Source organism: Aulostomus chinensis, chromosome 12, assembly GCF_037954235.1.
Source record: "Aulostomus chinensis isolate RoL2024-O1b breed Wild chromosome 12, RoL_Achi_v1.0, whole genome shotgun sequence".
Taxonomy (NCBI): Eukaryota; Metazoa; Chordata; class Actinopteri; order Syngnathiformes; family Aulostomidae; genus Aulostomus; species Aulostomus chinensis.
Window position 1 is genome coordinate 3,582,458 of NC_141331.1, and position 72,089 is coordinate 3,654,546.

A 72,089-nucleotide genomic window follows, 5' to 3' on the forward strand; every position below is an offset into this window, starting at 1 on the left:
ATTACAAATACCTGTCAAAATGACTGCGGTTTGTTTTTATGAGAGCAGAGAACCACAAAGCACACAGCTCTTAATGAGCTCCTGTCGCTGACAACGTTGTAATCAATGACAGTAATGACTTCTGCTGATTGTCTTTCCTCTGAAGAGCTTATAGGTGGAATAGCAACCGCCAGAGTCGTAATGGTGCAGAGAACAAACGTGCACTGAGCAAACATCTGCTCTTCTTTCATCCAGTAACTGCATCTGCTCCTGCTTTGCATGACATTTGCAAGGGTCATCCCCGCAGAATTGTCCTTTGAAATATTTACCAATATTATGAAATATAAATTAAACTTTCCCGTGAAATACAAAGAAGTCTAGACAGTGTGTTTCTGTCTGCCATGATTTGCCAGCATGGAACCCAGCGTGTCCAGGGTGCGAGTCTGTCTGCTGCTGGGAGCTCCCACAGTTCCACCATTTTGAGCAGTTCTGTCAGATGTGGGCTTTCGCGTTTCTCACAGTTCCATTTTTTGTGCTGAGCAGCTGTAAATTAATATATGTTAATCAATATTTAAACCAATACAACAAAACTTGTGTTTTTAGACCCAAAGCCAACTGTATGAAGGAAAGTACAGTGCAGGTACTCCCAACTCTCACCAGGTTCTGAGCACACAAGACAAAGAGTAGGGGCCAATCCCAATTCACCCCTTAACCCTACCACTTGCCCCTGACCCTCTGTTGTGCTTTCACGCATACGGGTAAGGATGTCCCGATTCTTGTTGAGGCAGAGGGGAATGGCGGACTGCAAGGGCGCAGTGGCCCTCCAAACAGAGTTTTTTCATAGGTGCACTCCTAAGTGAGTGTGACTGTACGAGAATTCTCCCAGAATGCCTTGCGAATCACCAGTAAGATGGCGGGGAACACAAGCTACGAAAGGCATTCATTATTGTAAGTATTTCAGTCGTGAATAAAGTTTTTAAAAACTATGATAACCATAGGAAGAGAAATCAGTACAGCTGTAGATGTCATGTTGATGTTTCCCGGCCAGAAAACAATCGGTGCGTCTGTTTATGACGTCACTGACGACAAATGATGACGTTTCTGGTTATGAGGGGCTGTCCCATTTCATAGGGGAACATTTCAAACCCTGCCCCTTGTAACTTTGTCTCAAGGGGCAGGGGGAGGACTAGGGGTAGGAGTGAAAATAAAGAAATGGGATTGAACCCAGATATCCTGAAGCGTGTGCCTTTTGTTGTGTTCCCGCTCCTGTGATAGAGGGAACCAATGATGGCAGGACGCAGTTGTACAGTCAGACTCTGTTTCTGATCCCGTGTGTTAAGAGTCAAACAGTGGAAAAGGCAATGAGACATTCGAAATGTTAGGAAACGCTTCAATGTAAACTGCAGATTTCCAGTGTGTGTGTGAGCCAGTTTGTAAAGTGTAGGCGAGCAGCGCATCAGGTGGAAGTAAAGGGAGGCCCAGAGCAGACAAGGCGTTCGTCTGTTCCCCCTGAGATAGCCTGGACGTGGAGAGTCAGTCACATCCCAGATTATTCACAACAACATGATGATTCTATTATTGAAGACGAGAGATGAGGGAAGAAAAAAAAAGAACATGACACCGTTACGGCACAAAATGGAAGAGACATGTTGTCCTCCCAGAGGTCCAGGAGAAGATAAGACCCTCCTTTGTGATTAAGTCATTTTCTTTCTTTGCAGTGTGTGTGTGTGTGTGTGTGTGTGTGTGTGTGTGTCTGTGTGTGTGTCTGTGTGTGTGTGTGTGTAATTGGAGTGATTATACTACTTGGACTGTAATTATCAGCCCATCAAGTGTCCATTATCAGCAGTAATTTGGAGCAGAGATTTGAGCCCTACTCTACCTCCTACAGGTAAAATGCCAAAGGAAAGGACTCGGTCATGTGACGTCGCCGAGCTGTGACAGTAAATACAGGCACACGCACCTCAGATGGAAGGCTCAGCTCGTCCTGAGTCTGCCGGCAGCTGATGCAGCCCATCGGTGTCAGTTTGTCTGTTAGCAGAACAACTCAAAAAGTTGAAGATGGATTGTGACGGCCGACGGAACGGAAGGTTGAGGAGCAATCGATTCGTTTTTGGAACCGATCCAGGACAGGATCTGTTGAAGTCATTTCCAGATTTTTTTGTAATAAAGGAGAGTAGTTGCCTTGGCGTGGAGCCCTGCGTGGGACTGCTTCATTAACTCTTTCCATGCAAGCATTAAAATTAATTTGCCAGGCACCGCCAGCGCTTTTGGACATTTTCACTAATCCTCCCAGAGCCCTCAAATATCTTGTGCTACAATTAAGAAGAAAAAGGTCAAATCAGAAGAAAGAGCAAAGCCGTTTTAACAAAAAAAAAACTTTTAAAAAAGTCCTTGTAATTGCACCCGGTCTTTTTCATCAAAGCATAAATGAGCGTTTTTTTTTTCATCAAAAACTGTTATTTTCAAACACAAAGATTAAGGGGGAAAAAAAAGCATTCTCGTGAAAAGAAATTATCCTAAAAACATGAAATTTTATGTCTATGACTTTTTTCTTCAGCTTTGTGACTCGTGGTTGTTGTTTTGTCCCAGTGAGCTGTCACAAGGGGACAGACAGTTGTCTTCAGGCGGGGGTCAGAGCACACAACCATGGGAACACTTTCACACCCGTAAAAACACATAAAAGCCTCAAACCAGATTTCTCCTCCAAACCTGCAGAGAAACCGAATTGCTAAGTATTTCAGTGTCATCACAAAGATGCTGACGGGTCGTCGGCCATCAGCACATTCTGGCTCTGATGGACCGGGGTCGACTCGCTGTCTTCCGTCTCGTCTCCTCAAGGCCGTTGTGTCTTTGCTACGCACGCTTCTAGTCCAGCGCAAACTCCGTCACCTCCCTCCCGGCGCATCAGGACTCCTCTGTATGCCTTCCACTCGGCTGCAGCGCCAAGCCTGCTATTCCACAAAGGCAAACAGAGAGAAAGGTCAGGGAGGTATTGACGGCGCCCTGCTTAGGATGGTGACATTTGAGCCCCAGGGCGTGTGTTTTATTAAGTGTTCGATATCCCTAGACGTGACATGGGGGCGACACGCGGATCAGTGTTACATATTGAAGATGGAGGGTCAGCTAATTTGCCAGAGGAGATCAGCGTGTGACAGGACACGTATGGTTGACCTTAGGATTACAGCGCGTCTGCACGAGGCAGCTGTAAACAGATTGTTGCCTCACAGAAAAGCAGAAATGCTCACAAAGATTTGCCGGGAGGACAACATTGCAGGGCACTTTTAAGAAATGCTTTCAGCTTCAATTCTCAGCGCATCGACACTCCACATTTGACTTCATACGCACACAGTTTGTTATCTACTTAGTTCAGCTAATGAATTGGTACAAATTGTTAAAATAGTAGCGCTGTTATTGCTTCAGTCTCTAGTCCTCTGAGGGAGAGACGTGGCGTCAGCGAGGATTTTCTTGTGGCACGTCAAGGTGTCAGGACACTCGGACTCCTTCAGACAAGCAGTGGCGGTGCATTTTATGTTTTTTTTGTGTGTGTATTTAAAGTTGGTCCCCGTCCTCAGTTGTTAGGTAGGTTACTGGAACACCTTTTCCTGTTCAACTCCAGCAGTGCCAGTTTTAGGTTTTGGGTGAACGAGCCCTTTAATGCCTCTGAATTGCACCCATTCTTCTGTCCAGGCGGTGACCCGGACTGACCAGAGACAGAGGAAGCTAGTTTCAGGTCATAGTTTGGTTTCGGAGCTAATAAATGGAGGTCTGAGACTGGGGCTGGGCGATATATATCACGATATAGCTCATTTTATACCCTGATACGATATACATCACGATATAGCTCATTTTATACCCTGATACGATATACATCACGATATAGCTCATTTTATACCCTGATACGATATACATCACATTATAGCTAATTTTATATCCTGATACGATATATATCACATTATAGCTCATTTTATACCCTGATACGATATACATCACATTATAGCTCATTTTATACCCTGATACGATATACATCACATTATAGCTCATTTTATACCCTGATACGATATACATCACATTATAGCTCATTTTATACCCTGATACGATATACATCACATTATAGCTCATTTTATACCCTGATACGATATACATCACATTATAGCTCATTTTATACCATGATACGATGTACATCACATTATAGCTCATTTTATACCCTGATACGATATACATCACATTATAGCTCATTTTATACCCTGATACGATATACATCACATTATAGCTCATTTTATACCCTGATACGATATATATCCCGATATAGCTCATTTTATACCCTGATACGATATATATCCCGATATAGCTCATTTTATACCCTGATACGATATACATCACATTATAGCTCATTTTATATCCTGATACGATATATATCCCGATATAGCTCATTTTATATCCTGATACGATATACATCACATTATAGCTCATTTTATACCCTGATACAATATACATCACATTATAGCTCATTTTATATCCTGATACGATATACGTCACGATATAGCTCATTTTATACCCTGATACGATATATATCCCGATATAGCTCATTTTATATCCTGATACGATATACATCACATTATAGCTCATTTTATATCCTGATACGATATACATCACATTATAGCTCATTTTATATCCTGATACGATATACATCACATTATAGCTCATTTTATATCCTGATACGATATACGTCACGATATAGCTCATTTTATACCCTGATACGATATACATCACATTATAGCTCATTTTATACCCTGATACGATATACATCCCGATATAGCTCATTTTATACCCTGATACGATATACATCACATTATAGCTCATTTCATATCCTGATACGATATACATCACATTATAGCTCATTTTATACCCTGATACGATATACATCACATTATAGCTCATTTTATACCCTGATACGATATACATCCCGATATAGCTCATTTTATACCCTGATACGATATACATCACATTATAGCTCATTTCATATCCTGATACGATATACATCACATTATAGCTCATTTCATATCCTGATACGATATACATCACGATATAGCACATTTTTGGTAAATTCAATGAATGAACAGTTTATTTTATCTTTTATTTCTTCCTCCACTTTTGCCCGGCACTCATCATATAAAGCAGGTAACACAACGCTACCGATGTGTCTTCGGCTGGGCGTTTCATATCTGGGGTCGAGTGTTTGCACCAACTCAAGAAACCCCCGTTTCTCTTGTAGATTGGAATCATATCTTTACAGATGTGCCGACCCTAACAGCCATGGTTATTTCCTTCCACCTGCGGGAGGTGTGGCTATACAGTGAGCCGCGGGTAAAAGCCTGTTGCAATGTCTGCGTCTGGAGTTTCTTCTCAGCGTCAACGTCACTCGGCCCAGCTTATCCTGCTTTTTCTCGTTGACTCTCTCTCTATTATTTTTCATGATTCTTTTTCAGGTGATAAAAAAGTTACTCGTGTTCGAGTCTGTTGTTGGATCGGGCAGCGGCAAACTTTACAAAGTGCAGTAGTCCGATCCTTGTCTGTCTTTTTATATCCAAACCACCGCCATCTGACAGACGTTCCCCCTCTTGTAGGTACAAGCTCGTCGGTTTGCGCTGGTTGTTCGTCATCTTGTTGTTGTTTAGATTGAGAATTGGTAACATGTTCTTCTGTGTGGTGTCCAGCGTCTTCCTCCATGGCTGTGTATGTTTGAGCCGCGTGCCTGGGCTTGCCGTAAGGCGCGTCGGTGACGTAAAATACTGCCGTAAAGCCTGTTTTGTGATACCGCGATATAAACAATAAAGTTTACCATTAAACAAAAGACATTTTCTATCGTCCAGACGATATATATCGTGATATCGCCCAGATCCTAGTCTGAGCATGTCGGGTCACGGGTTGGATCTGATGCGGAGCTCTAAATCAGGCTTCGCCGTCAATCACCCAGAAATGCAAGACTTTGACATAATAAGAGGAAGACGGGAGCAAGGAGACACAATCGCTTTGTTTCCTCTCTTAGACTAAAATGAGGGTTCATGAGTGAAGGCTGATGTCCTGTGAGTCAGACGGCAAACATCAACAGATGCTAATGCAGATCAACAACACCATCGGTTCTTTGTATGAGGAACAGCAGTGCCTTTCTTCAGTGCTGGGAACCATTATTGTTGAGTTTTATGCAAAGACAAAGGAAATCTTTGTGCTTTCTCTTTGTTTTTCATCATTGCCTGTAACCTCAAAGGGTCAACAAAAGCTGAGCCTCTCTCTCGTTACGAAAAAAACGCTTCAAGGTTACTTTCATTCATCCAGTAAAAGTGAGCCAGTTTCTTGTCACTGAAACTGAAATGCAACAATGCAATGAAACGGATGTGTTTCCAAGAGCAGATCAAGCTCTCATGGTATGAACGTATTTTGGCTTTCACTTTACTGTTCAATCCAACAAAAAAAAAAAACCCCACAAACAATCATGAAAATGCCTTGATTATAGTTCAAATTTAGCGAGGTTTTAGCGCGTCACGCTTGCTACGTGCGCTCATGCTGAAGAAATACAGCCGTCGTTTGCAAAACAAAAGTGCAAACATCGATCTCTTGAATCAAAAAGCGAGGTTGTTTTTGTCCTCGTGAGTAAAGGAGTCTTCCACCACCCCTCTTTCATCCTCTCTCGCTCTCGACGGAGTCCTCGGAGTACAATCCTCATTCAATCCCTCTGCTGTGTGAAGATAATATGTTATCATCGCTGCGATCCTCCTATCAGTCTCTGTTGGATTATCTGCGACAAGACACAGAACGGTGGAACAAAACCACCTGACGGCCATCTTTGTTTTTTGTTTTTTTTCAAGCAATTCTCCAGTCAGAAAGTGCAGTTTGCCTTTCAACTTCTTACAGTTCAGAGTCCTGAACTCCCAAAGACGTTCCTCCACCCGCACGACTTTCTGATGACTCCAGGATTAAGAACATCTTAGATAATCTCTACAAACAGATCCCATATGTTGTGAACTCTCCTTCCTCCATTCAGGTGCATTTGTGAAAACAATTTGTGCGGAGCCCAGAAGAGACGGAACGCTACCAGTTTTACGAGGCTGGAAAACTGCCTGAAGTCTGACCATTCAATGAAACCGATGTTTTGAACCATCAGCTGAGCGGAAACTGGCTACTTTTGAAACTATTCGCTCGTATCCGTCATCTTTCAACTCCACGCAAAGGTCTCTAGGAAGTCTGAGACCGGATATCTGCTGTTTACACTGGAAACCCAGTATACTGGCCCTTATTCCTGGACGCACAGTCGTCAGACATAGCTGAGAACAACTCGGAGCGAAGTGAAGCGAACTAAAACAACAAAACTGTCAGAAAAAGGCTGTTCAGAAACTCACAAAAGTGTCACCACCAGGTGTAATCAGCGTCATGTGTTAGCCCGTCCAACTGCATGAGCTTAAAACACTTGTGCTTCGGTGTGAAATGCGTGCACACAAGTTCACCTGGGTGCCCAGGTCAGGTTTTGGGCACCGCAGTGGTTTGGATTGACCGTCCCTCCTCAAGATGAGGTCACCTCAGCTGTCCTGGTTTAAATGTGGATTAACCTGGTGAAGTGATTGTGGATCGTCAAACCCTGGTAGTTTCTCTTGGCCGTCTGAGCCCCCCCTCGCCTCATTCAGCAGGCTCTCTCTTTAACTGATTTCCATTTGAATGTATTTTCCCTGCTGGGGGGAAAAGTCTTCCGGTTGTCCTTTGATGATGGAAACGAACTTATATAGCCTTTTTAAGATTTTTTTTCCCCTTTTTTCGGGAGCTTGTCTTATTACCAGGATTTGCATCTGAAGACTTAAATGTAGCAGCTGAGGATGCAATTTCAGTTTTATTATCAAAACAGCAGAATATTGAGGTCAGGGCTTAGCGGGAGAGAGGCTGTGTTTATGTGCTCGTAGTGGAGACACATGAGGACAGACGCTGCGCTTCTGGATTCCCATCGTTCCTCCTGTAAAAGGACGCGACGCTGAGGACTCAGGGGTTTCACTGCCCTCCTCGGTGACACTTGAGATTTGCTGGCTCTTCCAACACTTACCGCATCTTTACTGAGGCCAGAGGAAAAGGGAAAGGACAAGAAAATACTGTTCTCCGTGCAGTGGCATACCAGTAACATTCAAGAACACAAATCAGCCAAAATACTGCATTGATAAACTTTGATATTTCAAAAACAGCATCCAGCATGTCGGGTATGCAGAGGTAGCAGCTCTGACTGGAGGTTCCCAACGTGTTCCCAGACCAGGGTGGAGATGTAGTCTCTCCAGCTGGACCTCGGTCCAGCCCGGGGCCTCCTTCTAACTGGGCCTGTCTGGAGCTCCTCCCTAGATCCCAACCAGAGACCAGAACCTGCTCAACTGGCCCCCCACAGATACATGAACTCCTTCACTCGTTCCCCAGTGGAAGTTTTAAAGGACCCTGAATTATACACATTACTTTTTCCTCCTACGCCTTTTTTTATGTCATGTGATGTAAAGTGTCACTTTTTTTTTTAACAAAAAGAAGAAGAAAGAAAGAAAAACTACATCTTAACCATGAACGATCACCTGTCTGAATCCGGTTGATCCGTTCCTCTCCTGCAGCTCGTACATCTTAACAGTGCAACTTGATCGCAAGAAAAGAAAAGCGAGGTAGAGAAATGGATGGAGAGAGAGAGGGAGAAAGAGAGAGGGAGAAAGAGAGAGGGAGAAAGAGAGAGAGAGAGTATGTTTTCCATCAGAGTCAAGCTCGCCAGGCAATTTGGGCCCCCATTTCAGAGGCCTAATGGGAGATGGACAGTGATGGACAGCGCGTGTGGGTTACTTATTAATCTGGGAGAGGCAATTGGAGAACCTCTATCGACCTGCAGTAAATTAAATAAGGCCTATCCTGAAATGGCATTATTCTCCCTCAACTCTGCCTTTGCTCTCCTCTCTGCTCTTTACCGGCTGTGAGGGATTAGAGCAAATAAAATGGACGAATTTAAAGACAGTGAGATGAGGATTGATATTCGCCGCACATCAAGTAAGTAGGTGTTCAGTGCGTGAGAGGTTACGGATACGGATTAATCATCCAGCCGTTAGCATTAAAACAAACAAACAAATCAAGAGTTCTGCTTTGCTTAATTCACCATGTTTCTGACAGCTTTACCATTTGGGCGGAAGTGAATTAGTTGCTTTAATGAGACCGCCATGATTCAGGTGGAGTAAAACCTCGCTGTGCTTGTGACGAGCCAAGTTTTATCACAAAGCTATTTTCTGTCGCGCCCTTGAGGAACGCCGGCCCACGAGCGGCGGTGTGGCCTAGAAAACACCCTGGTATTCTTAGCAACTTCCCAATGAACTCTTTGGATGGATTGATTTGTTCCTTTTCCACCATCTCCGTGCTAATCTGTAATTTAAGACATTAATGGCGCGCCCTCTGAGGTTTAATCTCCTCCCGATGAACCAGTTGTGTGAATACGCCTGTGAGGACTGAGAGGGAAAGTAGCCCTGCACAAGTCACCTTGTGTCCAATTATAGACGCGGCGGTTCTGTCCACCCATCAGTCTCCTGCAGGTTATTTAGGACAACTTCGCCCTGAGGTCCCCCGCACCTAAGGGTTCCACAGACTTTGGCTCCGGCTCTTTCTAAAGAAACGGAGCTCATTCAAGTGCCTGGTAGCTGCTGTGAGGTGGGACCAACACAAACAAATCTTTTTTTTTTCATTAGTTGCCGACTTAAAGGAGGGAAAAGTGGCCCAATGCTTCCTTTCCCTCATACAAACTCTTTTCTCCTGGCAGTATCTCCTCTGACGCCTCTGACTCTTTGTCCAGGGTTTGATTACATCATTCCTGCATCTGCAGGGGGGAGAGGAGGTGGACAACCTGTCGGAGTCTGACACATTCATTTAAATCTCTCCGTTCCACTGAAGCCGATACTCCACCGGCTCAACCGGCCCACTGAGGCCTTAAATTGCTACTTTATTTGATGAATTTGCAGAAACGATCGTAATTGTCGTCGTTGGTCATTTCCGTACACATTTTGACAAGTTGCGTCACCTCCGGAGTGTAGCGAAGCCTGACTGACAGCAAACAGCAGCAAAACTCCCCAAAAACCTCCGTTTACAAACTCTCGCACACTTTGTCCGGTATCATCCACGTCTTCTCCTGCCAGCCGGATAAAAACAAACCACCCATAGGACTTCAGGTTGGGCCCTCGCTGGTGGCCTCCGCGCAGCACGTTTGCAGAGTCTCCTCCTCGTTTGTTTTCGAGTTCCTGAGCTGAAAAGTCAGGGAGCGCCTGGCTGTTCGCTATCATCCCTGCTGACAGAAGTCTGTCTTACCTCACTCATACGTGGAAATGACCGGACAGCGTTTGTAATCCGAGATGCTTGTGAGGACGGTAGATGTTGAGAGCAACCGGCCTATCAGCGCCATCATTAACGCTCCTGAGAAACTCCTCAGGGTGCGAGAGGCCCACTCAAGTGGTCGCTCGGCGGATCCATTACCTCCGTGAATCGTGTGTGTGTGTGTTTATTGTATAATATATACAGGTAAGCACAGTATATTGAATCACACCATGCTGCGCCAGTTTCCTATGACAACATGCGTCTCATGTCATAAGCAGAGCTGCTTCTGAAAGCCAAGAGCTTTGTAATATTCCTCTTTAATGAACACGAGGGAGATAATAGCCTCACAAACACACACGCACACATAATTTCATGCCAAGGTCCTTAAAGAGACCAAAGTGTCTGTCTAATGGAAAAAACATTTTCTTAAGTACTTTGTTGCACCATCTGCATTATTTGCGCAGTAATTGCTTCCATAGTCATCAGGATAGAATATGTAATCTCCAGGGCCGCGTGTGAATTATGAGGAAATGATGATGGTCTTTGATCTTGGCAGACGCGCAAGTGTGTGGATCCAATAAAAAAATCGATGGCTCTCGCGCGTGTCCGGACCTGATCTGATCCTTAAATGTGCAAACGACTGAAGAACTTTTCTAGAACTCGTTAAGATGCAAGTTCTTCCTGCTAGATCCGATCGGGAGAGCTCTTATCGCCATGACGACACCCGAGGCCAATATGAAGAAACTTGTGGTTCAAAAGACCCTCGTCTCCGTGAAAGGGATTAATTTTTCATGGTACGCAGGGCTGCTGATACAACGAGCCTTCATAAGGGGGTGTGGATTCTACAACTCCCCCTGACTTTCGTCACCCCGATGGGACTCATAACCATGGTTCCCAGATTAGCGCCCCCGCTGGTGGCACGCGACATTGCACATTTAAACACTTCCAAATAAGTGTTGTCATCTGCTGTCCTGTGGTCAAGGTTATAAATGCCAGACTGAGTCACAGCCGCTTGTTGGCACTCAGTACTTTTACCTGATGTCAGGAAAAGCCGGACGAATGCGTTGCTCCAAGCAGAACTGGACTTCTAAGTAAGAACCAGAAGTTCAAGATGTCCAAGTGAGCTCGTCTTTTTGCGGGGGAGTCCAGCTTTGCATGAAACATGCAAAACAAGGTACCAGTTGAGGTGATTCTGCAGCGCGGACTCCAGTGACACAGTGGGCATAATTAAAAAACCCCTTCTGAAGATGTCAATGTGTGTTTCTGGTTGCTGCTGTTCATGTGGGTCACTGCAGTCTGAATATCAGACTACACTCTCCCGTGACAGTGGGTACGTGCTCATCCATATCTGTTGTTTTGACAGCTTCCACCCGTGCCCCCCCCCCCCCCCCCGCCCCTCCATCCCCCGTGACTGTAACTTGTAACTGTACGCCTGGCAGCACACTGTTGCTTTTTGTTGTCCATTTTCAGTCGAAAGCATTTTTCGAACATTTCTCTGAGTTCTTTTTTCCCTCTCATTCAGCTGCAGTTATACGACACATACTGTATTAATTATGTCGTTGCTCCCACTTGAAAACATCTTTGTTTTTTTGTTCATGATCACACCAGAGTGTCAGTACACCAGCAGAAATGCAGTTTCTCTTTTTCTCTGCTGACATTTTCCCCTTTTATATTTCTGTTTTCCTGATTTTAAAGTTCTCTGCTGTTCTCTCTGCCGATCGCAAACGACTGAACATCTAATTGAAGATCAAAAGTAATCTACTGTATCTGAGCCGAATAAGAACCATTTCAGCACAGAAGCACTCAGGAATCACGTTTCATGGATTATATTCTTTGATTTATTCCCTGCCAAAAAAAAAGAAGAAGCAACAAGACAAAAAATAAGAGTCAGTTGAGAGTCTTCGCTGCAAAGTATTCTGTGATTGTTGACGCTTTCAGAACAGGAATCCTTGAGCGTTTCTCGTCCAGAGAAGCTGAGATGAATGCCGCTGCTGTTGTTCCACTTCTCTGTCCGATTCAGTGGAGGTGTGCAAGCCTTCAATCGAAGGTCCTTTTATGGAGACAAAGCCTACAACTTGTCGACCAAACGTTAACCTGTGGTTGGCTGAGGGAGCCGTCACAGCTGCTACGCCATGCTAGGTTAGCCCACAACATGTCTGACCACTGCTGAGACATGAGAGTCAGCAGCAGAGCTCAATTTGATTCACTCGTCAGGTTCGTCACGGCGGTAGCTGCAGACGGCTAGCAAGCTATTAGGCCCAGCTAGCGTGGCGATGGGTGAGTCACGCTAGCTGAGGTCAGAACCCAACGTCCTCCATCCGTCCCATCGTTATCAATCTGACATTCACCTTATCGCAGACGTCTGTGGTAGTTAAACACATCGTATGCACCAACATGGACCAATGCTAGCGCTCCCTGCTAGTGGAGGCGGCTAGCATTAGCACCCGACGCTAGCTGCTCCCTCTGGTTTGTAGTTTTCTGTGATTCTGGCCATTAACAACAAAATAATCTGTTTTTATTTCGTTATAAACTGCACAGTGTTGTACCAGACAACATTTGCAAGTTTTCATTTCGGGCGCTTTCTCACCTTCCTCGTTTGGTCCGGACTTTTGGACTCTCCAGATAGTCCGGAGCAAATTGACAGATGTGAAAGCTCCACCGGACCACGGTCCGGACTAAGGACCGAGTCTTTGGTCCTGCCTCAGGAGGTGGTCTCGGTCCGGATGATCCCGGTCCAAAGTCCACTGCTGTGTAACGTGAAAGCATTTTTTTGACGATCGGCCAAAAAGCAGGATTCACGTCATATTTAAACGTCTTGTTCCCGTGGTAATACTTGGGGGGGGGGGGGGGTGGTGAAGTATTTCATTCAGATATGGTCAGAGGACGAAATAAAAAATGAACTGGAGAAGACCCACCGCAACTCTGAGAAGTTTCGTGTTTTTTCGGAGAGGATGGGGGGGGGGGGGGGGTATGACAGAACAGCGGAGCAATGTCACCTAAAAATGGAAAAAGTTGAGGCAGGCATACAACGAGGTGATGCCATAAGAGAGTGGGCCGTCTACCAACGACAAAGTGAATCCGCGGATCCGTGGTTGATGGTAACTTTTTTGCTGCGACCAAAACAAACACACCGCCAGAGCACTTCCGACGCGGTAACGTCAGACGCACGCTCATCCACAAGCCAATCAATGACAGGCGCAGACCTTGCAGTTAATGGCGTCATGACGTAGGTCGCTCCTTTGGTCCGCTTTCATAACAGCAGTGAGAAAGCGAACTTTACTGGACGAAATGAAAACAATGGAACAACAACAACAAAAACAGTCCGGACCTCGGACCAGACTGTTGGGTGAGAAAGCGCCCTAACAGTTACCCTGGTTCACTTCCATTCAGGGATCCTGGTTTTGCAGATTTGACATTTTTATCCTTGTCCACTGTTAGCATTTACATCAAAGGTGCAACTTATAGTCACTTTCATCCCATGAGACATGTAACACCTCACACTGCAGCTGAGAGAGGGAGGGAGAGGGGGAGAGAGGGAGAGGGCCATGCGAAGCCACCAGGTGACACAAATAAGGACGTTATGAAATAAGTCCAGACTGTACAAAAGATGCCGTGCCTGCAGGGGGAAAGCATTTAGTAAGTGGAGATGAGTATCTTCTTGAGCTGGAAAAAAAAAAATAAAAAAAATCTTAATTGCACACATCTCAGGCCTGGGCGATATCAATCCCACCCAGGCCATCTCAATTCCATCAAATCCAACAGAAAATTGCAGTTGTGACGCAATGAAATCAGAGATGTCTGCGTAATCCAATAAAGGCATTAGTGCACCATTAGGAGGGCACTTCCTGGCTTTGGAGGGACACACACAGCCCTGTTTAGCCTGATAGAGAGCATCCCTGTTAGCATTTATTTATGGCAGCGAGATGTCAAACCACTTAGAGGTGGACGACTGCTTGTCCATTAAGGTGGCTGTCCAATGGGAAACCAGATCTCAGGGCTTGGCGTTGGTCCAGTCCTTTTGTCTGGGAAACCGAGGGTCTTTTGAACCACCTAAATTAGATGCCTAGCAGGAGCTCATTCCTCTTACAGCATAGAAATGTGAATGGTATGAAGTGAAAACCATCAGCAGCGACAGCGGTCATGAGTGTGCTCGCCGCTCCACCCTGCATGTCGTCCTGAGCGGCTCTCGTGGCGTGGAGCTGACCATCATGTCGTCCATGCTGGACCCACAGTGAAACAAATCAGGGTTTTCGCTGTTCTCTGTTTCACCCGCTCCTTCGTGCCTGTCGTGACTCTTCAGAGGCCTGGCGGATGATTCCACAACCACCAGGTGGGCGGGACGTGTTCCATCCCCGCCGTGAGTTATATCGGCAGTTCGAGAGGAAAACTCACTGCACCGAAATATAGCAGCTACCGCCAGACGGACTAAAATTATTATCGGTGATGGAGGTAAAATCATCTGTGACTTCTGAAAGCCTTTATATGACTCACTAACACACTTCGGCAGCTCAGGGGGGGTCAAACGCCAAGCGCCGTTCCAAGACATTATAAAGACAGAATAAAGGCTTCAGATCAGGATGAGAACTCGCTCGCCATCTGCCAGAAGCGTCCTCATCATGATAATGGTTTGGGTTTATGACCATCAGAAAAGCTCGAAAATATTTTCCGTGACCTCTCGTCCACTTTTCATTCAAGGTTGTGCTGGTACACACAAAGCAGAATGGTGGGATTCACAACCACGGCTGCGCGCGCACACACACACACACGCACGCACGCACGCACGCACGCACGCACACAGAGCTATTATGCTACGTTATGCACATACACACAACAGGTGCACATTGTAATTATTTCTGATTATGTTGTGAGTGTGGTAATTTTACTGTTCATTATGTGCTCAATTTGATCATTATTCTCTTGGTGATGATGTTATGTTCCAGTTGTTTAAGTAGAGACGCCGAACAAGGCAGAGGGGTCGCCGATTAACTCACACCTGAACCCTCGTCTTCGTCTCCCTCACCTGCTACTGTGTATTTGGCATATTTTCTTTGACAAATAAAGAAATAAGGAAAAATATAATGCCCAGGTACAGGTGTGTGTGTTCAGGAATGAGGAAGTGTGATGAATGGCTTTGACTGAGGTCTTTAGTATCAGGAGGGCGTGGAGGCAGGACAGGGTAGAGACGCCAGAGCAGGGGCGGGGCTGAGGAACAAGGCTCAGACTAACAAGCAGCGATCAGTTAACGAGGCGCAGGTGCATCCCTGATAAAAGGTGGGAAACAGACAGGAAGTAGAACGAGAAAAGGACTTTCTGCTGCAGTGGCCAGTGAAACAAAATGTTTCAGAACTGTTTTGACAGCTCCTCCTCTCAATGTTTACAGAAGTATAAAGTTATGAGCCTTGCACCATGCCCCGCCCCTCCTTGAAGCTTCGGGAACCTCCACTGGGTAGTTTTTGCTAAATTCTTCTCACGAACGGCTCTAGAAACTTCCTCCACCTCCCTGGCGTTGGCGCAGAGACGATTTCAGACACCCAGCACTCTTATTTGTGAACGGGCTTCTCCACATCCGCGTGCTCGGCTCAGTAAAGGCTCGACTGTCGCTTTCAGCTCCTCCTGTTGATGTTGTGGCGCGTCACATCTCGGCAGGCACCTGCAGGACGTCAGTCTTTGCTGGTGTTTTGAATCTACCCGTGGCGGGGGGTTGGGGTTACAGTCCTCGCCCACACTCTGCGGCTCAGCTTCATCGTGGAGCGCAACAGTGTCAGAATCTGGATGCCAAACGTTTACACTGCAAAGTATTCTGTTGCGTTTAATAATCCAGCCGACTTAAGACGGCTGCCTGAGATGAATTCTCTTGTTTGACTTTGCACGCTGACTTTTTCACCTTGAAGTTGATTTGGTGAAGAGAAGTTCAAGTGTTCACTGACAACAAATTAAGACTTGAGAGCCCTTGAACCAACTCAGGCTCGGTCTCACATCCCAAAAGTACACAGTACATGGAATTCTTCTTTTTGTTCCCTCATCGTTCTGGATGAAAGCTTCTTTAAACGTGAATATGGAAGCGCCAGTGAGGTGTGAGTGCAGCACGTGAGGGAGCATAGAGCAGGATCCTGGCAGCGCCGCTGGGACTTAGAGACAGAAAGGGAAAAAAAAAGGGTTTTGTGTCACACTGGGGCCGAACCAGCAGGGCTGATTGATGAATGAGCCGTCCTGGTGACTGATGGTCAAGAGGGAGCGATCGGGAGGGAAGATGCCGCGCCGCGTCGATATCAGGGTGTTTGGCTCTCATGCATAATGACGGTAGAAAAAAAATATGGACTAAGTAGCCTTGATGTGGCCACTTTAGTTTTTGTAGACGTTAAGCAATTTGTGCTGACATCACAGTGACATCATTACACGTTTCAGACCAACATCCTGGAGGCTGCGCTGCATTCGCGTTCTTCCTCATCAGATCTAAGGTCGTGTTCAGACCAGCAGTGGCGGGACCAGTGTGTGTCCAGAGTAAATTCAGTGCGGCTGTTATGAACTTGGCCCCTGGTGAGGGAGACGGTCATCAGCCGTCATCTTCCTCGCTTCTCTAGAATCCTCCTCCTGCGCCTCAGGGTCTCATGAACCCTCAGATTCACACATCTGTGTCTAAGGTTGCCCTCGCATTTCCATTTTTGGATCCCTCAGTGAAAATCATTTGCATAAAAGCCCTTTAAGGATCCCCTGAGGATATTTTAAGGGAAACCTCTTTGATCTGGAAGTGTTTGCCCAAAACTACTTTCACATGTTCACTGCTAAAAGGTCCTTAGCAACCATTTTCCCCCAGAAAACTTTCAGGGACCCGTCTGGTAAGATAAAACGAGTCTGGTAAGATAAAACAAATTTTGCTTACATTTTCCAGTTGGGAGATGCGAAAAAAAAAAGCACGAGGACACTGTCAGGTGATGATGCGGGTGCGCTGTGTAACCCTGAGCTGTACCGTAAGCCGGCTGCAAACGTTCTCATCATCGACTCATCTGCTGATAATCTTCATGACTCAATTAAGCAGTTGGTCCTTCAAAATGTCAAGAAAATTAAGAAAGAAAGAGCTCGTCACGATTTTCTCGGAGCCCAAACTGACGTGATGAAACCGCTTCTCTTGTTCGTCCTCCTGTCCGAAGTAAGTCCCGGTGAGAAGGACGTCTATTTGACGCTCTTACATGAACGCGTTCTATTTTGCTAAAGGGAGAATTTGAAGTGTGAGGCTGAGGGAAGATAATTGATCCTCGAGGCACTGCCAGAGTGCTTCACGTGAATCATCACGTAATCTGTGCAGTGTCAAGGAAGACTTTCTTCTTCTGTAGTTTATGCAGCCCGGTTCTCTCTCTTTACTTCCTGGACACTATTTCATGTCTGTTGTGTACCTGAAGCAACCTTCTGAGGCGTCATCGAGGCATATATTCTCAACTGCAGCTCCACATCTCCTTGCATCAAACGGTTTTCCTAATTAGCTTTAGCAGTGGGCCCTCACAACGCCATTTGTCATTCTCAACACTTAATACAATCCCAGGGGGCTAGAATAAGTAACGGTAGGGGGACGGCTCCATCAGTGGGAGGGAGGGCTGCAAATCAGGCATCCAAACCCTATTAGCACTTCCAACCAGCAGGGATGCCGGTGTGATTACTGTGGGGCCAGTGGCTCTACTGGCCGATAATGACTCATTCAGATGACATGCAGCACAGAATGAAGCTGCAGAGGGAACATGCTTTATTTCTTATTCTTGCCACTGTGCATCCAACACACACTGGTGATTATCAGTGAAAAATGGATCCGTTGCCTTTGTGTTGAGTTAGAAAACCATTTATTCCTACCCGAGTCACACTGTTAGCACATGCTAGCCGCTCCAACGTGAAGAAACATCCATCCATTTTCTGTACCGCTTATCCGTTAAGGGTCGTGGGACAATTAGAGATGAGAGGTAAATAATCAGGCCCACATGTTCAGGCGAAGACTTGTTCACGTTTTCTCTGTTCACACTTTCAAATAAAGCTCAGAGAGCAAGGGGCCCCCAGCGAGCCGCTCCGGATGCTCCGTGTTTCAGTAAAGAAACACAAGTGACTTACCAGTGACAAGTGACTGATGCCACTCAGCGTCTCCCTGCTCCAACGCCCCTGATTCTCCTGAATCATTCTCAGGAGTCTGCAGAGCTCGATGGAGACACACAGACGTGCAGGACGGCGTTGAGAGACAGCGGACAGAAGCAACTTGCAAAGTAGGACATCAGATGACATCATTACAGAGCCAGAAAGTCCTGGTGAGGAGGCTCTCCGGTGGGAGACACTTCTTTGATTCCAATTAGACTCACAAGTCAAGACTGTAATTAAAAACCAGACCAGCCCCCCCCCCCCAACACAGCAGACGCGCTCATTTGAACCCAAACCTCGATATTTCCGCGTTTGTAGTCTGAACCTTAACGATACGACTGAAATGTCATTATTTCTCAACTGTGATTTGCAACGATTTTAGGAGCTGCACTATCTGCTGCAGGTAAGGGCGCCTGTGCCTGTCAGATCAATGACTGGGGAAATTGGAAATGATCATAACTGCCATTGTGGATGATGATACGAGGAGGAATAAGCGCACACAGAGAACCGCAGCTCCTGCCACGCTGGGCTTTGATGCCGCCACTATTTCCCGATGTGAAAGAAGATGAGAGACTGCCACCAGGTAAGTGTCACAAAGAACAGTAATGAATGGCAAAATGCAGACAGGGGAGCTATTTGGGAAAAGGGTGGACCGACGGGAGAATGGAGAAATGAAATGTTTCGGGGAGAGGAGACAGGAAAACACAAACGCAGATAAAGAGAAGGTGGGCATCGACTTTAAAATGACCGTTGCGAGACGTCAGTTGTGGGCACAAGAAAAAAAGCCTTTCAAAATGTGTCACATCCAATATGGACTTCAAAAAGAGTCTGCCTTAGTTTCCAGGGACGGCTTTCTACATCTGTGGAGAGAAAATGAAAGAGGTGGAACATGTGCTGTCACAGCTAAATGGAGAGAAAAGGAGGTGCGCGTGCGGCTGTGGCCCATATTTAATATTCCACAAAAGATGCCAAAAATGTCAGCAGCTAGCATTGAAGCTTGGGTCGTGCCCTTCTCCTCGCTACAGATACACACGGTGCACCGGGTCAGGCCGTATCGCCACCGGTGCACGAAATGTAACTTGTGAAACAGGAAACTTCAGCATCACATTGAAAAGGAACGGAACAGAGACCAGACACTTTCAAGCAGTTCCAGTTCTGGAAGTACGTTTTGTGATTAGTGATCCTATTTCAGGTCACGGGGGGGCAGGAGCGGGTCTAGGCGGGGTCACACGACACCGGTCCCAGGCAGGGTTGACGCATGTTCAGACAGACGACCGTCTCTAATTAACCAACAAGCGTGTTTTTGGTGTGTGAGCAGGTCGACCCACAGAGAACCCTCATGCAGACTCTACACACAGAGATCAGGCACTGCTTGCCAAGGCCACACCAGGCCAGAGCCAGATCAGAAAATCCTCATATATCAAGTTGTAAATCTGACAAACTGTGACCATGAAGTATCTGCGACGTGTGCTTGACAGGGACTGTGCGCAGCCTCATAGCTGCAGTTAGCGCTTTGCTAATTTCCATCTGCTGTTGCTGGGCAAGACTCAACACAGCAACAAATTAAATATCTGGATACCAGCTGGTGCATGTTCACATCCGAACCAGATCAGGAAAATGACTAGAATTACTAAATCAAGCGAGCGATACGGACCCCCAAATGCATTTTTAGCCTCCGGCCACCAGGGGGGTCCATGAGCCCCCTGAACCAAATGCTGTCTGCTCTCAGCACAGTTGCACGAGCCACGGGAAGGTTCCCATTCGTGCGAATGCAGCAGCGAGGCTGGGAGAGCTCCTTCCACTCTCCTGTTCTCCGGGGCAATCCTGCACGTCACGCCCGCCTCAGACGGCGCTGCAGTTACGCCAGCGAGCGAGAAGAGCCCCGACCAAAGCAATACATTACAAGTCAGCGAGCATTTGAAGTGATGGATGACTGGAAACATGGGAACATTCCAGGGTGATGAAAAGAGGAAGACGGCCACGCAGGATGAAGTCGCAAGCGCGGGATGTAAACTCTTGACAACTGCAACATGAAAACAAAACCTCACAAATTAAAGCTGCGTCCTGGATGGGGACGTGTTCTCTCCATGTTCCTACAGGGAGAACCAGCTCTGTGTTGACTCATGGCAATGCGCAGAATATAAATGCATACCTGTCCTCTTTTAGCCCCCCCCACCCCCGTCTCCGGTATGATAAGCTCTCTGGCTGTCAGAGTGCTTGTGTAACAGGCTCTCTCTTGGCCCTGAGGCTGTCAGACGTGAGCCATAGCAACATGGATACTGACAGGAAGTGGAGTTTATTGCCTGCACCATATTCCCCACTGGTCATTTAATGGGAAATGGTGATGAAAATGGTAAATGTATATTTAAGTAGGTGACTTCAAATATTTATGTTACAGGTCCCTCACTGTGTTGCTGCTGCTGAACCTGAAGCTTTTATCATCCTGAGGAGACGGAGACGCAACACAGAGCTCTAGTTTCATGAACTCGGCCGCCTGATGTGACTCGTGGTCATGAATAGCCATCATGTCAGCGGCGTGCGCCAATGTTCTTCTGATTATGTCACAGCCAGGCTTGCTGATGGGACAATCACTGCCAACTACTGCTCTTAACCCAGGGCTGGGCAATCATGTGTCATGGAGGGCCGTGTGTGTGCAGGTTGTCCTTCCAACCCAACACTTTAACAGGTGATTCCACTGATGAACACACCTTCAGCCACAGGAGAGTGTTCATCAGTGGAATCACCTGTTAAAGTGTTGGGTTGGAAGGACAACCTGCACACACACGGCCCTCCATGGCACATGGTTGCCCCCCCCCTGTCTTAACCTATTTAATACACGGGACACAGACAATCTAAACCTCTGTGAGCCATGCAGGAGCAGTTTGATACGACTCACTCTTTCCAACCTGCTGCTGCCATTGTTTTGCCCACAGGCAGAAAAATAAGTGACAATTTTGTGATTAAGGTTAAGGGTCACGGGGGGGGGGGGGGGTGGAGCCTATCCCAGCAGCCTTCACCCTGGACGGGTCACCAGTCCATGGCAGGGCCAACACATAGAGACAGACAACCATTGGCTCTCCCAGCCACGCCTACGGTCAATTTAGAGTCTGGATTAACCTGGTCCCTCTTGATGTCTTTGGACTGTGGGAGGAAGCTGGAGTACCAGAGAGAACCCAGCAGGAACAGGGAGAACATGGAGACTCACCCAGAAAGACCCCGTGCTGCAGCCGGGGCTCCACCCACAACCTTCTTGATGGGGGGTGACGGTGCTGAGTGGTCAGTGCTCCACCGTGCCGCCCCCACCTTTATTCCCCTAAAAGAATTTCATCCTCATATGAATGAAGTTACTGAGCCTGTTAACATGTTCAACTCAAACGGTCTGGCCTTGTCCGTGTAACTGTTCTTATGAATATACTGTTTAGTTCATAAGTTTTGGAGTTTTCAGGTGCTGGTAAATTTTGACCCCGGCGGTGAAGTGTTTGGCGCTGGCACCTCACAGCAACAAGGTTCTGAGCTCTGACCCTGCATGTTCTCCCCGGTCCAGGTTGACAACAACGATATTTCCCAGCTGTCCAACGTCTTAGTGACCGTGAGATGTTTTTTTACCGCATGACGCACTTGGGAGTTAGTAAATGAATGTTGCTGCTGTCAAACACCTCAAGCTAAATACACGCGGCTGACTTTCTCCACATTGTGGAGTCATGAAGGAGTGATGCTGGAGGGAGAAATCTATTGGTGAGCTGAAGACAACTATTAGACCAAATAAACACATTTATTCACAGGCTGTTTATTGTCCTGACTGAGTGGTGCTGTGACAGAGTCCTTAAACACAGTGGGACTTCCCATGATGCACCGCTCCTCTTCCTCCTCCTCCCCTCCATCGACACATTCATGCACCTTCTCTCTCTCCCTCTCTCTTCCGGTTTGTGTGTCTCCTCTTCTTGCTCCCTAAGCTGTCGGGTCTGCGTCTGTGGTTGCCCCCATCATCCCTCTCAGCACCCACTGCTACAATTATAATTACGTCCACACACACACACACACACACACACACACACACACACACAATCCAATAATTCACCTCAGCCATGATTCCTTTTTACGAAGCTTATAATTTCTCCATTTTTGTTGACACTGTTAGAAAGGTAGTAATTCTCCTCTCCCTTTATTATTGAGGTCGTAGTGGGCGTCGCTGTCGTCCTTGAGTGCGTTATGAGGAGAGGCGTTTGGAACACAGGCCCCTCTCGTGTGTGCGCAGTCCAAGTCACGGCGAACCAGAACCTCTCCGGTGCTGTCAATCAACTCGAGCGCTATTATCGCAGCAAATGTGGAGTTTTTGGCTGGGTGTATTTGGTCACGACAGAAGTGTGTGTGTGTGTGTGTGTGTGTGTGTGTGTGTGTGTCCAGAGGGAGTTTTTCCCCTCAGCGCCGTCGCCCGGTGCCTGGACCTAAGACCTGTTCTGAGTGATCTGATCACAAGTGGTCAGCTTTATTTCCTGGTGTGCACACAATCCTGGTTCCTCCAGTTTTTTCTGTCATATTGACAACAACCATCCCGATGTGATGCTGTGACAACTGCTGCTGTAGTTCAGTCTTATTTGAGCTCAGACTGAATTTTTCTCGGGCTCAGGTTTGGCTGAGCTTGGTTACCTTGGGCCCGACCCGGTGTTTACCTTCGGGACTCTGAGGACACGTTCTAGAGCAACCCGGGTCTCACGCTGACGTTGATCCGACCTTCCCGGACCTGTCGCCCTGGACGAGAGCTCCCACTGACATGAGATCTCAAGGCTTGACAATCCGTCATTGAGATTAGTTCATCTGCCAATACGAGAGTCCGCGCACGCAAACCGATGCTTCAAAGACAGCTTGAAGTGACTGCAACTGTCAGCCCCTAATAAATGAAATGTGTTTTGTCATCTTGAGGAAAAAAAGGCAACTGAGGCCTTTTCCTCCTGCACCAGCACCAACAAGAGCCTTTGGTCACAGGGGGATTGTCTCTCCTCACTACTGTTCACCTGGTGAGATTACACTGGAAAGTGTTTGAGCCACACAAAATTACTGCATGTCTGAGGCCAAAAACGCCTGATAAGAGCCTGAGCGCAGGCACAGCTGGCCAGGTTTCATGGGCGTCCTCGCTTATGTAAATATCCTCTTTGGGCTGAACGTCGGTAAACAGCCTTATCACCTTCTGCACCAGGTCTGCTGTCTCTCTTTCTTCTTCAGTGGATGTTAGACAAGTGATCACGGTGCATTTTAGCCCACAGAGATCTGAAGGGAAATCATGCACGCCAAGAAAATATTTTAGTAGCACTGAGTTCTGCTGAATTAAGAGAGAATAAAGAGTTGTGTGTATAGCAGCTCCGGTTGATTATGGCGAGGCTGAGCAGCTGCACACTGGAGATTTCAAGCCTTCGGTAGCGAATCACAGACTCGACCTGGTGCACAACAGACATCGCTGGGTACGCCGCGCCATGCATCCTCGCCAGGAGAGGAGACTTTCCTCCCTTTATCGGAGGGTGTTCGTTGTGTCAATGGGAGCCAAGATGCTCCTTTTGAGCCACTCGTCAAATGTCTAATTTTAAAACGTCATTAAGGAGCGCTACACCTCGTAGGTTGGTCGGTAGCAGACAGCGGTGCAGCCAGTTTGATCTGGAACCAGGAAATGTACTTGAACCTTATTTAGTTAGAGGGAAGTGATCTCAAAATAAAACATGACCTGTTTGAACTGGGAAGCTCAGGAAAAAGAAGCAAGAACCAAAAGTCAAGAGTTCTAAGAAAGAGTCCACAGAAACAGTCCAAACAGAAACTTCTTCCGGCCCAGACAGACGGCGCCATGACACCTATTCATATATAATATTCTTATCTTATTCATATATAATATTCTTATCTTATTCAAAAATAATAGGATGTGTTTTTGAGTTTTTCTTTTCCTCCAACGCAAAAGTGAGGAGACCGTTTTAAAACTGTTGCCTCACTGCCGGCCTTCACCATCAGTCAACATGTTGCATTCATGTCCCGTTGCAATAATTGGACAAACGGGTTTCCCACTGGGAAAATTCACATCAACAGCCGAGCGTGCGAGAAAAACAACTTCAGGGATCTTTTTGTTATTTTAAACACCAGTCGTTGTCACGTATACAGAAATATGGCAGACAAAACTCAGCGTCTGGTTAAAATAAAATATCTATAACATAATTATGTGACCCCAATATAATTTGGAATACGGTATTGATGTATTCTAGATTTAGCTGGATTAGCTGCAGGAAGTTCATCAGAATAAACCTCTTAATCCTTTTCCTTTACTTGTCACTGTCTGCACCGTTGAGTCCAGAAGCCCAGGAGGGAATAAAAGCTTTTCTGACAGCACCTTCGTCTCGCGTCTGCTGCGCTCACGTGAAATGTGACGCAGCAGGAGAACGCACGGGGAGGCGAAGGCATCGATGCTTTTTTAAGAGGGTTTTTTTTTTTTTCCTCCTCCTGTTTTACGTGCGCTGGTATTTTTCCCGTTTCACATATCAGAGATATGATTTTGCACATTGGAAGAATCGTGTCACGCATGAATCACAACAGCCTGATGATTTATTTCAGGATCTGTGGTTGATGAATCCAACACGAAACTGCCAAGATGAAACTATTTAATTAACTGAGAAGTCTGCAGATAAATGTGTATAAGTCCACAAAGTATTTCAGGTGTAGTATTGCATATTTCATGTGCAGGATTACATCATCTCCATCCTCACACAGAGGTTGTTAAATTTCTTTTTCTAATTTTGGAATTCGTGTACAGCCCCGCTCACGAGCCCTTCACACTGCTCTAATGCAGAAGCTTAGATTCCAATCATCCGCATGGAAAGGAAATTGGACTGGTTTATGTGAATAGCAGGCTTCATGCTCAGGATCCGAATGTAGATCTCACATCGCCAAACATGTCAAATTAGAATATGATATTGGTTTGGGGATTTCACAGGATGGTGCTCTTGTAATCTAAGTCCGCCCGAGGGTTTCCTATCAATCTCAGACCTGAATTAATGTATGGCGAGATGAGGATGGTAATGACTTTTCTGTGTAATCTGGGATATTGCCTCTGCACACTGACAGGTTCCATATTAAATAACCCAACATCATCATTGTTCTTGTCTCATGTTCAGACAGAGTTCATGCCAATGCTGTCAAATGTTGTTTTTGATGCAAAGAAATCGTAGGATGTGTTCCAAAACACGCTGGATGCTCGATATCTGTAAACGCTGTCACGATGCAATTCACAGCCTGTGTGGTCCAGTCCATGTGGTCCCCGGACTTAAGGTCCTGTACCCCCTGAAAGCCGAGCTAGCGCCACTAGAGGCTAGGCTGGGACAGCTAACATTCACGCTAAGACAGAGCTGCCAAGTTCCAGAAAATCCCAAGAGTGAGACCTCTGGTCAGCGCGCCCTTTTTAACGGCAATTTAAATGGATTTCGTGGAATTTGAGCAAATCTCAACTTTGGCAAATGAGCGTGTGAAATGGCGAGTGTGGCGTGAAAAGAGGTTTCATTGCGTGACTCTCACTCCCAAAGAGTGAGACTTGGCAGCTCTGGCTGAGATCCCATACTCCCTGAAAGCCGAGCTAGCACCACTAGAGGCTAGGCTCGCACTGCTTACATCAATGACAAGATCTTGTACACTCTGAAAGCCGAGCTAGCACCAGCCGTGGTTTGACTAGCGCCGCTACCATTAATGCTAAAATCCCGTACCCTCTGAAAGCCGAGCTAGCACCAGCCGTGGTTTGACTAGCGCCGCTACCATTAATGCTAAAATCCCGTACCCTCTGAAAGCCGAGCTAGCACCAGCCGTGGTTTGACTAGCGCCGCTACCATTAATGCTAAAATCCCGTACCCTCTGAAAGCCGAGCTAGCACCAGCCGTGGTTTGACTAGCGCCGCTACCATTAATGCTAAAATCCCGTACCCTCTGAAAGCCGAGCTAGCACCAGCCGTGGTTTGACTAGCACCGCTACCATTAATGCTAAAATCCCGTACCCTCTGAAAGCCGAGCTAGCACCAGCCGTGGTTTGACTAGCACCGCTAATATTAATGCTAAAATCCCGTACCCTCTGAAAGCCGAGCTAGCACCAGCCGTGGTTTGACTAGCACCGCTACCATTAATGCTAAAATCCCGTACCCTCTGAAAGCCGAGCTAGCACCAGCCGTGGTTTGACTAGCACCGCTACCATTAATGCTAAAATCCCGTACCCTCTGAAAGCCGAGCTAGCACCAGCCGTGGTTTGACTAGCACCGCTAATATTAATGCTAAAATCCCGTACCCTCTGAAAGCTGAGCTAGCACCAGCCGTGGTTTGACTAGCACCGCTAACATTAATGCTAAAATCCCGTACCCTCTGAAAGCTGAGCTAGCACCAACCGTGGTTTGACTAGCACCGCTAACATTAATGCTAAAATCCCGTACCCTCTGAAAGCTGAGCTAGCACCAGTAGTGGCTAGGCTAGGCTAGCACCGCTACCATTAATGCTAGCTCTGTCAGGTACTGGAAGCTGGTTCCTACAGTCAGTACTCTGCCTTCAGATGTAGTAGTACTGCAGTTTCTGCTGCTCCTGTGAGTGTTTCAACGATTTAGCAATGAGTCAAGCGGCATAAATCGAGGAGCAGGTCTGCCCAGAACGGCCTTTTTTCTGGCGGAGAATTTTGAGGTACCACAGATTTTTCCCCTGAGGAAACTGTGTGGTATGCGTCGCGCAGACGTTCAGCACTGACATGTGACACAAACATACCAAGGAGCTCAGCATAAAAATGTTACACATTTTAACATAACCATTCCTTCTCAAATCAGATTTGCATTTTATAACAAGCACACACACACACACACACACACACACACACACTTTCTCTTTAATATGTTCACAGCTTGTGATTGTCACCATTAAAATCTCATTTTCAAGGCACTAACTATCTGCTAACACTGATTTGATACCACATCAACACCTCAAAAATTGCTCAACAATCAAGCGCGCGGGGCTCATATGTGTTCTATCAGCCTCACAATCAAATGTGTGTGTCATAACACACCAAAAATATTGTTTGAGATTAAGCTGCCTACTTACTTGCATGAAAGAAAGATCTCATGCATATTCAGGAGGAAGGTTGGATAAATGTGAAAACACAGACTGAGAGACAAGTAATGGCTGCTATTAGCATAATCTGTGTATGCGCACATTAAGATTGTGAACCGTAGTCAAAGCAGAGGCAGCCGTTTTCAAAGACTTCCTTCACCATGTCTTCCTCTATTATGTGGGTCCTAGCTTGATTAAAGAACGCTTCCTGCCATGACCTGTTTGTTGTTGTTGTTTTTTTTCCTGCAACAACTTTTCAACCTCTCTTTCTTGTCAAGTACAAAGTAAAAAATCTGCATAAGCAGAGTTTTAGTGACTCACAACACAACTGATGTGAAGCTAAAAGAAGAAATAGAGGAAGAAGTGGAACGTTTCTGGGGAAATTGCAAATGCGCCAGCAGCTGTCTCATGGGTTGAACACGTGGACCGAGGGGGAAGCAACCAAACGCAGATCAGGATTCAGGATCAGAGCTTGACCGCAGACTCTCTGATCAACTGGACATTAATAATCACAATAACATGGCCAATAATCAGATTACTGACCAGTTCATTTGAATTAGAGGAGTTTCTAATAGGAGGCAGCATGGTGGAGCAGTGGTCCTCCCTGTGGCCCCCCCAGCAAGAAGGTTGTGGGTGGAGCCCCGGCTGCAGCACGGGGTCTTTCTGGGTGAGTCTGCATGTTCTCCCTGTTCCTGCTGGGTTCTCTCTGGTACTCCAGCTTCCTCCACAGTCCAAAGTCATCAAGAGAGGACCAGGTTAATCCAGACTCTAAATTGACCGTAGGCGTGGCTGGGAGAGCCCATGGTTGTCTGTCTCTATGTGTTGGCCCTGCCATGGACTGGTGACCTGTCCAGGGGGAAGGCTGCTGGGATAGGCTCCACCCCCACCACCCTTAAAAGGGATAAGAATCAAATGGACGGAGTTTCTAATCGGGGGCAGCATGGCTGAGTGGATGAGTGAGTGATGAGTGGCCATCTAGCAACCAAAGGGTTGCTGGTTCAAGCCTCACTTCCCCTGGTGACCATGTCGAGTGTCCTTGAGCAAGAGACTGAGGCCATAATTGCTCCTGATGGCCCTGTGACGGACTGGTGACCCGTCCAGGGTGAACCCCGCTGACAAGCGCTATAGAAAATGGATGGAGTTTCTAATCGAGTATCCAACACATCCATGTTACATCTGTGTTTCCTTCCAGAATCTTGACCTGAAGGGCTTCCGTCGCATCACAACCATGGAACAGCTGTGCCGTTTTCTTGCTCATAAAGCAGTTCAGCAGTCGCCAAAAATCCTACAAAAACTCTGGCAGAGTTTCCTCGTGTGAGTAGTGAGTGTTCAACACACCTCTAAAATGCTGAGGTCAGAATAATACGTTTTTGATAATACATTTTATTTATAGGCGCCTTTCAGGCACTCAAGGTCACCGTACAATGAATAGATTAAAACATACAATCAAAAAGCACAAGAGGTAAACCTGAAATAAAAACAGGTTCAAATGCAATGTGACTCACCCAGAGAAAGCAGTCCTAAACAGATGGGTTTGGAGTGTGGATGTGGAAAGTGGAAGTGAGGTGAAATGAAGAATACTGCATCTGCTTGCTGCCTGTGGCCTGGTTAGATGAAGCCGCTATTGTGTTACTCAGGTTACTTTTGCCGTAAAGGTAGGGAGGTAGGAGTCAGAGGCATAAAGGACACAAAAGAAACTGAAGCGTTAGAGAGAGTAGCCCTCTCCTGCTTGTTAGCGTTCCTACGACTTTTGCTTACATTCTTAATTGTTTGAAGTCCCTCAGAATGCAACCCTCCTGCATCGAAGCATTCGTAGCATGTCCTGGGTTTAATTTAAGATCCGTCAGTGTGTAGCCCGTGGGGGGAGCCCTGCCGTTCACCTTCTATTAACCAGCTTTAAAAAGAGCATCCAGGATGCAATAATAAGTGCTTTCCTCTCTCATTAGCTCCGGTGTGCGGTGCGTGAAGGCAGCGGCGTTGTGGCCTTTGTGCAGATTCATGGCTGTCATCTCCCCCGCAGGTCACGGCCTCCTCAGGTGTGGACCTTCTTCAACTCAGATCAGACGCTCTCCGTCCTGTGCTTGATCTCTCATTTCCATGCAGGGAGGGTCACGTCTCTGTTGAACCTGCCTCTGTCCTCTCATCTCACGGAACTGGTACCCGCCACCTCATCCCTGTGCCAGGCAGGAGCCACGCGCAGTCACATACAACTTCTGCAGCCTTTCGTCCACTGACAGTCACTGTCCTCCGGTGCCACTGTTGCTACGGCTACCATAGACTGTACACAAGCCGCAGGTGCTGCACGCTGGTGGTCTTCTGACCACACGCAGCGACGGTATTTGAGACGTAGAATGTGACGCACCGGGGGTGGGGGCGGGGGGTGGGTGGCGGCCCCCACCTTGAAACGGGAAGAGGACCAATCAACTTTTTGAAGCGTGATCAGTTACGGGACAGAAAACACCCCAACAAACGTGTTTCAGAGAGTTTCCTGCTGCCTGCGTCACGAGGCAGCTACTGGCTACTTTATATGCTGCGTGTTCCAAGGTAGCAGCGAAGCCCTTGTGATTTTATAAAATAAAAAGATGGTAAAAAAAAGCTGCAGTGCCCTTTTACACCCCAATTATGTTCACCCTGTCACTGAGGGAAGCCTTTTTCTTATGCAGCAGCTGTTTAAACAACTTGAAATGCCGGGTTTGGAACCACTGGCACCTCTGATAAAACTTTTATGGGAACGTAACCGCCTGCTTGTGGGTTAAGGAGATTATTCATTCATTCATCATCGCTTCTGACGATTGTTTCAGGGAGGCGCATCTCACCGGGAGCCTCTAACGTGATGCGTGACAACAGCGCTCTTACCAAGGCTGCTCTCTCTCCCTGAAGGCTCTTAACAGATCAGCTCGGCACGTTCAAAAGTGGTTCCCAATGCTCATGGTGGCGGGCTGGGGCAGGGGGGGTGTGTGTCTCAAGAAAGCCCGCCGCATCCCCCGTGACACACTTGGGCTCCTTCCACGGGGAGACATGTATGTTGCTCTTTGAAGCTTCCAGTGACACCTTCAAAGCTTCTGCTCTTCTTTGAAGATCCCCCCCCCCCCCCATCACTCCTAAGCTAAGGACGACGCGTATGCTAATACTCATGTAAATCAGGGCGACGGTAACCACACCATCGCTCCACTTGACCTGTGAAATAACATCAAGCTCACCCTGTCACTTCTTGGAGACAGGCAGGAACGTCTGGGCTGAAGAGATTATTAGTGGTATTCAGCAGCTAGAAGGGTCTAAGACGAACCATCCCCACTTAGACCCCCATTCCCGTCTAAACCTTGGTTCTGTCCACCAAACTGGTCCCAGTTCTCAGCGGTTTCTCTCCCGAGGAGGCCATAGCACATCAGTGGTCAGGTGCCAAGTACAGCCGTGTCTGCATCGGCGTCCCACCTGGCGCTGTAGTAGTGATTTCAGGGTGATGAGAGGGTGGGCCTCCTTCTGTAGGCGTCTCCTGTGGTCACATGGTGCAGAGGCGCCAGTGTTTGGACCTGAACCTGCTCGGCGGCGTCGTTACGCTTCCAGTTTCAATGCATTTCTTAAAAAGTTGTTGTGCATCTCCAGGACACAGACGACAAAAAAAAAAAAAACAACTAAAACTTATTTTCCATGTACACAAATCAGTCCAGTAAATTTTGTGAGTATTATACAAGCTGCGCTGGCATTGTCACGGTTCCTCAGTGGTGGATCATAAGAAAAGGTGATCTCACATTGTAAAATCTGGCGTTGACTTGAGAACAGCATCAGCAGTCTCCTCCCGCAGTCCAGGGTCGGCTGTGTCTGTGGGTGGCTCTCGCTACTCGTCCAGACTTCTACACAGCGGCGACTGCGGCCGCCGCTGTGTCACACTGACCGCGCAGCAGTTAGACTGAGTCGAGAAACTAGAATCAATAAGTGAAATAAAACCTCTGAATAATCCTCATGATTATTATGTTATCACAGCCGTAGCTCGGGGGCATCGGGAGTTTTTAAATGTTTTATTCTCGCATGACGATTTACAACAGTTCAGTAGCTGTTGGGAGGAACCCTCCCACTTCAGCAGATCCAATCTGTCATTCTCTTGAGTTCAACTTCAGTTCAGATTCTTTGCTTTTCATTTCTGTCACTGTAAACCACTTCTGATTATCCGCCGGCAGCTTTTCTTTTTCCTTTTCTTTTTTCAACACGGTGCCACTAAACAGGGAAGCCTTGAGCCATTTCAAAGTCTCATTCATCTGGTGGTGTGAAGCGAGACTTCCTGGGTCATAGTTCATGTCACAGCCCCCGCGCGACGTTCCGTCACAAGGGCTATTTTTGTTCTCCATTTACAGGGCGGTTCAGGAGCGTTAATTATGCTCAGGACGCGCACCTCCTCACGAGGAGACGCCACGCGGAGCTTGTTTTGGGCTGCTGAGAGTCCAACAAAGGACACTCGCAGCAGAGTGAGAGAGCTTCCCAGCCGAGGACGCCTTCCCTCTTGAGACTCACTTCTAAATGGGCGTATAGGACACATGCAGGGGAGACGGTTAATGTAGTAGCCGGGGGGGGGGGGGGGGGGTGGGTGTGGTAATCGTTACTGAAGGTCATCTCAGCTGCCGAGAGTCAGAAACTCTTAGGACACCATCTCATTGCTCCACATGACACCATCATCATTCACCGTGTTCACGTCCTTTAAATAGCAATTATACTTGAGTCCCCATGTGATAACCAGCTGTCTTCAACGGAGACGCGGTCCTCTGGTCTCTGTGTTCACTCTTTATTACTCTCCATTATCATCTGATTAGCTGCTGCTCCCTCTGCATCGATAGATGCACGTATATCCGTATTTCGTCTTACATCTTTGAAAGTGACTGAGTGTTTTTGCTCCTACTCTCTTTTCACTCCTCCTATTTATCGCTCCCTCCTTGTCCCACCTGTCAGCTGAGCGGCTGCAGCATCCCCTTGGTGGGATCAAGTTGTTTTCTGCATCGTTTGAAGAGTTTGCGTCGCCGACCTGTAAAACCCAGGTGTGTCAGGTGACGGGTCCAGTATGCATTCCTGCTGTTTACTGGTCTGGATGTCTCTCTCTCTCACACACACACACACACACACACACACATTATTTATTATTTATCCCTCCCTCCACCGTGGCGTGCAGCTCCTCTGATAACAGGATAAACAAATGTGCGATAGAGGCAGCAGAAGTGATTTATGTGTGTCTGCATCCACAGACGCACAACGTCGCAGTTAATTAATATTTCAGACGGGATCGGGGTGTCGACAGCTCTTCAGGTGATTTCTCTATTTTGTAGGTTTTTTTGTTTTTTTTGTTTCCCTTTGCAGCAGTAATTGCTAACACATCCATCATCCCTGCAGCAAATATCGGGAACCATTGAAGCAGCAAAAAATAAAAACTGTAATTATAATCTTAACAGGATAGAGGCAACAACAGGGATAAAGGATTCAAATTCAGCTCCGGAAATATAAAAGCGCTTGTGACTCCGTGTGTCATTTTTCGTAGCGTGGCGCGCACGTGCAGGTGGCTCTCCGTGGAGACGATCATCCTGAGCCGCTGAATAAAGTCACCCCTCAAAACTCACCTATGACTACAGGTTCGAACCCTTCAGCCCGTGTGACTGATACTCCGCTCAGATTCTACACTGTTGATTCATGTGAACCCCCCCCCCCCCCCCCCCCCCCGGCACTTTTCCTGGACCCTTCACAATGGAACCTCAGGTATTCCAGTCGCCACGCTGGCGAGGGTTCCTGTTTTTTTTTGTTTTTGTTTTTTTAAATAAAAGCAACAAAAGGCAACCTGACAAAAGAAGGCGGTTCTGTCTTTGCTGTCTCTGTCCAACTCGTCTGAGCTTTTCAACGGCGTAATTCGACCCAAGGACAGTTGGCTGGTCTCCCCTACAGAGACACCTTCACCTCCTGACCTCTCGGAGAATGGAAATACAAAAAAATACAACATTGATGAGATGAAATGCAAATATTCATTTGGTCCTCAAATCCGTTACCGGGCCGTGACTCCATTATCCCCTGAGTGGGAGCGCTTAATAGTGACTGCGCTGGTGCGTTGCGTCCCCATCATATCTGCTTTCTTTGCTGTTTATCTCTTAATTGTGCTTTTGATGTTAATCAGATGGGAACGTTTCATTGGCTGCGGTGTCAGGATGAGCCTCCATTGATTGAGGTCCCTCCTCGTCCTTCAGAATGATATTTTTAATGCAATCTCGCGAACAATATTCTGAATTTAATTGAAAAATATGAGAGAGGAGCTGAGAGGAAGATAATTACGAATCATTACTTTATGTCAAGGCATAAAAATTTGGAGTAAAACAGCGAGTCGGTACTCGTTTTTTTTAACATCAAATTATCTCCCTCCAGACATCGCTGTGAATCCCAAACACAGATTTCTCAACTTCTTAATTCTGCTGCTCAATATACAATAATAGATTGTTCAAGTATTTTCAACGTCATTACTTGTTTTGCTCCTAATTAAGCACCATCCAGTTTTGTTCGCGATTCCATGACCGCGAGCTATTCTAAACTCTTCACTCCGTGTGGGAGTGCATTTAATGTGTTTTTGTGAATCACGGAAAGAAGCTTCTGTTGCACTGTAATTAACTTTGGATTCACAATAAATATTACTTTCACTCCTGATAAAATCAGAAATCAGCCGGTTAGAGAAGCAGCTTCCTGTGCTGCCTGTTACACATTTAGGCTTGAAGCTGCACTACAGAGAAATAATCTATTTTAATTTAATTGTCTTACCGCCAAGGTTACATTCCTTCTTTGTCTTTGATTTTTAGGAAGTGGCAGAGAATATCAACGTGCTTCCAATTGAAAATGGCTGAAAGAAACAACTTCAATGAGCGTTTTGTCTCAGGACAAAGACACAAAAACAGCCGAGCTCTCATGGCCCCCTGCCCAAGGATGGCGCTGCGCCGTGCGGGGCTGGCAGCTCACGCCCAGGGGTGCGTCTTTCTCCATGAAGCACGGGACACCCATGCAGGTGGTTTTAGTGACACATTCATTTTTATTTGCACCCAAGCCGCCATCTTTGAACCAGACCTTAACCCCAGTGCTGGGCTTTAACGTCCCAGGGTCCCATGGTAGCGTCACACCCACGACCAGCCAACCCTGGGACGTTAAAGCCCAGCGCTGGGGTTAAGGTCTGGTTCAAAGATGGCGGCTTGGGTGCAAATAATGAATTTGTCACTAAAACCACCTGAAACATGGAGGCGAGTTTCCAGACATTTCGCTGCGGGGACTTTTTACGATATGTATCACTCCGCTTCACCGCTGATCCCAGCAGCTGAGAGAGAGAAACGTCACACGAGAACATGTCTGAAACCTCGTCTGTAGATGCCACTGCGATACGAGAAGCTGCGGCCGTCCTCTGGAACGGGAGGGTCCGGCTGATGACGCTGCTGCGCGCTTGCTAAAAACGCCTCAAATGACGAAAGACGTGGGAGGGAAAAAAGCTACAACTTGTGTTTGACTGTGATTTCAGATTTGAACTCAGGTGTAGTCTTCACGCGCTGGTGATGTGTGATGGTGACTTCCCACTGCACCAAAAAGAAAGTGCACTTACGCATGAGGAGCGGTTCTTGCTCCTTCAGAACCAGAGGTGATGGGAACCCCATTCGTAACAAACTGTACTGGACATTTTTTTCCACGATTCACTCTCCGATTTAATTATGAACGGCTGTGGGAAGAGAAGGAGCGGATGGATGCGCGGTGACAGTAACTACGAGAGGACAGGAAGCGCTTCCGCAGGTGTGTAGGCGCTCGCCGCCTGCTGCGTGCATGTACTATTACGGATTTGCAGTTACCGGCCGCCTCCTGCTGGTTCTGACGCTCGCGAGCTGTTGACAAGCCACATGAGCAGCAGAACGTCCCTAAAGAGAGATTACGCAAACCAGTGAGCTCCCAGCTTGGAGCCCAGCTTTGCTGCTCTTTAGTTCCCTCCCTTTTTTATTCCCTCATTTGGTTTTACTAAAGTGGAATTGACAGTCAGTGGAGTTGACTGTATGTATATATATATATATATATATATATATATATATATATATATATATATATACATACACACACAGTCAACTCCACTGACTGTGTGTATATATATATATATATATATATATATATATATATATATATATATATATATACACACAAACGTAAACCATAAACTGGCACAGAAATTTCCTCAAAATTACATGTGCGTCACTGTTCATCGGTTCATGCTGTCTGGGTGTTGTTTCCCACCTGTGCTCGGTGTGGGTACTTACTTCTAACAGTCACAACGTCCTGAAGTCGCTTTTGTCATCGCCATTTCCAACGTTAACTCAATTATAGATCTGACGGAACAAACATGAAGTTCTGAAGTTTTAATGAGCCACGAAGGCTCCTCCATTGTTTGCAGGCACAGTAACTGTCTTTGTGTAACTGCAGTACTGCAGCCCATTCACACATTATTGGAGTAGTTGTTTTTTTTGTAGTTGTTTTTGAGGAAGCCCAATCTTTCTCTGGCACGTTCAAGAATCCTGTAAGTTCCATTCACAACGAAACACCTTGGGGTTCTGATCATTTTGGGGTTTTCAGTTCCGAGTTGTGACAATCTTGACCAAGCAACAACTCCTCTTTACATGACCACAGCTGGCGTCTTTAACTAAGTAATAAATTAGCAACTTCTTCCATCTTGTTAAACTACAAGTGCGAGTTCATTGTTAAGACTCTGAATTGTGTCCAATTAGGTCTCATAGGTGCCGGAAACCTGCTGTAAAAACAAGCGTCTCAACAGAGTTGCCTTTGAAAAAAACCCACAACAACCCACAGCAGCTGAAAACGTACCGTGGTAATAATATCTAAAGAGTTTTATACCATTTCTATGGCGCCATTTTCCAGAGAGCGAGATGTTACTTTGAAGATTTGCCTGTTTAAAATGAAATATTCATTACGTTACATCAAATACTTAAATGAAACAGGTTTTTTTTTTTTTGAAGTTGAAAGAATATTTACCTCTGCTGAAGTTTCGCTGAGCTGTTGTGTACGAGGTAAATAAATCAAAGACGGCTTTGGCTCCCGGGGCTCCGCAGGCAGATGCTTCGTTTACTAAAATAGATGATTTCTCCTTCAACCTGGAACAGATTGTTCAGCGGAGGGAAAATATCTTGAGAAAACATGTACATAATGATTTCTGGAATCTTTGTTGAGCCACTCCTAACCAAGACAGTTATGTATTGTTAAAAATATATTAAACACATCTCCCCTTTCAACCCGCGTTCATCCAGTTTTAATTCCTCCTCAATCATTCTGCCTTGCACGTAATTAACCAGGTGAGGAGCTCAGTGAATAAATATGGGGGCCTGGAAGAGAATGAACACTCTCGAGATTTAACAAGCTCTCCCTCTCCAGTTTTTTTTTTTTAATTTCAAAGTCTTTTTTCCTCTTTCTGCTGGTTATACAATCTTCTCCATGTAAATGACCGCAACCGACAGGCCTCTTCCCTGAGAATGAGACTTTCCCTCACCAGGAAATGACTAGACGGAGAAAGATGCTCTCCAGTCTCTGCAACGACAACGAGCGGCGCGGAGCAGAGAATCACACGATGGAAGAAGTCGACGTTTTTGGTCAGCGGGAGGTCAGAAGTGCAGCACTCGACTGACAGGGCGGGGTAGAAACCCAGGCCATACTTTTGGACAAAGCTCTCGCCGTATTAATTACTGTGCATTCATCCAGGAGGTTTTCTCACCTTGTGGTGTCAAACAGCATCAGCTGAGTACTCAGGATCTTTATGAAGCCGTGACAATTGAATTGAAAGTCTTTTTAAGAGAAGAAATAACGGCGTTGAGTGACACACATTTCAAGAACGATGATTCGCTCGGGAGAAGAGCACGAGTAACAGTGTCTGAATGTCATTTTATATTTAAGCCTGTTATTCACAGACAAACAAAATAATGGGGCCCACTTCTCCGCACCAGCGATGCCTCCGTCCCTCGCAGGCACCTGAACCTGGCGAGCGTGGAGTGGAAGAGACGTCCAGGCTGCTCGCCTCTTGACTAATGCATGGTTTTTATAAGCGATTGCTGTGCGCTCGCTGCTTGAAATAATGAGTAAGTCTTGTTATAGCAGCCATCCACTGCTTATTATTGTGACATTTCTCATCGGTGTATCATTTATGAGATGCAAAGCCAGAGCGGAGCCGCTAACGGAGATGAACCGGCTATTCAGGGATGCATATCATTTGAAGCAATCACTGAAGTGTTCAATATTTTAGTGGATCGAGGCATTTGAGGTTTTAGGCCTAATTTCTGGTAGTCCTGTGGAATATGCTGGAGTGACAGCGCGTGCTTTGTTGTATCTGACTCTGTGTGTGTGTGTATATATATATATATATATATATATATATATATATATATATATATATATATATATAATTACTCTGTATTGTGCAACACGCACAGGCCTTCACGGGACTTGAGCCCCAGATCTCAGGCACTGGCGAGCTAGCAAGGAGGCTAAAGCTAAGTCTATTAGCATCCGTCGCCCGCATATCTGTCAGGGTGTCGGGGAGAGCAGCGAGTCACCACACAGCCGGCCACCGTCACACATTACATCCATTAACTCTCTGCAAATGATCCAGACTGAGTTTGACAGTCCTCTGCGGGGTGAACACGGCAATCACACGCAGCTACAGAACCTCTGACGTGCGCAAAGAACCACGACAGCGGCATAAATAGTTTAACAAGAAATATTCAGTCTTGTAAATTCACTGCTGCACGTAAACGTAGAACATTTGGGTGCCGTTTTATTCCCTCTGTTGAAAATGATCCCATTAGTGTCGCCATGCATTTATTACATAGGGAAGACAAGATGTTAACACAGCAAACGACATCTCTTCTTCCACACACACAACACAAATATGATACAACTACTTTTTTTTTAACTGTGTTCAATTCTGCCTCAAAAGTTTTACACTTCTTTAAAAAAAAAAAAAAAAAGTTGTTCCCACTTTGAAATACATACAATTCTATTTCACATTCTCACAAAATATGATACACAGCTACGGTTGATGAAATTATATCAAACTGTTAAATTCACCAAATAGTGCAGAAGTGACAACAGATTGTTGTTTGCTTTAAAAGCTTTTTGTCGGCTCAGACGATTGAGGTGGCTTCGGTTGAAATGTTCCAGGGTGCATGATGTTACGTTAGCTTAGCCTTACCGCGAGGCACATAAGCACTTGGTTTTCCCACAATGCTCTTCCTTTTTATCGGTCTTAGGGAGCCTGGTCGAATAGCTACATGGACCCTGAACGCTGCGTTTGAACAGGAACTCGAGACAAGTATTGTCCCGTCCTCCCACTGTACACCGTGAAACCCTGCCCAGCGACTCGTATCTAGGCAGCCAGGACTTCTTAAAGGGGCGCTGCACCATTTCAACTGTTGAGGAGGACCAGAAGGGACCAGAAACTACGACTATGAACGTTACACGGTTACGTCAACGCCAGCTGAGGGAGAAAAAAAAAAACCTCTAGATGAAAGCTGAACTCGTCACTGCTGGGAAAGAAGTTAACCTGCTGGACTTAAAGGTGCTTTTACGACCATTTTACAAAATGTTTCTAGACGTAAGAGAGAGAAAAAAAAAAGGGAAATAAAATGGTGCCACCCTGAAACTACAGCTGCGCATAAAATGAACGAAGTGATCTATAATGAAGTAACGAAATCCATCTGAACAATGTAATCATGCATCTTCAGCTTGTCTCTCTGGGAAAGGTCCCCGCTCCAAATCTAAAAAGCTATTGTGATTTAAAACTAAACCAATAACCGATTTTCCAGAACGAGCATAGAATTTCATCATATTCCATCTGTGTTGCACCGAGCGGTGAAAATGAGCTGTCAAGGCTGCGGCTGTTAGGCAGAGAATAGCCCACACCTCCCTCAGATCCCATCAGAAATCCTCTAGAAAGGCTCAGGTTGCAGTAAAGAGCTCCTCCATTCTCTCGCTACATGTATGTGCCACAGATAATGATGGAGCAGAGAAGTGTCGGAGTGATCCTCCCACCCTCCGGCGGAATTAGCATTAGCATAATGGGCTTTTCGACATGGTCTTACCTGCCACCAGACTGTGTGGAAGCTGTGGCTGTCCAGGCCATTAGTGGTTCACCGGCTCTCTGTCGGCATCCACCTTTCAACTGCAACCAGAGGGCGGCAGAAGGTGGTGCTACACTAAAATGGAGGGTTGTCACATTTTCATGCAGAGTGAGTTTATCAATTAAGAAAAACAAAACCAAACAGATAATGGAAGAGGGGGCAGCATGGCTCAGAGGTCCAGTGGCCGTAGGGTTCATCCTCACTTCCCCCAGTGACCGTGTCCAAGTATCCTTGAGCAAGGCACTGAGGTCCTAACTGCTCCTGATGGCCCTGCGATGAACTGGTGACCCGTCCAGGGTGAACCCCGCCTCTCGTCCAATGTCAGCCAGGATAGGCTCCACCCCCCGTGACCCTTAATGGATACGCGGTATAGATAATGGATGGATGGATAATGGAAGAAAACCGATGTCACGGCAACATCCTCAATGTCTCATCAGTCACTTTCTCTGAAGGAAGATTTTTAATTGTGAAGACGAGAGAGGAAGAGAAATGTGGACTTGCTCGGTAGTGTTAGTCGCATCATTGGGACTCGCGCAATGTTTCCGTCGCATCAAAGTGACACCCACAAACATCCGTCATCGGAGAAGCTGTCCAAGGCTGGATTTCCTCCAGCAGACAGAAACTGTTTCACCTGTCGTCGATTTGACCAGCGTGGCTCGTCACACCTGAGTTCTCATCGGGAAAAGAAGATGTGGAGGAACACATAAGGAACCATGTACAGCGGTTCCTTCTAGAGTTGGATCCGCCGTAGGCATGCGTAACACAGAGAATAAACCTAAAAAATCTCATGTTCTCGTTACAGGGACATCAATGATAGTGTATGAGCCATATTCATTAATCCATTATTTTCATGTGTTTCCACTCCATGCAAATAGGGGGCTGTGTTGGGTGTGGCTGAGGTTACCTGGGGTCAGTCCAGGTGGGCCATTTAACCCAGGTAAACCCCATAACAGGTGTTGCTAATTGGAAGCAAACAGTTTTCGACCTAAATGTAGAGGCTAGGTCCCCTTTTAGAAGCCACGACGGGTTGCTAATGCGGGATTGTTTAGACGTGTCCTGTGCAGCGTCATGGTGATCAGCATTCGGTTTGTTATATTAGTTACCGTCTCGGGTTATGGTTATTGTCGGTGTTTGGACATGGAAAATGAACCACCATGTTATTGTCACATTTACCTCTGTTTGCTATTTTCTGAGCGCACTGGGCACACGTCGAAACAGCTCCACATTAGCAACCCCTCGTGGCTTCTACTGCAGATATGCTGACGGTTCTATTTTTAAATTTCACAGCCATGGTTCATGTCAGAGTCCAGCACAGAGCGATAACGCCATCAGGACCACATCAGCCACAACGTCCTCATCGGGATTTAATAATATGGCCGAAAAAGACGCACGCTGAAAGGGAGGGGTGGTGTAGGAGCAGGGACTGTCGCTATGATGCGTTCATGCCAGCTCTGTAGGTTAGGGTCCCCCGGGGGGATTGTGACCCTGCTGCCGGTGGTGGTGGAGTAGAGCCGGTAGATGGAGGTGGAACTTGCATTAATGATGTTTAGATCTAAATAAAGGCTGTCAAGAATCGCATTGATCCACATGAGTCACAGTTACTCATGTCTCCATTCATCTTTCATCCATGATCCTTATGTGGTTAACAACAAAGAAGCACGTTAGCAAGTTATGGCGCATGACATAAAAAAAACCTATTCCATACATCTTTCGCTGCAGCTAACCCTGCAGCAGCAGCAAATACGAGCATCATATTAGCTTCTGCTCCTGGTTTCTGTTGGTATAAATAAAGCGCATACTTGATGTGGACTGTCAATGTGCAGGTTTCTTGTAAATGAATCCCGACACCAGTCACAGCTTCAACTTCTCTTGACCTGCTCATAATTCAGCATGACAGCGTTTGCAGGCGGCGCTCTTGCTGCTCAGCTCATGACACCAGCTCCGCTGCGTCCCCCCCCCCCCCCCCCTTCTTTCTCTTGTCATATGTGGAGATGCCATCCCCAACAGATAATGAGAGCCTGGTGCTCATTACCGTCGCAGGAATATAGTGAACTGTCACAAATGGGTGAGACAAATGTAGAGCGACCCCACACTGTCTTCCAAATGAAAATAATTACGCTCCAGGGCCCCCCTCACCTTGTTCTCATTACTCACGAGGTGCAAGGTTCAAGCAAGACACAGGAAGTAAGCATTAAAATAGAAATTATTCCACAATACAGGCAGGAAGGTTACCATCTTGTACCGCGAAATGAATTCTGTATCAGAGGTATAAGCAATGTGAAAAGGCAGTTTGGGGTATGTAGACGATATCATTGTAAATCATGCTCCGGAAATGATGTCGGAGTCACGGGATCACGTGAAACGGAAGTGACTGAGAGAAAACCTTTTGAATCAAATACCGTGAGGTCGGCAGGACAGGTGGTTCCTCTTCCCAGGGCCTCACATGCAGGTATACAGATGAGTTTATTGTCTGAATCCTCATTCTTCCATTCTTTTAAAAAGCTGTTTTTGCTCTCAAAGACGAGTGTTACCCACCGCAAAGTCACCCTCAGCGTGGAGTACAATCCCTGCATGTCATCCTTCTTTTTTTTTTAATTTAAAAAAAAAATTGTTTTATTTTACTTCACCGTGTGGTTAAAAATATCCAAAGACAATTTCATAAAGTCCCATCCCACAAAGCATATGACTCATTTATGTGACAGTCTTCAGTGGATACACGGCGACAATAACTCAACAAAGAAGAAGTAAGAACCTTCAAAAAGAAAAGCCAAAGCCTCTCAATCCAGCTCTTTTGCACGACTGTACTCTCAGCAAGGGGAAGATCAACATCAAATATTAAGCACATTCCTGAAAAATGTGCTCGTGGATATTTTTTGCCACCATTAGAACTACGGAAGTGGCAAAGGTCAACCCACGTTAAGAATTGCGCCTGCCCTCATGCTGTCATTGCGGGCTACCACTAAAAAAGGGGAAAAAAAAAAATCTTTTAAGAAAATGTACCTGTCTTCACGTCACTTGAATGTAAAAGAGGAAGGAGATCCCTTGGGACCAAAACCTTTGTCTCTCTCTCTCTCTCTCTCTCTGTGCAATACAGCTGTCAAAAACTGAGGGAATCATTTATTCTGAGTGGGAAAGAGGCCCTCAACTCAGAGTCATGACTTATTGAGCAAAGAATCCATTGGTTATTGATCGCAGATCCTTTCGCACTTATGTCTATTTAATGTCAAGAACTTAAAGCGCGCAGATTTTTGGGGTCATTGGAACTCTGGAGGGATTCACGCTGATTTCTGAGGCGCAACTTTCTCAGTCAGACGTAAACACGCAACAAGTGAAATAACCTCAGGGACGCGGAATTCTGTTATAAACAAAAAAGTAGAGACATTTATGGCAACACTTTTTTAGACGTCAAATGCAGCCGGCAATCAGATACAACCAGTCCTGGGAACTATAGAGCTAAAGGCTAACCTCAGAGCAACAATCTGAAAATGCTGTTGTTACATGGATAAACGTTTACCTGAGTGTGCAAGGTAACAGCTGCCATATCCTGGAGCTCTAAAACAACACAACACGGATGATGAATTTGGTTCTAAGAAGCAGCACTGAAAACGTTCAAATTTAACCTGGTGTTCATGTTCTGTACATATGAGATATTTTTGTTAACCATAACGGAAGTTCACCTCACCTTGGTTTACCTCGACCAAAAGCCAAAGGGATTTTTCAATTTTACTTGGGATTATTGCTGAAAATAATCTCTGTGGCAAACACACTTTTAAGAGACTTACATATTTTGGTTTAGCAAAATCACATCCACAAATAAACACCACCTTAAGCATAAGCGCAGATGTTAGCGGCACTGAGCTAACGATATGCTATGAATAAACAACACTACGGGCGAATGACCACAATTTCTAATGCTTTTGGCATGGCGACTGCTAATCTTGTTTAGCCTCTCGTTAGCAACTACAGTTTTGTTTTAAAGACAGACAAATGCTTCAAAATTCATTTAGTGACATATTTTATTTGCTACAACAAAACTTTAGCCAGTAAGGCTAACCCTGAGTATGGTAGCTCATTATTTCAGGCCCTACTGATGTCAGTACCGTTGTTAACGGCAATCCATTCCATTGTTCATTGTCTTCCGTCAACGGCCGAGAGGCGGGGTTCACCCTGGACAGGTCACCAGTCCATAGCAGGACCAACACATAGAGACAGACAACCATTGGCTCTCCCAGCCACGCCTACGGTCAATTTAGAGTCTGGATTAACCTGGTCCCCTCTTGATGTCTTTGGAAGGTGGGAAGAAGCTGGAGTACCAGAGAGAACCCACGCAGGAACAGGGAGAACATGCAGACTCACACAGAAAGATCCTGCGCCCGAGCTGGGACTCGAACTCGGAACCTTCTTGCTGTGAGGCGACAGTGCTGACCACTGCACCACCGTGCTTGACGGCAATCCACTCAATAGTAATCAAACATCACTAAAGGCAGAGAGGGTGGTTGACCATGAGACACCAACTTAATCCCGAATGTGTACAAAATGTAAATTGAATATTTGAGTCATAACAACTATGACAGCCATCCCCGAGTACCTGTTACAAATGAAGTTCACTTGAGTGAAAACAAATCTGACACAATCCCTCCAGGTCAACAGCTTCCTGGCGGGTTGGGTAGGCAGACACTGTGGGATGGGGGATGGGCCGACTTGAGTCGGAATCATATCCTGATAAATGGTCAGGAAAGGTGATATATATAATATATATATATATAAATGATATATGAAGGAATAGCGTGGCTCCTCTTCATTTTCATTCCAGGTATTTCACAGCATCGCCAGAATTTTTATGCAAAGGACGTCGTTTTCATAGCTGAAGAGTATGAATTTAAGGGCTGCGTTTAACCTGTACAAAAGTATGATAACGTCACGATGTCATCTTAGATATCGCCACAAGTAGCTTCACACTTACCGGCGTCGTTAGGTTTTTTTTTTGTCAACTCCGTTGTCTTGTTTTGCCACTTATTAGCAACCTCCATTAAGTCACTTATGGATGGATTTTATTGTGTGAAGAGTAAAAGTGCAAAAATAATTCTGTGTTTTCGCACTCATCCCTGCGCTGCACGGAGCAACGTGTTTGTCCTTCGAGGTGAACTGAACTTTCAGTGTTCCAAAGGCTGATGCGTCATGTGTGGCTGTATATCAGGACAGCTGTGCAATTCGTGGTGATAAAACCAAGACTTCGCTTCTGGAGTTTGGTTGCCCTGGCGCCTAAACCTTCACCAAACAAACACAAAAACTGTGCCGTCGTCACTTGTCACATCCAAAAGTCTGTTTGAGCTCCAGATGACACAGACGTGTGTTTTGACATGACAAAATGAATTTCAGGGAAAAAAAAAAAAAACGACTCATGCCAATTTGATTGCAGAGACTCTCTCCTGACATGAAACCTGACAACATTCTGACAAAAGTACCTCTGTACGTCCTCTGCCTGTCTTCGACAAATTGGATTTTTTTGTGACAGCAGCACAACTACAGGCTGGAATATAATTTCCCTACACGACACGTATGCCAGCTATATCGCCCATCCAAACGAAGCAGGTGGTTGAACCCGGCTAATTAACATATACTGTAATTTAGCTAATTAGATCAACTCATACGGGGGAATGTAAGCAAGATAGAGGTTGCCGTAGAAACAGCATGAGATGGACAGGGGATTGACGTAGTTTGGGCAGGATCGTGGGTGAAAGGACACTGAGCCTGACAGTAAAGGTAATGTTGCTCTCCCAGTGGATCAAATTTCAAAGTCACAGACAGTAACGATTCGTACAGGGATGAGGCGGAACGAACCTGTTTTCAGAGAGGAAGAGTTGTGCCAGGAGGGGTTACAGGTGTTAGAAGAAGTACCTGGAAAATGCAGCTGTGAGCCGTGCAGTTGCTTGAATCGGCCCCAGAATGGCATTTTCCGCTTGTTCCGCAAGCCCGGCTGTGGTGACACATTTTTTTTTGGGCGCCTCAATGGTGCAGCGGCCTCTTGTGTTGCCTACCAACATGGGGTCGGTGGCGTTGTGGTTGCCCCCAGCTTGGTTTGGCAACCGTACGGACTCAGCAAGTGGATGGAAGAGCGCGATACAGGGAAGCTGCTGATTAACTTAGCAGCACATGAACCAGAAGAAGAGGCAACACCTACTCTCCTGGAGGCAAACATACCCCTGTGGATAAATGGATTGTAGACTTCAGCAACAACGGAAGTCTAGTTAAATGGCGTGATTGAGCTGTAACTACAGCAGGAACTGTAAATGCGCATCCACTGGATGTAGGTTCCCTGTACGAGGATGTCGACACAAGTGGCTCCAAAGACTTCAGAGCATTAATTCCGCACAATACAATAACATGTTCTACATGTCTGAGTGAGAGGTTCAACTTTCAATACACGGACAGAGAACCACACAGGTTTACTACTTCAGACATGCGGCTGCAAGTCTGCGCTGCCATTTGATGACAATTTCATCTCGTCTGGGACTTCCCGAGACAGTTGATTTCTGAACTTTCCACTTTATTCTAAATTCAGACTAACTTGACACATGATGAGAAAAGGGGTCATTAGCTGTCTGAGATAGGCTTTCTGTGACTAATCCCAACATTGTCATGTTGTGACAGTCGCTCCTCTCGCTACCAGCCGCTCTGATCATATTTATCCACTGTTCCAGGAATTGAAAAAAAACATGGGAAGGAGAAAAAGATATATAAATCTGAAGCCTGCCTGCTAACTGTTGGTCGGAGTTACATCTGTTTATGCAGATTCTTTCAGCACCCCAACAATAAAAGTGTCTATACGGTCACATACTTGCATCACTGCCTGTTATTTTTTACTTCATTAACTGTGAAAAGTATCTTCCTCGGCTCTGTCTCATCACCATCTTAGAGACACCCCCCCCTTCTTTTTAATCATAGCGGCAAACAGTCATAAAATCCCATCAGAAGGAGGCCCGCTAAGCTAATGTGCCACATGGAATGCTGCTGAAATAAAATACTGTATTATTCATGCCACTGGCGTATCAGCATCATCCCTAGAAACTCTCATTTGTAAATATTCATTTCAGCAGGGGGGTGGGGGTTATTTTAGGTAACATGGCTAAATGCCATTTTCCTTTTTGATCTCCTTTAACACAAACAGATGATCGACCCAAAAAAAATGAAGGGACACGTCAGATTGCGCAAGTCAGAAATGAGGGAACATTTTTTTGGAGCGAACAACAACCGTGAGTGTGGGGGTGAGGGTTTCAGGCTGAAGAAAATGGCGACTCAGACCGGCAGATTCTGTTTCTGGTTTGCCTGAAAGCTTCTTATGGAGTACAGAGAGTTGGTTTTTCTTAACCTGTTCCTTCTTTGATTAAATATCTTTGTAAGTCGTTGCGGTTTATATGGAAAACACTCCTGTTGGTGATGTGGCCTCAAATCCAAGTTAGCATTGCCTAAGCTACTTAGCTAACATGACAAACAGGTTCTTTTGTTCTGTTAGCTCAACATTAGCAACTTTCCTGGTAATCTTTTTGTCTGGCATCACTAATTTTAGCTGGTTAAGTGGTGGTGGGGGGGGGGGGGGGACAACAAGCTTTTTCTGTCTGTGCTTGAAGACCAAATATGTTATGATTTAAAACGTTTAACCAGCCAAGGACATTTCAAAGATAGGAGTCATTAGGCGTCCAGGGGGGTGTTTTATCATCAGTGCCGACAAAATGTTAACTCCAACGGTAAAGAACAAACAACAGCTGCTCAAAAAGAGCACCGAGGTGTAAGGAAGCTTCCCCTAAAAGAGAAAGCTACTCGTTTCGCTGGTGGACTGCCATTTTTCAGTTTTCATGACTTTTATTCACTGTGAGTAGTTTGACTAAAACCAATAGTTTCTCTTCAGCTGCACTCTGCTCAGACAACCGCAGTATGATTTGTGGACTAAATGGAGTGCTATTGTACCCACTTTCCATTACTTCCACAAGCCCATGTTGACAGTTGTTAGCAAGCATCTTTCCATCATGTTCAATATTGATCCATGTCCCTGGCCTCTCCTTAGAAACAGAGGACCCTCAGTACAAATTACTTTTCTGCTGAGTTTGTGGTCGTGAACTGTTCCTTGTGTTTATTGTGTCTATTCAGTGGACACACTCACTCTCAGTCAATACCACAGCTCCTAAACCTCCAACAAAAGCAGGACCAGGAAAGTAACACTGCACGGTGTATTAAAGGGTGGATTCCTCTGATGATCAAACAACCTTTACACCAACTTTGCTTGGTGTAAGGACAGGCATGTATTTCACTGAGTTCTTGTGAACGTAGGCATAACGGAAGGGAAGAAGCCATTGCCACTGCAATGGCCGTCATGAACGAAGACGTTTGAATTAGCTAATCTCTCAAGCAGCCAATAGATATTTGAATGTAAACTGGAACCAGCAAGACGGCATCAGGGATGAGGATATTCAATGAATTCCTGCATTAGCACACATCGCCCTGCTGTCTTATTCTCTGCTTTTACATGTTCTAACAGGAAAATGTTAACATTTGTCATGGACACGGTCCTGCGTTCACCCTGAGGTTACACGTCACGTCCCACAGGCCTCTGACGGCTCAAATAAAAGGATAATACAACGAAATCGGATGTAATCTCGGATTTCATCGTCCGGGCTAAAAAGTCCGCGTGAAAGCAGTGAGTCTGAAGAGCAAGGACACGCCAGCATTTGGCAGGTTTACCTGCTGTTTAGCGCACAGCTGCTAATGAGCTCTATAGCCTGCTCACCTATGTAGCGGATGAGTGTTACCTCAGTGGTTTGTTAACTTGCCTGTGACCTGTGCCCCCGTTCATGTAAGTTAGATAAAAACTTGGATCAAGCGGGACGCCTGACAACTGGCCCTTGATAGAACAGCACGGCGTTCATTTTGTTGCGCTGTGTCGCGATGTCTCCAACCAGGAGGATGGGGGAAGTAAGAGGTAGTTCTTCCCCTGGAGGACAAGAGACAAAGATGATTAAAAGCTGTACGGGGAAGTGCAGCCACCTCCAGCAAATGTCCTGCTTTATCCCGCCAGTATTTATCAGATCAGAAATGATACGAGCGGCTAGCTGTGGGCTACTTCTGTTAGCTTGAGTTTCTTCTCTACGGGCTTCTTCTTCGCTCGTTTTTTCGGACCCAGATGTGGCGAACGTCACAACTCCCCATGGCGGCGGCGGCGGCGGCGTTGGGAAGTTTCTCCAAAACCCTCCGTGGTCGGGTGACTGGTGTTCCATACATGCAGTTTCTGACAAAGCAACTCTCTGCTGCTGGGACACGTCTACCAGGTGGTCGATTTGTCTCCCGGCCAACCCCTTTAGACAAGTGTGTGTTTGTTCCTGCTGTAATGCTGTTATCGCTCCTTCCTTCTCTTTTCTAATCTGGACACCTAACAGCCATGAAAGTAAGCTTTTCTGACAAGGGCTGTGCACAAATTGAATTTTTCTTCCCCTATCCCTTTCGATTTATAATTCCCTCTCTCACCCCACGGGCAACCTCAATTTCTGACCCTTTAGACAAAAGGCTCAGATAAAGCAATTAGTTTTGATTCTCTGTGAGTTCCCGAGACCCGACCCACATGAAAGGGAGCGTGAGGCGCTAAAACCTGCACAAACAGAGGCAATGACGGTCGCTGGCAGACCAATTGAGCTCGACATCTATGAACTCTGAGTCACTGGCAACAAAGAGATTCAGCTTCCTGAAGAGCTCAATATGATGGTCGCACAAAGCTCTAAAAGCATCCAGAGTGCCCCTCCAGTGTGGCTCCCTGGTGTATTTTTGACCACTGCAATTTCCTCCTTTACGTCTCTTTCCCTGAACTCAACCTACACAGGGCTCTTTTTTTCTATCGCACTATCTGACTCTGGTAATCTGTCTGTTAGTGCTAAAGAGCGGTTTTATCTGAGGCCGGTCCGCACCTGAGATTGAGGGAACGTTTTTGCTTTAAATGATTCCTCTCCCTTTCACTTTAATGGGGAGCTTCCCTCTCAGAAACGTTTTAAAGTCCAGTTTTCTTTCCTCTGAAAACAGCTGAAATGTTGTTGTTTTTTTTAAAAAACATTTGATATCAAGCTGTGTTTTTATCCACGTTTGCTAGCTTGGGTCCTCTTTTTTTTAATTTTTTTTTTTTTTTTATTTGCTTGTTGGGTCACAGTTCCAAGGCCATTTAATCAGATTATAGTCATGTTCCAGCGGTGGGGAAGAAGTGATTTATTGATGGAAGTGTGGTCGGTGGCCTCGTGGCCTCTTACCGCTTTCTTCTGGTGACCTTTGACCTCTCATACCAAACGATTTAGCAACCCACAACCTGGGCCACTTATCTGGACTGTGTGCTGTTTAACCTCCAAGTTAAATACAATGCCATCATGTGACAACACGCACAAAAAGTTTGCCTTGCACATTAATTTTTTGTTGTTGTTGTTCTAAGGTGTAAACATTCTTCTATTTCACACAAACCAGTGCTCAAGACCCCGGGGCTTCAAACTGGTAACAATATTATTATTATTATTATTATTATTATTATTATTATTATTATTATTATTATAAATATAGAATTTTTATTTTGAAAGTATTGAATTACACTGAGAAACTACTGATTTTTAGGTCATACATTTGCAAACCATGATTCCCTCAGTCAGATGTCTAACATACTCAGTTTTATTTGACCCCTCAATGACAGTCCAGGTACTACAGGTACTTCAGGTACTACAGGTACTTCAGGTACTACAGGTACTTCAGGAACGAGTTACAGCCAGCAGGTGAAGTTGTCAGACTATGTGGTATTTAAAGGGTCTTCAAAAGCTTTAAACTGAACTCGGGGCAACCTGCAGTTGACATGTTTACATGATCTGTCCCTCACCGAAACCACAACCCTGCTCTTGGAGAACTCTTGAACCAGATACCTTAATCAGTATTTTCAACAAATTACGGCTAAACGGGTCCTTCTGTCAGGCCCCTTGACAGCGGTGTGTGTCAGAGCTGCTCCTAGTGAAGCGAAAGATGGAGGAGAGACTCTAACAAGCCCTGATAAACTGGCGTCTCCGTCAGAGAGGTGTGGAATATGGAGTTATCAGCAGCCGCTCTGACGCATGTAGTGGTGTGTGTGGCTACACTGTAGCAGCCTGGTGCCATTTTCAGCAATTTAATGACTTAAACAGGGAGCTTCCGTGCGTGATGGCATGCTGCGCTGTTGGCGCAACGCGTCCCAGCGGCTGTAGATTTATCTGACTCTCGATGCAGTGATTTAATGAACTGGAGAAGGAGCGTTTCATCAGCAGATACTGTAAGAAGCTCACACGCTCCTGTTCCCTCTCTGAAAAAGGAGATGAATATATCACATATATACGAAAACTCCTGGAAATAAGATGTCTCCTCCTTCACTGAAAAGTCCGATTTCCACAGCGTATAGGTTGCGAGAAGGAGCCCTATTTGTTCCAGCCAGCCTGATAGTGACGATGCCCGCGCGAGGTCAGTTACAATCCCTGCTTCAACAATGGCACCTTTAGGGCAGCAGTCAAGGTTTTTTTTTTTGTAGTTCATCAAAACATACATAAACATTTTATCCTGTCATCCAGTCGCAGCCGAGGTGAACGGCAAACTGCAAACCATCAGGTTCTCTCCCTCCGTGGTGGAGTCTTCAGTTTACCCAAAGCAAGGACGGGAGGAAGAACCCTGTGCCAACAGCTTCGCCTCCACTCACATTCCGTATCATAGCAACCCAACGCTGCACCTCCAGAGTGCCGTCATTCGCTCCCCAGCTGGGCACTTTCAGGAGAGCGAGTGGCTTTTTCAGCTGGGACAAAACAAAAAAAACAACAAAACCCCAAAAGCTTTGATGGATTTTAATGTGTGGTCAGGAAGGTGTGTCAATGTGATCCCAACTGATGTTGTTTCCTGCGTCGTAAACGGACTTGAATGGGCTTGAAATACCACTCCTGTGTTGCAGTCGATTGTGGTGCCCTGGTGCAGACATTCTTGTGTTTGTTCTCTGTGTGTAATTAAAGGTGGAGGTCACAAAGATGTTAATTCTTCTTCACTTCTTCTGTGGTGCGACTTCAGGCGAGCCAGCCAGGTGTATTTAGCTTGAAGCTAACGGCTAACAACAGCAAAATCCCACCAAAAACATCACTTCACTAACTCCGGAGCACATATGATCCATGTCGTGATCCACAGTCCAGAGAGCAGAGCGGTGTCACGAGGTCATGGTCCAGTATTCCCTCTGATCAGAGACACTCCCTCAGCACATGTGAATGCTAAAGCAGCCTCATCAAACATACATGAGTCCACACAGAGAAGCTTAAACTGAAGGAGCAACACGTCTCTGACTCCAGGGAGACGCTAACCATGTTTGTCAAGCCGTTAAAGAGAGCAGAACATGAAGATTTATGTAATAACAGACACTTCAGTCCCGCCGCTTGCTTTGTAACGTCCAGTCCCTCAGTTGTAAATAAATAGAACTTTTACAAAGAGCCACCGGAAAGTAAAGTTACAGACGATTTGCACTGTGGACAGTTTTTAAAGTCACCCTGGCCCTATCTTCACCGTAATAATTCAATTTGGCCATTGCAGGAGAAAACTGAAAACCGTAAAGGAGGATTTAGGGTGAAATACGTGGCATGGGGGATTCATTAAGACATAAAGTTATCTCGCAGTCTGGCAGGGAGAGAGTACTGATGAGCTTCTCTGTCTTTGAGGTGATTGCCCCGAATATTGACTGTATTTTCTTAAGGGTTGCACTTCTCACTGTAATTATTAACATCTCTCAGTGGTTGCAGCAGTGCGGTACTTGTGTTCTGTTGCAACGTAATGATGCGGTGTTTCTCCTCGGATCCCGTTGTAGCGGTGGAGGGGAAGCAAAAATGTAATTTGTTCCCCCTCAAGACTGTCAGAAGGTTTCTGTGTCTGCTGGCAACAGGAGGGCTCCAGGGGATAGTGCATACAAATAACTTGGATTTTACTTATTTCAGGTAGGAAATCACTCCCAAAGAACCGCTCATGTCAGCACCAGTGAGGGAATCTGACTACGTATCGGACCTGACCTCTCTTTGAATAAAGATTTATGAGTCAAACATGGCTTCAGTGATTTGTTTAATCAGGTATTCCGACCAAATGTAGGAATCGACCTAAGGGTCGCTAGCTTTGAGGCTAGCAACAAGACACTGGAGCCTGGTTTGGGTCTTGAGGGGTATTCGGGTGACAGTATTCCTGCAAGTTCAACCGGATCATGTTGACAGGATCCAACAGGAAGTTGGACACATCACAAAAATAATCCTGTGTCTTTTTTATTATGTGTGGAGGTGCCCAAGCTAACTAGCATGCTAACACATAGCTAACATGGCAGTTTATGGGATTTGTGCATGCGTCTACAGTTCAGAGCCTCACACTAGCGAAAGGTATTGTAATGTTTTCTGACATTTTCAGGCAAGTTTCTTGTTTATGGCCGGCACTCACACGCGTGTGTGAGCTGACCTTTGTGTTAAATACTGTAATACGTCCTCTCCTCACCTCTCTGCTGCAGAAAAAGAAGCCGTAGCCTCAGTCAAGGGGGCCTCTCCTGGGTCTGGAGAAGGGAAACGCTACGATGTCTTTGATTTGACCCGTGGGATCGCATTCTGTGTTGTGAAGATAAATGATTTAGCGATTTATGAACTGCGTCTGACTTTCTTCTTTTTTTTAAACCAAGGTCTGACATTGCGTCAGTGTCACTCCAGAGGAAACGTCCACGCCGATGCTGGCAGCCGATCTACGCGACAGAAATCCTGCCGGTTGTGTGCAATCTGCCCTGGCACATACGAGTCAAAGGGATGGGCCGAGGGCCACACGGGTCTCCTGCCATGGACTCAGGCCTCAGACAAAGATATCATGAATGAACAGAGGCACTCCACCATGATCCATTCACATAGATCCGAAGGCAGCCATCGATTCATTGACCTGAAAGTATGTTTTTTTGGGGGGGAATTGGTTGGAGAGACAAAAAGAAAAAGAAATACGAGGTGATTGTTCCACCTCCGTCTTCTGCGGCTCCATGTGTGCCACAGGAAAGCTGTGTAAACTGTTTGTGTCGCTGTGCGACCAAGCAGTCAGAACACCGAGTCTCCAGGGGCACCAGCTAATATTGAATCACTAAGCCTGCTCAGGAGAGGCTGGGAGAGCACAATGGCCAAATCCCCGGAGCAGAAATATCAGGCCTGCAGTCTAGCAGCACTTTGTTCACACGGTCAGCTGGCTCAGTGTTCTGCCCTCACAGCACATATGTATGTCATGCTGGGAAGCCTCCTTGTTTATACAGATAGAAGTGCAGTAATTGCAACTTTAAACCTGTTAAAAGCAACCAGCAAATCAACACACAGCCTCCTTAAAGGGAAAAGCTCCCCCGAAAATGAAAGTCCAGCCATTATCTACTCACCCTCCTGCCGATGGAAGGTAGCGGGAGGGTTTTTACTGGACTGTGTGAATATTAAGTCAAAGACTTTGTTTGAATACTGCTTTATGTCGAACTTTAGCATTCCCTGTTGTGATTTTTAGCTGTAGCTCATGTCGGTCCTGTTTTATTTTGAAATCCCTTCCCTCCTGAGCCTTGGTTTTCTTTGTACTTCCTGTCTTTCGCTGCAGTCGCAGCTCTGTTCTCTCTGCTCCTTCCCGCCCTGGTCTTCTCTCACCCGCTTCTCGTTGTGTGATTCGGTGAGTCTGTGTTTTAGTCTGGTTCCCTCTGTCACATCCTGCTGTGTCACCCCCTCGCTGTTGCTCGTAAGTTTATTTTGATGATTAATCCCTGTAAGTTCTCTGCATCCTGCCTCCTCATCACAACTGAACCTGCACCTAAATAAACACTCCCCCGCACTGATGATTAAGGGACAGCTGCCACATCTTGCGCTTTGACGTTTGACAACCAAAATCTTTTCCGTTCATCTCTGAGTCCCAGTGGATGTTTGTGCAAACTCTTGCGACATTTCCTTGACGTGTCCCGGACATGTTGGAGCCTTCGTCCTGCTGCGATTGCAGGCAAAGAGTCTTGAGAACGAAAACAGCAGAAAGGGCGATATAATAAACTGAATAATGTGCTTTGTAAAGCATTTATTGAATCGCCTCAGCAATCCTCAACCATCTGACAGAGATAAAAACGCCCTCAACCGCTCCTGCGCCCCCTCAGTAAAGCGCTATGAAGCATGCGAGTGCGTGTGGCTCTGAAATGGAACGCTGGCACTGAAGAAGCGCTCACGCTGGTCCCCAGAAGTGCCTCCTCTGACCCGTACTTTAAGGTCTTCCCACGGATCGCCCTTCATTTGGCTGAAGTCGCTTCTCTCAAAGCGGAGCGCTGGGATTCACCGGATGCAGCGAGTAAATTCCATTATGTGAAACTAATTTCACAGGCTATTTTATAAGCAGTACTTGAAGTGTCATTCTGGGAGGCTAATTATTACCTGCCTTCCTAATTAGCATCAGCACGTGAGCATTGTCACTGTGCACGCAGATGGTAGAATTTAGCTCGGAGCTCTGCTGTGGCTATTAGCAGCTTCGCACTCAGCCTCCTTAGAAGGCTGCGAAGTAACGTCAACAGTAATTGGAGAATTATCTTTCTAAAGAAAACCACCCGTCTCAAAATCTCTATGATGCTGAGCTACGAGGAGAACAGACGCCGGAACCCAGGGAGGGGAGCAGGATCTGGACCGTGACCTGGAAGGCTCAATGCTGCAGGTTGATGATGCAGTATATATTTCACCACATCATCAGACTATCATGGACACTGAGAGGTAGAACGCCAAATGAAGTGTATTTACGTTGGGCCTTTTTTTTGACCTCGTGCTCAAACTTCTCCGAGGAGAAACTCAAGGTTCAGTCGCTGCCTGATTAACCGCATCCATGTTGCTGTTCCTTCAGCCAGCACTCCCCCCCCCCCCCCCCCCCACGGTCCTTCTTGCTACGTGAAGCAACAAACTCCGAGCTCACACAATAGCAGCAAACCACACACTGACACAGACAAGTTTTGACAAATTTGTATTTCGTAAAATAAAGCAGGTCTTTGGGGTGAAAGGCTCAATAAGTAGAGGTTCCTCTCTGACGATATCCTGCGTCTGGCATGCTTCATTCTTACGTTACGCCACAACAACAACAACAACAACAACAACATCAACAACAACAACAGCCGCGTGACGAGGCACCAAGTTTTTCTCTCTTTGTTGTAGTTCTTCTCATGAGAACATCACCGTCCGCCATCTTTCACCTCTGAATGACGGATGAAAGATGGGTGTGACTCTGGGGGAGTGCAGCGTGTCACTCCTCACTCTCTCTCTCTCTCTCTCTCTCGGTGGCATCTTAAAGGGACTGTCTTGTGGCTGTGTTTTAAGAGCCATTACATTCTCATTCAGCACATCTGCCAAGGTCGTCAGGCGCGATAATGAGGTTTTAACATTCAGTGACTCCCCTCACCGCTGCTCTATTAGTTATGTATAACAGGCGGACCAGAGTTATTGACTTTACTGAAGGGCTCCTGTTTGCTGCTCAAAATTTTTGCTTGCACTGTGGATTGAAGGAGAAGAAAACTGGGAGGGTCGTGTTCCCTTCTTCTTCTTCTTCTTCTTCTTCTCCGTCCAGTACGTGGATTCATCCACCCTGTGACATTTTTGCTTCCTGCAGAGGTCAACTGAGGTCAAAAGTGACTATGCCGCTCTAAACATCGATGTAGCTGTTTTAAGCTTTTTCCTTGTCGAGTGTCTGTGACCGCCATTACGTTCTGTTTGCTAGACCAGGCGTCCGTTCAGAGAACCTGTGAGAACCCCCAGTCAGAATGCGTCAGGTAAATTCAAGTTAGAGGCCTTGAGCCAGCAAAAGCTGTTCTCCCGGCCCCGTTTTTGTGTCTTTGTTGTTCCATGTCCCGAGGCTAACATGGCTAACCCTGTTAGCCCGCTGGCAAACGGTTGGTGTTTCCGTCCGTCCAAAGAAATGCGGGGGCTCATGTGGAACAGCAGGGGGGCGACATGTAGCATCAGCAGTCCTGTTGTGAGGCCCAGCCGCATTGAGAGCTGCTCTTCAGTTGAATGCCGTCAATGTGCCTGCTATCACGTGGCTTTGTAGGCTCTGTGTTGACTTTGGCTTGTGCTCCACTGCCTCCAGACTGAACAAACTTAATTACTTCAGACTCTGAGAGGAAGTTTGTTCATCAGCGTGAAATATTAAAATGATCTGATTTGTTTTTTGGGAAGTAAAAGCTAAATAAATGATCAAAGCTGGAATACAGTGAATATCCCTGACTTAGCAAGTTACTTTGGCACAGCGACACCTCACTGAGTGGGACTCACAGATCATTCAAACTCCCATTAATGTTCATTCATTCTGTTTACATCCCTCAGCATCTGTCACAAAACCGTCACCGTGAGATGTTGGAAGAAAACCTGGAAGACAAACTCCTCGTGTGAGTGGTGCGCTCGCTGAATTGCTAATTGTGTGAGTGCGCCTGTGGGCTCCTGCGACGCGTTCCTCTCTAGATCTGAGGGCTGTTTGACGCCCAGCAGTGAGACACAACTGCAACGCCCCGCCAAACCGCTGAAGCTTGAACCGTCTGTGTGCAAAAGCTCATCGGCAAACACCGCACGACAACTGGTTGGTGACGGAAACCTTTCCCGAAATCCACGACGTCACGCCATCTTCAGAAGTCGTCATTGCATCATTCAGCTGTCAGGAAGGCTTCCATCTTCTTCAGTGTTTGTTTGTTTATTCTGTGTCAAAAGAAGCCGACATGTTTTTGTCCTCCTTGTCAGTCCACCAAATCTCAAAGGTGTTCAGGAACACTCTTGAGACCTTGGTGTTGGGTGAGTGTGAGGACCCGAAATGCTTTGGCAAACTGACGCGACCATGGCAACGCAGCCATTTTTCTCTGATATTTTGCCAAAATTGTAGTAACTGAGGTCCACACTGTCAGGTTTGTTTCCAAATGTCACACATTTCATGAGAGTTCAGGCCTGAAGACACCCAGGAGCTGAATTCAAACTTGTGTTTGTGGCGTCATGTGATCGCAGCGCCGTGTTGCCGTCTTGTGATGTAGAGCAACACAATATGAAGCCAGCATGTGTTCTCTAGTGCCCCCTAGTGTCTGCTAGTAGTCTGCTCCTTTCTGGAGAATTCAAACATGATCAGGTTTCACCTTCATTTCACTCTAAAGCGGGGCTTCTTGAAGCGTGGCGTGCGAGCTGCCCCTCGGGGGTGCGCCAGATAGAAAAAAAAAATGTGATGGCGGTTTGGAGTGTTTTTAAGTTGGAATTTCCCACATAATAAAGACGTGTAAATAAACATTTCCTTTGTAAAAATTAAAAATCAAAAGCTGACATATTAATGTATAAATAAATGCAGGCGATTCAAAATGCATCTCATCTTAAGATGAAGTGTAGAAGAAGTGATCTTCTACGCACTGCATGCAGCATTGGTGTGTTTTTGTGTGCGGAACCCGGGGGGGGTCAACCCTGATGGGAGGGGGGGGGGGTCAACCCTGATGGGAGGGGGGGGGGGGGGGTCAACCCTGATGGGATATAAAAGGGGACGCATGGCCAAAATGTTTGGTGTGTGTGCGCTCTTTTGTGCTCTGGTGTGCCCTCCAGATCAGAATCAGCTGAGAGAAACAGAGGCTCTCGCAGCTTCGACGGCAGGATTAAAGAATGCGAGGGTTCCGTGTCAGGTGCTCAGCGTGTGAACGGAGTGACGCACTCGTCGGCGTTGATGAGTTTTTGCTGGCTTCGTCTCACGGAAGGAGGACAGCGAGGCAGAGAGGACTCAGAGAAATCACTGAGGAAGCTTCCGGTGTGGTTTCTCAGAGTTGAGTTGGAGTTCAGCCCAACCTGTCGAGTCGTCAGAAGGCTTAATGTGGGCAAACTGCGGCTGAGCAAACTTCCAGGTGATGCAATTGCAGTGGTGAAGGAGACACTAGTTCGAGTGTATTTCAGAGAGGAAGCATCTGACGGGGAGATCTAGCAGCCAGCCTGACCTGAGCATTGGCACTAGTTTTAAAATTTCCTGATCCTGTGGTATGAAAACGCTCTGCAATTGAGACGATACGCGTCAACACCAACAGGTGCGTCTGAGCACCGACACGCTGACGGGGCAGCGTCGCTCATCAGATCCGACTGAAACTCCACAGTTTATCCTGTGACAACCTTCAGACTTCCATCCATCCCTCCATGTTCTCCGTCTTCTCCTGTTGAGGGTGGTGGGGGTGGAGCCTATCCCAGCAGCCTTCCCCCTGGACAGGTCACCAGTCCATGGCAGGGCCAACACATAGAGACAGACAACCATTGGCTCTCCCAGCCACGCCTACGGTCAATTTAGAGTGCCTCAGACTTCATGATAATCATTTCAGTTCATTTATGCTTCTCGGTGTTTCTGTTGTTTGTTTGTTTGCCCCAGCAGCCGGTGTCTCATGTTTCAAACACTCCTCGAAAAATAAAGAGCCTACATTCTTCTTGGAAATGTTGTCCCTCAAAAAGACGAATGAAAGTCGGAGAGAAACTGCGATAGATCTATACTACAGATCAATAATTGATAATTGAATAATCACCGGCTTTCATTACAGTCGGTCCCAAAAAGATCCTGAATGAGCTCAACCTTTCAGAGGAGACAACCGGGGAATCGATCGTCTGCTCACAATATTTCCTCTGAGAGAAGATTAATTACAGACGCGACTGCTTTGACTTCTTCGAGAGGAATTAACAGCATGAATGTCCAATATCTGTTATTGATCACGCCAGACTGATTTTCCTGTTGTTCTTTTAAGGATCGACTCCTTCGTCTGCTTGTTTTTTAAGCATCTGAGGAAGTGTGTTGGTGTGGTAAAGTCGGTTAATAAATGACTTTTAAAACATCCTTTTATGGTTTTGCAAGACAACAGCACCCTCTGTTGGCACTAGGTGGTAGCCCCCCTGCCCATACATTGTGGAAGCCATGTTTTTTTTTGGCGCATATGACCATCCAGCAATCTCAAAAAAATAATCTTTGAGAGAAAAAAAATATAAAAAGTAAACACAAATTACAACAACCAGAAGTGTCAGGCTCGCCTCGATGGTAAATATAAAACCTGAAGTCCCTCCGCCGAGTTTCAAATCAAATTTAGAATCTAAATAAATAAATAAATGTGAACAGCTCCCCATCTGATCAACAACACTGCTGCTCATCAGAAGAGCAGATTAGGTTTTCTTGATCCAGATTATTTAAAGCTCCTGCAGTCCAAATCAGGTTCTTCTGGGTTGCTGATGACGGCGGTGCTCCCGATCATCAGATCATGTAATTTTGGATGGGTTGGTAGATGAATGGATGAGTGAATGGATGAACGAATGAGAGGAAGATAAACCCCACCAGTCCAGAGAATGCACCTTAACTTCCCTGAGGTGGCGTCAGCGGTCCGATGGCTGTCGCGTGAGCTCCTTAAAGACTCCCATCCTCATTTCCACTGCATCTCTTCGTGTCTCCTGGGTAACCATCAGATCTCTAAAAAAGCAAAGTGTGAATGCTAAAACTCAATGAAAACTTGATTAAACTGCTCATTTGAATGGTGATGACTTCATTATGACTTCCACCTTGGCTCAGAAATGAGATTTTAGGACAAGGAAGGCAGAGAGAAAAGGGACATGGGCGGAGGTGAGAGGAGGTCAGACCCGACCTGCATGACTAGAATAACAAACAGCCTGCAGGAGGAGAATATGTAGAACGTGAAGGGCACGATGAATTAGTGTTAAGATAAAGACACCGGGGACTTCTTTGGCACTTTTGCAGCTGATTCTCTGCATCAGTGGAGCGTTGCAGCGAGAGCGAGCACGTTGGTAGTAATGGCTGCCGGGGTGTTAGCGTAGCTTGGCTACCGGCTTTACCATCAAGATGCTACGAGGTGCTTTTGCGCTGATAGGATGCGAGGGAGCAGACAAGGAAACACTGGAGTCGATCCTTTTTTTTTTTGCCGGGTGTAGAGGGTGAAACCGGCTCCATGCATCGGCAAGCTAAGCTGTGTGTCACTCACCTGTTTGCCGGTATGAAGAAAAAGCTTCAAATTTGGCTCAGAGGTCCACTGGGACTCGAGGATGAACGGTAAACATTTTGGTGGTGGAGAGTTGAAGTCATCTCACATGAATGCAATATCTCTGGAGCACCTCGAGCACCACTGGGACTGGAGGCCTGCTGGAGATTTGCTTCCAGTGTCTATTATTCTCATCACAAAGCAAAATGAACGCTCTCAAAAGTGATGCCGGAACTGTTAGTCTAAGCTAAGAGTGCTTCAAGTTGGTGCTTTTTCCACACATAAAGAAAAAGTAGATAAAAATGCAGCAGTTTTATGATGCCAGCCAGAGAGTTTGGAACAACAAGGACAGCTGAGGAGCTGACATTAATTTTTGTCACCCATTTTTTTTTCTTATCCAAACAAAATGTCTGAATTTTCTCCAAAGCTTTGATGTCACTCCTGTCAGAGAAGTTGTAACTCCTCCTCAACGCTGATTGATGGCACAGCAGAAACAAATCCCCCACTGTCGAGATGCACCTCTGCAAAGACGCGTCGGCTGGATCCCGGATCGGCTCTGAAATGATGAAATGACGTCTCTGACTGCTTCATCAAGTCAGGCAAGTTTCCATTTGTATCTGCATAAAAAACAAAATATCTCTCCTCTCTCTCTCCCTTTTTTTTTTTTGGTTTTTACTGAAACATTCAAGGGCGTGTGAGTAAACACTGAAAGCAACACAAGCACTGCAGTTAGTTTTGACCTCATTCCCAAGCCTCATTGCATTAATTACGACGCCTCAGCTTTATGGCATTAGATCGGTTTCATAATCACAAAATAATCAAAATTAATCGCTGTGAGCTTCACCCTTCAATTTCAAATTCAGCTCAGATACAAAGCTCCGGTGCGGACGGCTTCATGTCCATCAGCCAGCAAACGTCTGGAGTGGTTCTCACCAGCCTGGAAGTCTTTTTGTCAACTCACCTCCATCGGCCCTTGCCAGATCATGTGTCGCCATGACAACAGCTGTGTTCATAAACACTCGTGTCATTATCCATCACACGGGCTAACTGTGACTCCCGCATTAGCTGCTTAGCTTCACTGATGGATGAAGTCTGTGTGGGAAAATGATATCACAGTGTTACAATTTGTGTGTGTGTGTGTGTGTGTGTGTGTGACACAATTTTGTTTTTGACTCCCATCACAAAAGCAGCTTAAATTAAAAATACATGTAATAAAGATGTTCTGACACATTGAATGTTAAACCTTAACAAGGGTTTCAGATGACGTGGGTGACGTGGCGGCCACACACGGCTGCGTTTACACCGAACACGATTTGCATGCTGTAAAATGATTATGTGCTGAGGGTTTGTAATATCTGAGTCTCTGCTCCAACAATACCACGGCAGCGGCGAGCCACTGGAAGGAAGATAATACATGTTAATATGAGCAGATTTGAAGGGAACTGATATTTTGGTGATATTCTTAACTGTAACTATAGACCTAATCTCTGTCCCTCTGGCTGAGGAAATGGGAATGGGATTTGTCCTGCAGGCCACCGTAGGTTCTCTTACACCTTTGGCAAGAGAGGTTCCAAAACCAGATCACCTTGTGAGGCAGCGGTGAGAATCTGCCTCTCAATTAATGAAGTTGTGTCCTCACCGACAGTGTTGCAGCCAATCATCGTCCTTAGAGCAGATAGGGGCGTGGCTTAGGTGTAACAACAGCAAGACTGTTGGTTCAAAAACAACAGCGGCCCCTTCTGGGGTTAGCATGCATGCTGCGAGAGCTGGGCACGCTATTAAATTCAAAGGGGTCCATTTGGAGATGATCTCTTCTGTCCTCACTCGGTGACTCCTCCAGTTGAAAGGTTTACCGCTCACCAGTGGTCAGAGGTCACTGTGACAGGCACTCGTCACGGCGGTGTACAGCTGAGATTCAGTTTTTCTGTTTCCTCAGAGAACCCCGGTGTGATGGAGCTCTCAGAGCTGGTCATCAGACGGGGAAAGTCTCAGGAAACCCAAAAGGTCTGCCGTTTTTACTCTCAGTTCATTTCAACACTGCAGTATAAAGGTCGTCCTGCTCCCAGGTCACCCGTGTCTCCGTCCATGGAACCTTCATACCTGGAGATTCTATCAGGTTCCTCTCCTGAACACCTTCATTATTCACAGTCACATCGGTGCAGCACCTTTCTCTTCTCCCTGTGACCCTGAAGTGCACAAGTGTTATTTTCCTCCTTTGACCACAGACTGTTTATCAAATGAGCAAAGAGTCTGTGCTATGACCGCGGTTGCCATGGCAACTACCACTGGAACGGGCCCGGCTTGACTGTCTCTTCCTTCGCAGCCATCCAGGAGAGAGACAATGAACTAAGGCTCGGCTGTAATTGACCCATATTGTGACTTTATAAGTCAACAATCAGCTAGTGAGGTGGTGCCAGTTAACCACTGGCTAGTGAGGTGGTGCCAGTTAACCACTGGCTAGTGACGTTGTACCGGTTAACCACCAGCTAGTGAGATGGTACTGGTTAACCACCAGCTAGTGAAGTGGTACTGGTTAACCACCAGCTAGTGACGTTGTACCAGTTAACCAACAGCTTGTGAAGTTGTACTGGTTAACCACCAGCTAGTGAGGTGGTACTGGTTAACCACCAGCTGGTGAAGTGGTACCGGTTAAGCACCAGCTAGTGAGGTGGTACTGGTTAACCACCAGCTAGTGAAGTGGTACTGGTTAACCACCAGCTAGTGAAGTTGTACCAGTTAAGCTAGTGAGGTGGTACTGGTTAACCACCAGCTAGTGAAGTTGTACCAGTTAAGCACCAGCTAGTGAAGTGGTACTGGTTAACCACCAGCTAGTGAAGTTGTACCAGTTAAGCACCAGCTAGTGAAGTGGTACTGGTTAACCACCAGCTAGTGAAGTTGCACCAGTTAAGCACCAGCTAGTGAAGTGGTACTGGTTAACCACCAGCTAGTGAAGTTGTACCAGTTAAGCACCAGCTAGTGAGGTGGTACCGGTAAACCACCAGCTAGCATTGTTTCACCAGTTAATGTTTGCCATTTGCTAACATTAGCCACTTCATAATCTCCCTGTTTCATGCTCTTGTGTTTCTCTGTTTGTGGGAACGTCGGTAGTTTACGGGAAGTTAAGGACTTCTACGGTACACAGACTTGTGTGCACACTTGTCTACCGAATGTCAGCACGGACAAAACATGGCGATCCATCAAGCTGCATTTACTCTGACACAAGTGTCATAGATTACATGGGCTGCAATCACTGCATCGCTTTGACTGTAATTATCATGATTCAACAGGCTTCAAGTGCTTGGACAACAAAGAATCCCTATAGTCTCAAAATACTCTGCCTCGCTGGGAAAAGGAGATTTCACAAAAGAGGAATAAGAGACTTCATACACTCTGACAATGAAGGACAGAAATAAGCACATAATTTGTCTTGTGACGCCTCCAAATCCTGCTATAAATGTGTTTTTGGCTCTTTTTTAAAAAAAAAAAATAAAAAAGCACACACACAAAAACTTGTCTTCATACTTTTAAGACTTTAAGACAATGTCCAAATAACGAGAGGTGTTTTGACAGCTTGTCAGATTCCTCCCAGTGGGAGTTTCTATTAAAAGTCTCCTGTATGGCGTTTTTCTCCCCACCAAACTCAGCTGCAATGTTCGATTCAAGCTCAATATTTTGACTTCAGAGGGGAAGCTTTAAATCTCGCCCTTAAGAGTATAAACATTATTCAGGAACATTCTGTTTGTCAAGAAATGCTTTGCGAGCTAAATCCGCTCTCGTTTTTCAGAGATTTCTATTCATATCTTTGTCAATCGTGCCCTGTATTCTTTTTATAACTCCACCCAGCGTACGCGCACACATCCGCTTCAAACAGGCTTTAGAATTGAAACAGCGGACATGTTTTTTAAAAGATATGAACACGGTCACAGCTGCACTTAAAAACAAAAGGAATCAATGTTTGCGTTTATTCTGCATCATTCTTCTCGTGGCTGACGTTTCGTCAAAGATCGCCCTTGAATGAAAGTTGAGAAACTCTCCACAATTAAAGGAACAGGCGGGGCTCCTCTGCATGGCTCAGACGCGAGAAACTGGCTGCTCGGTGAATTGCATACGATTGCGTGCACAGCGTCTCCTCCAATTAAACTGCAGTTGGAAAGCTCTGGCAGAGGAGTGGTCAGGCGGCAGCGCTTCATGGTGAAAGCTCCTCAATCAGAGCTGAATAGAGGAATATCAACAGTATCCAAAGGATTGGCTGCGGTGCTTCTGCTGTACTGGCACGAGAGCTAAAATCCACCGCTATTATTCCACCCTGATGTGGGAGAAAGGCAATTAATCGTGAATCGACCAGACCTTCATTTAGCCCGGGCTGGGTAGTTTGTAATATTTGTGCTTTGCCATGTTCTCATTTGTGCTCTCAATTCATTTTTTGATCAATATCCCATTTAAAAGGCCCAGTTCCTGAGGCGGAACCGCTCCTCTGGTGCAGGTGGGGAGGCTCCCGTGTGGGGCGTGTTGTGAAAGCCCTCAGGTGTCAGAAGGATTGACACAAGGGTTAAAAGAAAATTGGTTTGCATCCAAGTGAGCAGGCTTGATGTAAAGAACCGTACGTCAGGTTTCAATAATTGATTCCCCCTCTACCTTTGGCTGGCAGGAAAAAGTGAGTCACATTGAGGCCAAAGTGGAAGTTTTCTATTTTCTTTCTTCTATTTCTTCTATTAACAGAGTACACCTCCCATCAACACCTTCTATACCAAACCATTTTTCCTCTCCACTCAAACCGTTGAGACTCGGCTGCACTTAAAATAGAAGCTCCTTTCCAAATTATACACATCTATTCAATCTCAGCTAATATTACAATAATAATAAATTAGTCATAGCACCATTTATCAACCATTTACATTAGTGTTAATGAATTATTAACATCCTGTGAATAAGTTTCCAAAAGGAACATGTAATACCAGTTGAGGATGATTCATTTTCATTCGCAGCCAGAGCATTAGACGAGGACATTCATGAAATCCTCTTACAGACATTTATTCTTTCCAACCGGAGGACTTTTTTTTTTAGCCCTCAATTTAGTCTAACAGGCAGGAAGCAAAGCCTGATAGTAACTCCTTGCTCCTGCCTACGATTGTGTATCTCTTGTAGTATTAAAGTCTTTACAAGCTTGAAGTACAAAGAGGAGCATCTCAGGAACAAGAACTTACAAAGAGCCATCAGGCTTTGCGTCCTGTCTGTAAGACTTAGTCGAGGGCTGAAACGTCCCGATGTGTTGGAACAGAGAAGATCGTTTCACGAATGAAGCTCGATGTTTAGGGAGCAGTTTGTTGGATGGGGATTCCTGCAGCGGAGGGTTGAACAGAAGGCTGACACTTCCATGTGGCCGGTGGTGGTGGTGCTTGGCCAACGGATCCACCTGCTACGTCCCCTCCAGACCATCAGGGGATCCAGTTGATGCCAGAGGGAGCCACGCAGGACCTACTCCACTGCGACTGAAGTCGTGGGGTGAAACAGTCAAAGAACAAATCTGACATTTCATTTCCTGACATTCTAAACTTTTATATGGTGAGAAGCAGCTCCGACTCGACGTTGGTGCTGCCGGGGGCTTTGATCAGCTGACACGTTAGGCCCGCTGCTTCTCTTCCTTTGTGACGTGACGCTGGCGCCTGCTGCGAGTGAAAATACCCCAACGCACACAGCAATACGCTCACATGACAGTTCAGCGCATGTGATGTCATCGCCAGTACTGCTGTGCCCTTGTTTTTTTTTTGTTTTTGTGATTTGATAAAAGTCATTTCAACACAGTAGAACTGCGAAATTTGTCACGAAAGGCAAATCCTTTGTTGTTGTTGTTTTTTTTTGGAAACGTCTCATGTACATTTTTCATGAACTACAGTTAAAGGCCAGTATGTTACAGTTTTAAAGAAGGAAAATGAAGATCGTTCTCCTGCAACATGCAATCGCACATTCGGACAAAGTGATTCAAATCCTTTTTAGAAGACTTGTTCAAGATTAAAAATTCAAAAAGCCATTTTGAGTGCGTACGTTTGAGCTCCGGTGCTCAATGGCGGCCGATATTTTAGGTTACTGTCTAACCTTTCCGATAGGTTGAACTGTGTTAACAGTTTTAGATAAATTAAAGGGAGACAAACGTTGTAGTTTAAACTAAATAAACATCAAAAACAAGAGAAGAACAGATTAATAAAAGAAACCTCAGATGCCATGTTGCCGATGATGACGACGATGAGGACGAAGAGGTTGTTCTTACTCTGTGACACGTGAATGTCACAGTTAAGGTCCAGCGTCTGGTGACCGGTCAGTCTAGACAGACAATCTCTCCCTGCAGCGCCTTACATTTGCGCCCCCCCCCCCCCCATCAAAAAGAAGAGGAAGAACGAAGCAGTCCGCCTCATCACTTTGGTGGAAAAACAGGTCTTGCGTGGCGCTCCTGTGGCCGACAGGGAAATTTTCCAAGCGAGATAGTTAATGCGATTGAGGTGTCAGCAGCTGACATCTTTGGATTAGAGATTGTGGGAGCAGCAGGTGGTGCCTGAGCCAGTAATGGAAGTCTCATTTTCCTTGATGTAGGAAGGCGAGACCCTCTGCTTGATAGCCCTCCGCCTGGAGGGGCCGCCGCTGCCCATTTAGCGAGTAATAGGAACATTCTGTCACTGAGACCAGATCATTTCTGATCCCAACCGGAGGTGCTGGGCATCAAATGCAAAGATTATCTTCATATATACGAGAGAACACAGTGGAACATGAGCTTACAGACATGGGGCGGAGGTTCCCTGACCAAAGAGGCTTCAGTTTCATATCCTGGAGCTCCTCAAGGCTCCTGCTCTCGGAAGACGGGAGGTGGGGGCCAATGACGGGTTGGAGCCACAATGAAATGTCATGTCTGGGTGACTTCAAAACATTTTTTTTAATTTATAGTTGTATTTTTAATTTTGGAACATTTATGGTTGACATTTACACACGGGGGGGGGGGGGGGGGGGGGTGACGGCATCATGGCTCGGAGGGAGAGCGGCCATCAAGCAACTAAGGGGTCGCTGGTTCAGTCCTCACTTCCCCCGGTGACCATGTCAAAGTGTCCCTGAGCAAAATACGGAACCCCCAATTGCTCCTGTTGGCCCTGTGACATCTGGCGACCTGTCTGGGGTGAACCCCGCCTCTCAGCCAATGTCAGCTAGGATAGGCTCCACCCCCCGACCCTTAATGGATAAACGGTAAAGAAAATGGATGAATGGATGGATTTACACACAAACTAATAACACCTGCAGAAAAAAATTTTGGTGTGGTTTATTCAAATACTGTACAATGCAGTGCTTTTCCCATGAAAGGGTGTCTCCAGCAGGTCAGAGCGGCGGACGTGCGAAGCACCGACCTGCTCCTCAGCAGCTATTAAGGGTTCAAGAATCTGGATTTGTCCTTGAAGGGTATTGAGAATTCACTTCCCCGGTCAAACAGAGGGAAAACCAGCAGGCACTGAGCTTTCAGAGCGAAGGCCGCCTTGAATGCAGCGTAATTCAAGTAGATACATGTGTGACAAACATGCGGCGTTCTGAAGTCACAATGTGTGACAAACATGCGGCGTTCTGAAGTCACAATGTGTGACAAACATGCGGCGTTCTTAAGTCACAATGTGTGACAAACATGCGGCGTTCTGAAGTCACAATGTGTGACAAACATGCGGCGTTCTGAAGTCACAATGTGTGACAAACATGCGGCGTTCTGAAGTCACAATGTGTGACAAACATGCGGCGTTCTGAAGTCACAATGTGTGACAAACATGCGGCGTTCTGAAGTCACAATGTGAGACAAACATGCGGCGTTCTGAAGTCACAATGTGTGACAAACATGCGGCGTTCTGAAGTCACAATGTGTGACAAACATGCGGCGTTCTGAAGTCACAATGTGTGACAAACATGCGGCGTTCTGAAGTCACAATGTGAGACAAACATGCGGCGTTCTGAAGTCACAATGTGTGACAAACATGCGGCGTTCTGAAGTCACAATGCTGGGATTTTGTGGCGCCAACCTCCCTGAGCAGGTTTCCAACTCAGGCAGTAACGTAATTTAGCCTGTATTTCCTTTACAAAGGAAGGTAAAACAGGCGACCACAGAGATCTTATTTTATACGACACGTTTCAGAGTGCAAAAGAAGAACATAATAAAATAATACTTAAACATACAATATGAAAAAAACAAGAAGGGGTCCGTTTCACAAAGCAGGTTTAGTGAAAACTCGGGGTCTATTAACCCTGAAATAAGGAAAACACAGAGTTTTCCGTTTCACAAAGGGAGGAAACTCAAACCAGCGAAAGAGGGTTCACTCTGGCCTGTTTCACAGACAGCGTTAACTTCAGCCTCAGTCATTTATATATATATTTATATAAATATCTCAAGCCATATTACATTTCATGAAGGCACTGGTGTCTTGGGGGTTGGGTTCTAAAGATGAACTTCCTCAGCCACTGGCCTTCCTAAACTCCAGCTCCTGTGCCTCTGTTAGAGGTGGTGGTGCTGGGCCACCACCCGTTTTACAGGCATCTGCCTTCTTTCTGTTGGCTGAGTGGAAGTCTGTGTTAGTTTAAATAGGCGTAATTATCTAACAGAACATGATATCGATGAAGACATTTGTGTATGAAACCATCATTTTGTTGGGGGTGAAACAACGACTGTACACAGTCAAACAGCCACTTCATATTTAATTTACAATGCAGAACATGGGGCACCCCTGAGATGGTCTGACTGTTTGAATCATGTTTTATGCTTCATTTTAAGTTGCGTTTCTCTTGCATCTAAACGGTATAAATTAATGCGCTACCATGTAAGCAGTTTTCCCCGGTAATAATCATGATTCCAGAGGACTACATTCAAACTCACGCATTGACCCGAGCAGCAAAGTTCTTCCACGCCATCTCTCTCTCTTTTGCAGCTGCAGCGGTGTTGCACTTCTTTTTAAACGCGTGTTGGAACTCTTCATATGATCGCATCAAGATTTCCAATTCCACTGACGTGAAAAACGAAGCTCTCCTCTTCTCCGTCGCCATGGTGACTCGGTGAATCTGGGCTCCATTTATGCTGGCTTTTTAGGGTTGTCGTGGTTGTGCTTCACCCAGGGTGGACCTCCTCCGAGTTGGTCAAACTGATTCAAATCCGCTGTTCTGAAACTGAAAATTCAGAGTTTTCTATCTTAGGGGAGATCAACTCGGGGATCAGGATTAAACTCAGGGTTTGATGAACCTGCTTTGTGAAACGGACCCCATGTTTACCTGTAACTCTGAGGACCAGATGAGCTGAGAGGTCCGGATGGTTCAGAGTCCAGTAAAACGCTCAGGAATGCATTTTGGCCCGAAACCATTTGGCGCTTTCGTAACCAGCAGGGTTCCAGCAGGACATCTGTTCTCTGGGGCCGGTGTTGAGGCCTGAGAACCGGAGCGACGGGGGTCCACAATGGAACTTACAGGAAATAAGTCTCTACGTAACGTAGTACAAAGAAATAACTTCATCTCGACCGCCAGGACGGTTCAAAGCTTTGCTCATTGGTCAAGTTTGGACTCTGCGGCATGCAGCCGTTTGTCATCCAGTGTGTGTGTGTGTGTGTGTGTGTGTGTGTGTGTGTGTGTGTTCCCTAATCCTTCCCCGTGTGTGTCTGTTCTGTCACGCAGAGGAAATCTACTGAGTGTTTGATCAAATTAAGTTGTTGTGAGACGCTTTGACAAAGCTGGTGAACTCTTAAAGCGTCAATGACTCCACAACATTGTCAGCTTTACCCAACAGGCAGAGCCGTTTTCCCGCTGGAGCTGCAGCTGCTGAGAGAAGCTTATTTGTGTCTGGAGATGTGACTGTGACAGCAAGTGAACATGTCAGACTTATTCCAGTCTTGTAAGACACACGCTTTAATACACGTTAAGAAATAGGGGCGTTTTTCTTTTCCCCGGCTGCTTTCTGTTCCTACCCGGCCGACAGTGTGGCGCCTGCAGGCGCAACGGAGGAGCTGAGTTAGCTGAGTTATTAAAACTGAGCGCGACTTCAAGCGGGACTCAACTCCTCCCGCCCGCGCTCTGACTCCCCGGCGCAGGAGAGTCTTCGAGCTGCCGCCTGACCAGTGACATTAACCCTTTCATGCTGCATCCCGGCGTTGCACTTCTGTGCTTGTGCCTGTCGACTGTTTCAAACTTGAATGTCTTTACGTGGTTCTTACATTTATGAAGTGACTTCGTTGTTGGGAATGTGATCTTTGTGTGAGTCGGCTGTTTTCTTGATCCGGTAGAATACGACATGTAGGCCGGCCGTCTCCGCTGCGCCACATGATTTCATTTCTAATAGTATTTTGACACGATTTTCATTTGGTAAACTGAAAACCTGCAATGGGTTCTCGCCTGTCGAACCCTCGTTCAGCGTAACGTGAACAGATGCGACAGCCGCGAGCTGCAGCATAACGGGGAAACATACGAAATGCCAGCGTAGGCGAGGAAATATTTAATCAGGGGGAGTCAGCAGGTTAGTGCGTGACCAGGCTGCGGCGCTCAGGCCTTCGCCGGCAGACGGGTGAAGTCACTGTTTGCTCTGGAAACTCCGACCTACGTACGTTTCCTCAAACAAAAGTTAAACCAGGACATGACAACACATTCCTTCCCTTCACTGCGGACGAGCCGCCACTCAGTGACCCTGGTCGTTCCATCGTGTTGCTGCGATGGTGAAAACAAGCTATGTGGTCTCTATCATATCATAGTGCCCCCCCCAAAAAAATGTCTTACTGCTTTATTTCCTATAGCTTGTGTAAGTCCTTTCCCATTAGTGGTTAAAATAGCCTTCAGTGTCAGTTTGTGCGCAGGTGTGTGTTGTCTGTGAGTCCGCACACACTTGAGTTTTCTCACTGGAGGTGCCAATTACCGCCGCAGCTTTGGGCGATGCAGGGAGAGCACGAGTCGGCTCGGCAGTAACAAGCTGCTCCAACACAACCTCTCTGCCTCCTTCTCACTTTGTCTCCCACTAGTTTCTTTCCTTCTCTCCTCTTAGAATCACCCTGTTTCTATGTCATCCTGCTCCTCGCTCTATCCCTGACAGCCTCTGCATATTTCCCCTGTCATTCTATTTCTCTTTTCTTCCAACTCTTCCCCTCTTTTTTTTGTTTTTTGCTTCTGCTCTAACTTTTGCGTAGGCTCCCCATCCTAGAGCTTCCCTACAGTTTCCTTAGTTCCCATGCATTTCCTCTTCATTTATTAACCATCTTAGCTTCTGGCTCAGAAGGGATCTTTTAACTCTGTTTAATATTTTGACATGGATGTATCTTCCATGTTAAAAAAAATAAAAAGGGGAAAAAAAACAGACGAGGCAGGAGATGAGTAACTAAAATGAAGAAA

The 72,089-nt window shown here is 46.2% G+C and overlaps 1 long non-coding RNA gene across 1 annotated transcript; it reads right to left on the reverse strand.

Moving 5' to 3' along the window:
• Nucleotides 1–22,305: 22,305 nt before the first annotated feature.
• On the reverse strand, nt 22,306–40,037 carry LOC147251766 (uncharacterized). The gene is made up of 3 exons (XR_015118843.1): nt 39,659–40,037; nt 36,564–36,682; nt 22,306–22,446 (listed from the first exon to the last, which is right to left on the reverse strand). It is a non-coding gene; the product is annotated as an uncharacterized LOC147251766 (long non-coding RNA).
• Nucleotides 40,038–72,089: the final 32,052 nt, after the last annotated feature.